This window comes from Benincasa hispida, chromosome 12 (genome assembly GCF_009727055.1).
Source record: "Benincasa hispida cultivar B227 chromosome 12, ASM972705v1, whole genome shotgun sequence".
Taxonomy (NCBI): Eukaryota; Viridiplantae; Streptophyta; class Magnoliopsida; order Cucurbitales; family Cucurbitaceae; genus Benincasa; species Benincasa hispida.
Window position 1 is genome coordinate 61,433,453 of NC_052360.1, and position 63,970 is coordinate 61,497,422.

Below are 63,970 nucleotides of genomic sequence, written 5' to 3' on the forward strand. Positions count from 1 at the left end.
AATTGAAGCCGCTAGGAAGAATTTCATATCATCCAAGGTTTTTCGCTTGAGGCTCGCCTTAGAGCGAATCCTTTGATCCAAACGAACGCGTGAGAAGAAAGCTTGAGAGTTCTTCATCTTCTTCATCCATTCCGAGTGACGATCGAAGCCTTCACTGGAGTTAGAGCTTGAGAGAGTCTACTCCATCACCCATCCATGGCACCACCGGCAGCCTGGACACACATCTGCTTGAAGCAAGACACTGCTTCCAGCTGGTTCTTTCATTTTCTCTTATTTTCTTATATTGTATTGTATTACATTTTGGCTTAAGAAATTAATACATTTTGTGATTAATGCATTTCTATATTTCCTTCGATTCCATCTCCATCTTCCTTTACTTAGCATCCTTAACTTTCGTTGCATCACTTAGTGAGATTGCTAGAGTATCGTATACTTAATCATGTAGCATAGGAATATGAAGCATGTAGCAAACCACCAGGAGGTGTGCGTTGCATGAGTGTTGTGAGAAAACCTTATTTACTTAGTGTGAAGTTGTAGCAATGCCTATCTATAGGCAGATGCAATGCTTATCTATGAGTAAAGTCAACAATAATTAACTGCCCAGGAGGGTAAGTGGTTGGTCGCATTAAGCAATGTAAGCAAGTATTTACTAGAGATAGGAATAATTTTACGTCATCCAGGTTTATGCGATTACCTTGTCTTATGAACGCATCATTCATCAATTAGGCATACTTGGAAGAGTAGTCTAAAAACCAAATCTAGGACTCGAGAGAGCGGATTGGAACGCATAAGCAAGAATGGGGAACTTAGAGATAAGCTTCGTTTGCTATTACACAGCGTATGCACCCTACGGATGGGATATTGCATGCGTCCAGAAGTAGGATACGATGGTATGTGGTCATCTTGTTTATATGTGGGAGCACATGAGCAGGAATAGAGACTTAGAAATAAGGCCTCTCGACACTGTCACATATACATCGCATGCGTCCTAGAATTAGGCTCAAGTTGTGTAGCATGATCGCATAGCTTGCATTGGCTAAGGTTGCCCTTGTGGTCAAGCTTAGGGTTGCGATGAAGACATCCTCACATTTTATCTATTTTTCATGCATTTTACTACGCATCAACAATTGCCGTGTCTCTACCTCTCATTCACACTTCCAATGCTTTGTTTGTTAGTTAGGAGTAGGAGTAGTTATTAGCTTATACCTTCCATCATTCTTTTATTCATCCGCTGCAAACACATCACAGCATAGCCCTTAGCTACAAGTCCCTGAGTTCGACCTCGGATCACCCGAGAAACATGCGTTTGCATTATACTTGGCTAGAACGCAAGAAAACTTGTGATAAGAACGCATGGTCATCGCATATAAGAGTAAAACATATTTTCATTCCAACGCATGACCACCGACACATGATAATAAACGCACAACTTATAACATGCATCATGCATTGCATCCACATAATTTTAGTCATCAAGTCTTTGACGGCTAAATTTACGTCACCAAGTTTTTGGCGTTGTTGCCGGGCTTCCTTACCTGACTTGTTTTGGGGTTATGCAGTAGAGAATGCAACTTAAATCCTGAACTACGTTCCCTCCAAGAGTGTTGCCAGATTTGGAGTTATGGAATGGTCGTAAAGCTACTTTATGTCATTTCAGAATTTGGGGTTGCTCAACATATGTGCTTGAGGCTAATCCTAAGAAACTAGAACCATGTTCTTGGTTATGCCTATTTGTAGGCTACCCTAAAGAAATGAGAGGAGGTTATTTCTATGATCCTAAAGAAAAAAAAGTGTTTGTATCGACAAATGCTACTTTTCTTGAGAAGGATCATATAAAGGAGCACAAACTTAGAAGCAATATCGTGTTGAATGAGCTTTCCAAAGAAACTACTGCATCTTTAACAAGAGTTGTTGAAGAGCCTACTACCTCAACAAGAGTTGTTGAAGTAGGTTCATCTAGTAGGTCAAATCCACCTCAAGTTTTGAGGGAACCTCGACGTAGTGGGAAGGTTGTGAACCCACTTATTCGCTATATGGGTTTAACTTAAATCCTAGTTATGGTAGCTGATGGCGAGGTTGCGGATCCATTGTCTTATAAGAAGGAAATGGAGGATGTTGATAGTGATGAATGAATCAAAATCATGGATCTCGATTGTAAATGGATTAACTTGATGAGGTTAAACCTATAGATTGTAAATGGATCTACAAGAGGAAACAGGGTGCTGATGGGAAGCTGCAAACCTTCAAGGCTAGACTGGTGGCAAAGGGTTATTCCTAGGTAGAGGGAGTCGACTGTGAGGAGACTTTCTCACTTATTGCCATGCTAAAGTCTATCCGAATCCTCCTATACATTGTCTCATATTATAACTATGAGATATGGCAAATGGATATCATGACTACTTTTCTGAATGACAATCTTGAAGAGACCATTTATATAGTGTAGCCCGAGGAATTCATAGTCCAAGGTCAAGAGCAAAAGGTTTGCAAGCTAAATCGGTCCATTTATGGACTCAAGCATCTCGATCTTGGAATATAAGGTTTGATACTACGATCAAATCTTATGACTTTGATCAGAACGTTGATAAGCCTTGTGTGTATAAGAAGATCATCAACAGTTCAATAGTTTTCCTAGTGTTATATGTAGATGATATTCTACTCATTGGGAATGATGTAGCCTTATTGACTACAGTTAAGAACTGGCTAGCGACCTAATTCCAAATGAAATATTTGGGAGAGGCTCAGTTTGTTCTTGGTATTCAGATCTTTCGGGATCGAAAGAACAAAATGCTAGCACTGTCTCAAGCATCGTATATTGACAAAATGTTGATAAAATATTCCATGCAGAACTCTAAGAGGCCTATTGCTTTTCAGGCACGGTTTTACTTTGTCTAAGAAACAGTGTCCTAAGACACGAGGTTGAGGAAATGAGAAGGGTCCCCTATGCATCTGCCGTGGGCAGTTTGATGTATGCAATGTTATGTACTAGACCTGACATTTGCTATGCAGTGAGGATAGTCAGTAGATATCAATCTAATCCAGGATATGATCAATGGACAGCCATTAAGAACATCCTCAAGTATCTATGGAGAACGAGGGACTACATGCTTGTGTATGGTTCTAAGGATTTGATCCTTATAGGATACACAGACTCTGACTTTTAGATTGATAGGGATTCTCGAAAATCCACATCATGATCAGTGTTTACTCTTAATGGAGGGGCTATTGTATCGCGAAACACCAAGCATGGGTGCATTGCGGTCTCCACCATGGAGGCTAAGTATGTAGTGGCTTGTGAAGCTGCTAAGGAGGCCGTTTGGCTTAGGAAATTCCTAACTGATTTGGAAGTTGTTCCAGACATGTCAAAGTCCATCACACTTTATTGTGATAATAGTGGTATTGTGGTGAATTCCTGTGAGCCTAGGAGTCATAAACGTAGCAAGCACATTGAGCAAAAATACCATCTCATCCGAGAGATTGTGCTTTGAGAGGATATGATTGTCACAAAGATAGATTCAGAGCACAACGTTGCTGATCCATTTATGAAGGCCCTCATGGCTACAGTGTTTAAGGGTCACCTGCAGAGTATGAGTCTATGGGACAAACCACGGCTGGACTAGGGCAAGTGAGAGATCTTATACTGGTGTGTTGTGCGCTAGTTTATTGTCTTGTGTACTTGTAATTTGATTATCTTGTACACTCCACTAGCTTTAGGACAAGTGGGAGATTGTTGGGGTCGATACCTTAAATCTCATAGGGTCCTATAGTTTGTAAACTTTGTATGAACAAATATTTATGTGATTAATAATATTTTATATTTTATTCACTTTGTCTATGAAATATATGATATTTTAGTTGCACTAACAATAAACGAATAAACTAACATCCACGATTATTGTTGCAACTTAAACATGTATGTGAAGACATATAGGTGGATCATGTTTAAGTGATAATCTAAATGGTCTGTAGTATATGGATAAGGTCAGGTACCTTATCCTGGTGACACTACGAGTATGGCCCACCTTATAGGTGTTACAAATGTTGTAAAATGCTACAAATGATCTGATCCTGATTATTCATGTATTAGACATGCGAGCGAGGATATTTTATACAAAAGGAGTTTATATAAGACCGAACCACGAAATTTAAGGAAATTGAACAAAATATTTCCATGAGCAGTGGAATAGATCATTCCAAATTACAATCATGTATGAACATTACAATTTACAGTTGTAAACAAAAACATACAGTTATGCAATCAATACAGAAATCACAGCATGAAAACTACAAATGAACAAGGAGAAATCTACGAACATTTGTAGACTCGTCTCCACGCTCCTTGCTCACGAACGCTCGAACTCAGTAACATAGAATGCTTGAACAACATGACCACTCTATAGCACGAACACCTCGCACTCGAAGTCAGCAATCGCCTCGGTCATGAACTCCCTAGCAACATGAACGACCTCCATAGAACCTCGAAGGTGTCGAGTTGAGTATGACGCCACCAAGAAGGCTACCTTGTATTCTCAGTGTGAGAATCCAGAGGGTGGGCTCTTTGTGGATTTGGTGTAAGGAAGACAAAAAAGGATTCAACAATCGTGTACATGATTGGGCAAGTGGGAGAAGATAGAAACCTATTGTATAGGTCGATGCCCAATCGTTTAGCAAAAGCTAAGCGATCGTCTAACAAAAGCTAAGCAATCGTTTAGCTCATCATTTAGCTGCGAGTCTGTCACTTACAAAACACTACACGATCGTTTACTAAAACAAGTTGTCGCTTAGTAAATCTGTATTTACTTGACAAGCTCCGTGAGTTTCTTTTTCCGAGAGAGAAAACTCAAAACAAATTTTGACAAAAACTTTTCAATATTTGCTAAAATTAGGAAAACAATTTTCCTTTTATCTCACTATTACCATGAACCACAATTAACCTCCACTCAATTGGTTATTAGAGAAAAATATTTAATTATCCAATATTAATATTATTATAAATATAAATGATAACCAACTTATCATACTATATTTATAACCCATAGTTTTAATATTTCATCTCATGAAACATATAAACCATAGTTCTTTTTCTACTTCATTGTACTTAATGTAAATCTCATTTACATTAATCCTCCGCTAGATGTATCTCATACATCATGCCGATTATATCATATATAATCATAATACCTTTTGTCAATTAGAACATTTCAAATCAATACCAAGAACTGATCCTCAATTGAATCCATTGAGCTACCAAGGGGACCTTATGGACCTATAGCTCGAAGCTCCAACGGTACGTGAATAACTGACTAAACTCTTTAGTCACAGGATCCACCATCCGTTAACTGCCAGGAACTCCACTAAAGATAGACAACTGAACTCTCCTTACCACAAATATATTATGTGTCCATCTTAACCAATAAGAAGTGCAACAACCCTTCACAGATTACTCGTAAATATAGATAGGCCAATAACCGTTATGCCCCTATAGTCACATCTAACTCCTTAAGTACCACTGATCCCTTTAACGAACATAAGTCATAGTCCTACTATGACTGAGTCCTCTCTTCCAAAGAGAAGCTGTGACTACTGTGTTTAAGCCCTGGAATCAGCCCTTAAGGGAGCAATCTCTCTACTTATCCCTGCTTTGGGAAAGGAGTGAATTCCATCTTGTGGATTGAGTTCCCAGCTCCCAGATCAGACAAGTCCTAAAAAAGGTAGGCATGTTGAGTTGGCAATCTGGTCACTCTCACCCATACTAATCAAAGGACCGCCCTTAAAGGCAGAAGTTCCCAAAACACCCAGGATTGAGGTCGTCTCACCTATGGTCGTTTAGGTGAGATATAAGTCTCTAGTATCAACGATGTTATATACAAAGTCTAGTCAACTCGTGGTCTAGGTCTTATACAAACTCTTTATATAGGACACCCCCGTTCGCACGTCTCCACATGAATGGTTAGGATCTATCATTTGTAGTAGTTTACAATACTTGCAAACCTCTACAAAGCGGGTCGTATCTGTAGTGTCACCAGGATCAGGCATCCTACCTTAATCCTGTTGGCTTTTTGGCCCTTAATCTCAAATTAATTAATTAATTAATCAATGTTTTGATGATAACAAACTCAATTTTTAATTACTGAAAATCTTAGTGTTTTAATATGTCCATAGCGTAGAGCTCGGAACAATGATTCCAACACCTCTTGAATCACTCAAATCGGAGCTAAAACAAAGACGATCGTGTAGACGACAACTATGCGGTGAAGCAGGATTGTCTAAACGATCGTGGAGCAAATGTTAAGTATCGTATACCAAGTGATCGAGTAGCCAGTGACTATGGAATTATGCTTGTTGGCTTACTCAATCATTTAGTGTGCGTGCTTACCATGCAATGAGGATTAAAACCTCAACAATCGTTTACCTCAACGTCTACATGATCGAGCAGCCAACGCAATACGACCGGTAAACCCTTTACCCAATCGCTTAGCATCAGCCATGCGATCATTTAGCAAATACTACATGATCAAGTAGAACTTTTCTAAATGATCATGTAGCCAAATCTAAACAATCGTTTAGCCTAGGCTACACAACTCGACAACCCTTGGTCTTCTTCCTTGATGAGAACGACATCTTTATGAGCTGAAGCTTCTTCATGAACGACTCTTACAGACTCAAAAACTTTGAATAAAGACTTGATAGCATTGTGATTATGCCCAAAAACATAGGGGCCCTTACAAATGAACTTGAAATGTAAAGAAAGCTTTAATAAACAGAGGCAACCATCTCGAAACATCCATAGACTCATATTACAACAACATCTAACGTCTAAACGTATTGTGGACTACATAAAAAACACCAAGACCGTAAATGTAATTCAATGCATCAATTGAATTTGAACTATCAGAAAAACCTGTCTCTAATACCAATTGAAGGAACTCTTATCAAAGAGACCACTGAGCAGAAGCGAGATCATTTCAAACCCTATTGTAATAGAAGATATACATTTACAATCAAACAGTAAAAGTTATGCATAAACTCTAAATTACAACATGCTTTGAAAGGAAAATACTAAAGATCAAGTGAACTTACCTTGAAGAACTATTCTTCTCGTTCCCTCGATGTAACAGCACCATCGTTCACCAGCACGAACGTCATGCCTCAGCAATCTCCTTGATCAAGAACAAACAACACTCGACCCTCGAACAGTAAGTAGACACCATCAGAAGGCTACCTTGGTATTCTCGATGTGAGAATCCAGGAGTTGTGGGCTCTGTATGGATTTGATAGAGGGTAGGAGGAATTGACAAATCGTATAGACGATCAAGTAAGTGGGAGATGACTAAAGTCTATTGTATAGACTGAGTACTTGATCGTTTAGTAAACAAGTGTCTATCGTATAGCAAATACGTTGCACGATCGTTTATGCTCTCTAGCTATCGTATAGCTATTTCTTTTATGCGTTCGATTCTCAATCTCTTAATGGTTGCATAGTGAAAAAAATTAAAACAATTTTTAGTTTATCCATCAGTTACCTTAACTGATCACAACTTCCCACTAAGTTGGTTATTAAGAAAAAAAATCGAAACCAATTATCCCATAATTTATTTAATTACAAATAAAAAATATATCCATAACCTATAGTTTTAATATCACATCTCATGCAATATATAAACCATAGTTTTTTTCTTCTTTATAATAATAATTCCTCCAATTAATGTATTTAATACATCAAGTCAATTATATCTCATCTAATTTATGCAATTTTATTATATAATATAATCAAATTTCCTCTTGTTAATTTGAACCTTTCAAATTAACTCAAAAATTGATTCTCAACTTGAATCCATTGAGCTACCAAAGGGACCTTATGGACTTGTAGCTTGAAGCTCCATCGGTACGTGAATAACTGACTAAACTCTTTACTAAATGAATCAATGTCTTAACAAAATGAAAACACTTTTCATTTTATCCTTCAGTTATCCAAAACTGAAAGTAACCTCCCACCTTCACGGTTAATGGAGAAAATAACCAACCACAATTATCATATAATTGTTTAATTATAAATAAATATAATAACTAATTAATAATATTATATTTATAACTTATAGTTTTAATATCACATCATATGTAATATTTAAACCATAGTTCTTTTCTCCTTGATTTAATATAAATCATATTTATATCAATTCCTCCAATTAATGTATCTCATACAGCATATCAATTATATAACATATAATTGAACCAATTTAATCATATCATATATAATAAAATTTCCTCTTGTTAATTTGAATACTTCAAACTAACCCAAAAACTGATTCTCAACTTAAATCCCTTGAGCTACCAAGGGGATCTTATGGACCTTTAGCTTTAAGCTCTAACTGTATTTGAATAACTGACTAAACTCTTTAATCATGAAATCCACCATTTGTTAACTTTCGGGCACTCCACTAGAGATCGACCACTGCACACTTCTCACTACATATATATTTATGTGTCCATTGGATATAACCAATCAATTGTATGATAACCCTTCACAGATCGCTCGTAAGTACAGTTGGTCCAATTTACTGTTTTTCCCCTGTAGTTACATCTAACTCCTTAAGTACCATTGATTCCTCTAATGAATAATACATCATAGTCCTACTATGAGTGAGCACCTCTCGGGTCATGAGAAAGTGTGTGGCACCATGTCCGTTCAAGCCCCGGAATCAGCCTTAAGAGAGAAATCTATCTACTTACCGTTGCTTTGGGGAAGAAGTGAATTCCATCTGTGTAGTTGAGTTTCCCAGTCCCTAATCAGACGAATCCCTAAAGTGGTAGGTTTGAGTTAGCAATTTGGCCACTCGCAGCCAAGCAAATCAAAGGACTGCCCTCATAGGCAGGAGTTCCCAACTCACTCAAGATTAAGGTTATGTTACCTATGGTCATCCTAGCGAAATGAAAGTCTCTGTCATAAACGACGTTATAATAACGGACTAAACATTTCGTGGTCCTGTCTTAATACAAACTCGTTTGTATAGGACACCACTGCTCGCATGTCTCAACATGAATGATCAGGATCATACCATCTGTAGAACCTTACAACACTTGTAACATCTATAAAGCGGGTCGTATTCGTAGTGTCACCAGGATAAGGTTTCCTTCTTTATCCATGTACTACAGACCATTTAGGTTAACACTACAAATCATTTAGGTTATCACTTAAGTCACAACGATAACCAGGGATCTTAGTTTATTGGTTTGGTGGTAAATGCAACTAAAATATCTCATATTTCATAGCCAAAAGTGAAGGAAATAATCTCATAGTATGACATCACAATCGTTTGTTCATACAAGGTGTTTACAAACTACAGAACCCACGATATTTAGGGCATCAATCCTAACAATCTCCCACTTGTCCTAAAGCGAGTGGGTGTACAAGATAAAAAACAAGTACAAAACAATAAACTAGGGACTAAGGCCCAGTACAAAATCTTCCACTTGCCTTAGTCCAGCCACGGATGGTCCTAGACCCATGCTCTGAAGGTGACCCTAAAAAACTATAGTCATGAGAGCCTTTGTAAACGGGTTAGCACGTTATGCTCCAAAGAAATCTTCGTGACTATCACGTCCCCTTGATGCACAATTTCACAGATGAGATGATACTTCAGCTCTATATGTTTGTCAGGCATGTGACACCTGGGCTCCCTTCAATTCGCCACAGCACCACTATTATCACAATAAAAGATGATGGGCCTAGACATGTCTGAAACAACTTCCAAATCCATCAGGAACTTTAGGAGTCAGATGGCCTCCTTAGCAGCTTCACAAGCCGCTACATACACGACCTTCGCAGTGGAGTCAGCGATGCACCACTGCTTAGTACTTCGCATATGACAGCCCCTCCATTAATAGTGAACACTGAACCTGAAGTGGATTTCCGAAAATCCTTATCAGTCTGTAAATAGGAGTCCATGTATCTAGTAAGGATCAAATCCTTAGATCCATACACAAGTATGTAGTCTCTTCTTCTTCGAAGATACTTGAGGATGTCCTTGACTACATTCCAGTGACCCTGTCCTGGATTAGACTGATATCTATTGACTATCCCCACAGCATAGCAAATGTTAGCTCTAGTACATTACATCGCATACATCAAACTACCAACGACAGATGCATAGAGGACCCGTCTCATCTCCTCAACCTCTTGAGGTGTCTTAGGACATTGTTCCTTAAACAATGAAACTCCATGCCAAAAAGGCAGTAGGCTCCTTTTGGAGTCCTGTATTGAGTACTTGATCAACATCTTGTCAATGTACGATGCCTGAGATAGTGATAGCACTTTGTTCTTTCGATCCCGAAAGATCTCAATACCAAGAAGAAACTGAGCCACTCCTAAATCTTTCATTTGGAATTAGGTCGCTAGCCAGTTCTTAACTGATGTCAGTAAACCTACATCATTCCCAATGAGTAGGATATCGTCTACATACAACACTAGGAAAACTACTGAACTGTTGATGATTTTTTTGTAGATACAAGGCTCATCAACTTTTTGGTACATTTGATCGCAGTATCAAACCTTATGTTCCAAGATCGAGACGCTTGTTTTAGCCCATAAATGGATCGATTCAGTTTGCAAACCTTTTGTCCTTGACCTTGGGCTATGAATCCCTCAGCCTGCACCATATAAATGGTCTCCTCAAGATTACCATTCAGAAAGGCAATCTTGACATCCATTTTCCATATCTCGTAGTCATAATATGAGGCAATAGATAGGAGGATGCGGATAGACTTTAACATGGCAACAGGCGAGAAAGTCTCCTCATAGTCAATTTCTTCTACCTGGGTATAACCCTTTGCCATAAGTCTAGCCTTAAAGATTCGCACCTTCCCATCAGCACCCCGTTTCCTCTTGTAGATCCATTTACAACCTATAGGTTTAACCTCGTTAGGTTGATTTACAAGATCCCATACTAAGTTGAAGTACATAGACTCCATCTCGAGATCCATGGCTTTGACCCATTCATCCTGGTCAACATCCTTCATTGCCTTTTGATAAGACACGGATCCTTAACCTCGCCATCGGCTACTTTAGCTAGGATTTTAGTGAAACCCATATACCGAATAGGTGGGTTTGCAACCCTCCCATTATGTCGATGTTCCCTTAAATCATGAGGTGGATTTAACCTACCAGATGAACATCCATCAACAACTCTTGTTGATGTAGCAGGCCTTTCAACAACTCTTACTGAAGTTTCAGTAGTTTCGTTGGAATGTTGACGCAACACGATTTTACTACATGGAATGTGCTCCCTCATATGTTCCTCCTCTAGGAAGGTAGCCTTCGTCGACACTTTTTTTTCCTTAGCATCATAAAATTAACCCCCTCGTATACCTTTGGTGTAGCCTAAAAATAGGCACAGCCTTGAACGTGGTTCCAGTTTCTTAGGAATAGCCTCAAGCACATGTGTTGGGCCACCTCATATGCGGAAGTGACGCAAACTAGCTTTATGCCCATTCTACAACTCCAAAGGTGTTCTGGCAACACTCTTTGAAGGAACACAATTGAGGATATAAACTGCAGTCTCCACTACAAAACCCCAAAATGAGTCTGGTGAGGAAGCGTAACTCATCATTGATCAAACCATGTCCAAAAAGGTTCTGTTTCTCCTTTCCAATACACCATTCTCTTGAGGTATACCAGACGCTGAGAGTTGGGAAATGATTCCATGCTCTATCATATAATTCTGGAACTCAGAATCCAAAAACTCTCCACCTCGATTTGATCGAAGTGTTTTAATCCGTTTATCCAATGCATTTTCAACTTTAGCCTTGAACTCTTTGAACTTTTTAAAGGATTCTGACTTCCATTGCATCAAATAAACATACCCATACCGTGAGTAGTCATCCATAAAAGTGATGAAATACTCATAGCCTCCCCTGGCTCGCACATTCACCGAACCACAAAAGTATGAATGCCCTAACTGTAGAGGCTCTTTGGCTCGATAACCTTTTCCAGTAAAAGGTCTATTAGTCTTCTTGCTTTTAAGACGTGACTCGCACACAGGTAAAGAATTTTTCTCTAACTCGCTTGTAAGTCCATTCTTCACTAACTTCTCAATCCTATTGTGATTGATATGCCTTAATCGAAGGTGCCAAAGTTAGGCATTTTCCTTAGGAGAAACCTTATGTCTTTTATTTTGAGTTACGATAGTTTTAAATATCTCTATGTTATGGAGGGAATTTGTTGCTAACGACCTTAGCACATACAAACTTTTTCCAGTTTTGTGGAACAAATCTCAACACCATATTTCAGAATAAACAATTTATTCCCCGAAAAGTTGAGAGTATATTTACATCCAATCAGATACTTTACAGAAATTAAGTTTCACTTTAACTCGAGAACAACATACACATCATTCAAAATGATAAATTTATTCTGTAAAGTCAACTGCAGCCCTCCCATTGCCATAGCTAAGACGACCTGTCTGGTGCCTACTCACATCGTCATCTCACTAGCCTCAAGTTGCCGCCAGGATGTAATCCCTTTAAAAGAAGAATAAACATGATTAGTGGCCCCAGAGTCAATAATCCAAGCAGAATCATCATTCTCCATTAAACAAGTTTCCAAAACTAGTAAATCATATTTACCTTGTTTTGCCTTGGCCTTAGCCTTCTTCTTCTCCTTCAACCAGCAAGGACAGTTCCGCTTCCAGTGTCCATCCTGGTTGCAATGGAAACATTTTCTTTTTTCAATCGGTGCTGGTCACCTTCCTTGCTGTGTGACAGGTTGTGGGTTAGTAGGTGCCTTCCCCTTCCCCTTACCACTCTTCTTCTTCTTCCACTTGGAAGTATTAGAAGTAGAAGATGCAGACAGTTCCTGAGGTCAAACCTTGATGGAACTTCGTTGATGATGGAGCAATATTTGCCTTACCAACCTTCTTCTCCTTACTTTTTAGTAAGGATTGGAATGTCTGCAACTCGTTGTGGAGAGTTGTAAGGGTATATTCAACTTTGTTTAGCACAGCATTGTTGACAAAGTGCAGGAAGCTATCTGGCAATAGTGCAGAATTATGCTAACCTGACTACCCTCATCGATGCGTGACCCATTTATCTCTGCCATAATGAAGTGGACCATCATGTTTAGAATGTGTTCTCGAACAGATGTACCCTCCTCCATTTTGGAGTTGAAGATGCATTTCAGAGCCTCATGCTTGAGCTGTCTAGATGGTTGTCCGAACACTCCTTGCAGTGACTCCATGATCTCACGTGCAGAGACCATAGGCTCATGCTTCTTGGCCAAAACGCCATTCAGACTAGCCAAGAAGTAAGCTCGGGCCTTCTTATTCGTTCGTGTTCATTTCTCATATGCCTCCCGAATATTTCGAGTGGCATTTTGAGTCGGAATAGGAGGACACTCCTCCGTACGGACGAACCTAAGTCATCAATGATCAGTATGGTATTTATCGTGTTTTTTCAACTAGTGTAATTCTCGCCAGTCAATTTATCGACACTCAATAGAGCTAATGTGGCTATAGCCATTTTAATGTTGCTGAAAAACATGAACAAACTTAATAGGTTTACGTATTACAACTTTTAACACCAATTTTAGTTTCAGCAAAATAGTTCTTATGTACCTTAAATGAAATGACATCTATTTTGCAATAATGGCCCAGTGAGGTAGGAAAAAAGTCATTGGTGTGGTGATCAAGTGCCCCTTCACTAGGATGAGAGATTCTCAACAATTAGACATAAACAACTCTTGTAACTGACTCTTATAGTCACCATTTTTCGGCCAAGAACTGTTAACCTTTAACAATTCCGCAGAAGTATAGCCCCTCATTTTAGGCCCTAGTGTCCCGCCCTAATGGCCCATCGTAGGGAAAAAGCAGATTAGGACAAGAGACTAAAGCGACCTTATCCTATACAGAAGATCAAATAAAGAGTCATGCAAAATTGCCATCTTTTAGGGGGATACTCCCAGGGTGCCTCGAGGCGATGCACAAAACGTTATCCAACCTAATGAGAGAGACTGTGGGATATGTTGTCACACGTCCCACTCCCACTTACTATGAACATTCTCTCCATTCACCTTTGACCTACCCAAACACCATCATTTAGGGGGACACTCCCAGGGTGCCTCGAGGCCGAGGATAGATCTCACGTTATGAACATTAGGGAGAAACGTGAAGAGGTTTAAGTGAAGTATCATATACTCCAAGTACCTCCCACTGAATGTTCTACCTAGTGATTCATTAACTTAGACAATCTGGCTACTGATTTTATCTAAGTGTGAGTTTAATTTGCTAACAAACAACTCTTATCTTTGATAAGTGAACAAGTTCGAATCAAGTCCCATTAAACACTTTAACGAACTATCATCAAATTTGCATGCATGCATCAAATCTATCTAATTCACCTTTTCAGTAGGTTACCAGGTAGGGGTGTTCCGTTTCCGTCAGCAAGTACCCCAACCTAGACAGAACCCGCCTTAGACAAAAGGTCACTTATAAATAGAGATTTGGTACATATTAAATCTTTTATTAGTCAATTTAATCATATTAAACTGATTAAAAGATTAAACCTTAGGTTTCTAATCTCATTAGAACCGTAATCTTAGGTCTATCTCCATCAAATTTCAGAACTATTTAAAAACATGATTCAAGCCTAAGTTTGCATGCATTTCTTATTGATTTTAGTTCTAATTTCCATTATAACTCTTATAAAAGAAACAGCCAAAATCATCCACATTGCTAAGCTAGACTAGGTATTTATAACTCTTATAAATTTAACCTATATGTCATGCTTCATGCAATGTCCGTTCATTACTATATATAACTCTTATATAAAGAAGTAATGAACTAAGCATACATGCTTCCATACACCCTTATACTATAACATTTATAAAATAAAGATGATGCATGAATATGCTTAATGCATGCATAAATATAACTCTTATTTTATATGATGCATGAGCATGCTCTTAAGTAATTTAATCATACAAAATACTATATCATAACTCTTACAATATAGAGATGATGCATGAACAATACATAACCTATGGTGGGATTTAAACCATATGGCATACTATATGACATATAATAAAACATACATCTCATGTACATTCACCAAAATTAATGGACCGGGATGATTAACATCAAAAACCAGAAATTAAATCTATCTATTACATTAAACCATCGAGTAAACTTGTTCAACAAGCGAATCGGGTCTTGAACTGCACGAGCAAAGCCTTCTTTGTGATTGTCTAGCAAAATGGTCGAGTAACCACGATTGTGTGGCAACGATCGAGTACCTTTGACTATGCGATGTAACATGAAGGCTACTCGATCGTGCAACCAGTTCAAGTCTAAACGATTGTGTAGACGACTACTATGCTATGAAGCACGATCGTCTAGACGATCGAAGAACAAGCGCTAAGTAACATTTACCAAGCGATCGTATAACTAGTAAGTATGCGATGAAGCATGCCGGCCTACACGATCGTTTAATGCACATGCATCTACCATGCAATGAGTATCCCATACTTAACGATCGTTTACCCCCATCATTTATATGATTAGACCAACTCTTCTCCTTCTTTTTCCTCGAGTAATTTGCATCTTCATGCCTTGAAACTTCATCACAAGCGACTTGAACAGACTCAAACAATTTGAATTACAAACTCGATAACCAGTTAATATGCCCAAAAACATAGGGGCCTTTACAATTACCTTTGAATATGTAAAAAAAAGTAATAACTAGAGGCAATCATGCCAGAAATTCCACTAATCCACATCCACAAACATTTAACACTTAAACATAATGTAGAAATGCTTAAATACCCACCAAGAATGTAAATGCAATTCTATACAGTAAAGGATTTGGAATATCAGAACCTGACTCTAATACCAATTGAAAGAAATCTACACATAGATCTCCATGAGTGGAAGTAAGATCTTTCCAAGTCCATTGTGAAAGAATAAACACATTCACAAAATTACAAAACAGTTATGCATCTTAGAACAAATTACAACATGCTTAAAGAATCAAATACAGAAGGAAAGCGAGACATACCTTTGAAGAACTCTTCTTCTGGAATTCTCTCGCTCTCGTGATCACTAGAAAAACAACCTCTCGCTATTGCTACAATTATCTACCCAATCTCTCGCTGTCGCTTAGATCACGAACAAACTGCTCCTCAAACAAGAACCCTTCAACACAACAACTCGAAAACCTTGGTATTCTCGGAGTAAGATCTAAGAGATGTGGGCTTTGTGTGAATTTCGTAGAGGGAAGGAGGAAGACAATGATTGAACTACACAACTATCGCATAGATTGAGAATGCTTGATCGTTTAGTAAATCTCACTCTCATGAGAATCGTTTACACGATCGCTTAGTCTCTCGCTAAGTTTTTTACACAATCATTTAGTAAATCTCGTTTTACACGATCGTTTAGTCTCTCGCTATACACGATCGTTTAGTAAATCTCTCGCTGTCGTTTAGGTCATGAGGGCTATCGTGTAGCCTCCCATGAGTAAACGATCAGTTATTTACTAAATGAATCGATGTCTTAACAAAATGGAAACACTTTTCATTTTATCCTTCAGTTATCTAAAACTGAAAAATAACCTCCCACCTTCACGGTTAATGGAGAAAATAACAAAGCACAATTATCATATAATTGTTTAATTATAAATAAGTATAATAACTAATTTACCATATTATATTTATAACCTTTAGTTTTAATATCACATCATATGTAATATTTAACCTATAGTTCTTTTCTCCTTTATTTAATATAAATCATATTTATATCAATTCCTCAAATTAATGTATCCCATACATTATATCAATTATATCACATATAATTGAACCAATTTAATTATATCATATATAATCAAATTCCCTTTTGTTAATTTGAATACTTAAAACTAACCCAAAAATTGATTCTCAACTTGAATCCATTGAGATACCAAGGGGACCTTATAGACCTGTACCTTGAAGCTCCAACTTATGGTATTGGTGTCCTGATTCTCTAGAGTCTCATAGTTTGTAATCTATACACGTTGTTATGAATAAAATAAGAGTTATTTTATCTGGCATTTACTCATATCCAATAAACAAAGCTCCATGGTTATCGTATATAAACTTAAGCATGTATATGAGATATACAAGTGAATCATGCCTTAAGTAATAACCTAAATATATCTGTAGTATAAGGATTAAGGAGGGATACCTGATCCTTGTGACACTACGGATACTATCCGCTTTGTTAAGGTTTGCAAGTGTTGTGAACTACTATAGATGGTAGATCTTAACCATTCATGTGGAGACATGCGAGCGAGGGTGTCCTATAAAAAGAGTTTATATAAGATCGGACCACGAGATGATTAGTTTCTGTATATAACGCCGTTGATATTAGAGACTTACATCTCACCTTAACGACTATAGGTGACATGACCTTAATCCTAAGTGTTTTGGGAACTCCTGCCTTTGAGGGCGGTCCTTTGATTAGCATGGGTGAGGGTGGCCAGATTGCCAACTCAACATGCCTACCTTTTTAAGGTCTTGTCTAATTTGGGAGCTGGGAACTCAGTTACACAAGATGGACTTCACTCTTTCCCTGAAGTAGGGGTAAATAGATAGATTGCTCCCTTAAGGGCTGATTCTGAGTCTTGAACATAGTGGCCACAGCTTCTCTTTAGAAGAGAGGACTCAGTCATAGTAAGACTAGGACTTATGTTCATTAGAGAGATCAATGGTACTTAAGAAGTTAGATGTAACTACAGGGGCATAACGGTTATTGGCCCAGCTATACTTACGAGCGATCTGTGAAAGGTTATCGCACTGTTGATTGGTTGATATGGACACATAATATATTTTTAGTAAGAAGAGTCCAGCTTTCAGTTTTTAGTGAAGTGCCTAGCAGTTAATGGATGGTGGATCCAGTGACTAAAGAGTTTAGTTAGTTATTCACATACCGTTGGAGTTTCGAGCTACAGGTCCATACGGTCCCCTTGGTAGCTCAATGGATTCAAGTTGAGAGTCAGTTCTTGGTGTTGATTTGAAATGTTCAAATTGACAAGAGGGAATTCAATTATATATGATACGATCGGTGTGATGTTTGAGATACATCAAGTAGAGGATTAATGTAAATGAAATTTAAATTAAGGACCATGAAATAGAAAAAGAGCTATGGTTTATATGTTTCATGAGATAAAATATTAAAACTATAGGTTATAAATATAGTATGGTAAGTTGGTTATCATATATATTTGTAATAATATTAATTATTGGATAATTATCTCTTTTTCTTTAATAACCAATTGAATGGGAGGTTATTGGTAGTTTCGTGGTAATCGTGAGATAAAAAGAAAAATGTTTTCCTAAATTTGGCAGTTGTTGAATTGAGATTTCTGTTCTTGGAAAGACTCACGGTGGTTGTCAAGTGAATAGGATTCACTAAACGATAGCTGAAGAGAGACTAGGCGATCTAGGGTGACATTACATGAAATTTCACTCAGCTCCTGATAGCTAAATCATCGCTGAGCTTTTTCTAAACGATTGCAGAGCTTCTTCTAAACGATTTGGGCATTGTCTATACGATAGACCTCTGTCATCTCCCACTTGCTCAATCGTTTACATGATTGTTCTTCCTCTGGTCTTGCCTTTTAACCAAGTCCACACAGAGCCCATACTTCTAGATTCTCACACCAAGAATACCAAGGCAGCCATTGTGGTGGTGTCGTACTCAACTTGACATAGTTCGAGGTCTTTTGGACGTCGTTCGCTATGTTTGTGGTCTTGGAGTTCATTACGTTCGTGATTGTTGTGATCGTGCTGTGTTGTGGTCGTAGTGTTCGAGCGTTCGAGTTTGCAGTCTTGCTAATTGTTTGAGCGTTCGTGATCAAGGGTGTTGAAGATGAGTCTTCAAAAGTATGTGTATTTTTTCCCTTGATCGTATAGTTAATCATGTTGTAATTTCGTTTTGTGCATGGCCTGTATGTTTCTGTTTCTTGATTATAATTGTGTATGTTCATATACAAACGAAATTTGGAACGATCATTCCACTGCTCATGGAAATCCTCATATCTGATTTTCTTCAATTAGTATCAGAGCTAGGTTGTTCTAATATTCCAAATTCACTTTTGTTTTGTACTTATTTTATAGTTGTGGTGGGTTTTCTGCATTTAATTGTTAAATACGTTTGTGTATTGAGCTGATGAATGTTTACGGATTAATAACCTCTGTTTAAAGCTTTCTTTAAATTACAAAGTGTTAATTTGTAAGGGCCCTTGTGTTTTTTGACATAATTAACATATTTAAATTCAAAGTGTTTGAGTTAGTTGAGTCATTCGTGATGAAGTTTCGAAGCATGAAAATGTGGTTCTCAGCGAAGAAGAAGACCAAGAGTTGGTCGTGTCGTGTAGCCTCAGGTAAACGATCATTGGGATTTGGCTAAACAATTATGTAGATGTTTAGAAAACGACCAAGAGTTGGGATTTGGAGGTAGATGATCGAGTCGGAGCATTTGATGCTCATCGTTTGGAAAAAGGCACGCGCTAGACGTTCGTGTAGTTAGCATGCTTATCGCATAGTCACTGACTACACGATCACGTGATATGTGATACGAAGGCACTCGCTTAGCGATCATTTAGATGATCGTGCTTCATCGCATCGTAGTCATTTAGATGATCATATAAGGCTTGCGTTGTGGAGCACGNCACTCGCTTAGCGATCATTTAGATGATCGTGCTTCATCGCATCGTAGTCATTTAGATGATCATATAAGGCTTGCGTTGTGGAGCACGCTGCACAATAGCGTACCTCGTGCTTCATCGCATAGTAAAAGGTACATGATCGTTGCTAAACGATCGTTTAGCTCTAGAAGCGTTGGTGAGGAAAGCGTTTACTTTTTCATGTAGACAATCGCAGGGAAGTTTTGTACACGATTGGTGGAGAGCGGACTTCACCCAGATGGTTCAAGACCCGGTTCGCCTGTTTGAACCGGAGACTCTTTGCAATTGTAATAGTTTGCTTTTGTTTTTGAGGATTTGAGGCAATTTTTTCCTGGTTCATCAAAATTTAATATAAATGAGATGTATGTGGTTTATATGGAAAAGTGTTTGACATATAGATTTGAAACCCACCTTAGGTTGTACAATTATTCATGCATCATGTATTATAAGTATCATAATATAGCATGATGAAATTACAAGAAAGCATGTACGTGCATCATGAAATATAAGTGTTATATTTGTGCATGCAGTACGCATATTCATGCATCATCTTTATATTATAAACATTATAGTATGAAGGTGAATGGAAACATGTTTTTTTTGGTTCGTTGCTTGTTGTATAAATGTTATATAAAAAGGTAGTAATGAATGAACAATGCATGGAGTATGCCACTTATGCTATTTATAAACGTTATGAATGCCTTGTATATGTGTTAGCTTTGCGTTGTGGTTGATTTTGGTTGTTTTTGGTTATAAGCATTATAAAGGAAATTAGAACTAAAATCGATAAGAAAAAGTTGCATGCGGACTTAGGGTGAACTCATGTTTTAAAAGGGTTTTATAATTGGATTGAGATAGACCTAAGTTCAAAGGTTCTAATGGGATTAGCAATCTAGCTTAATCTTTTTAAATCGGTTTAATAGGATTAAATTGATTGGCATAAAGGATTAAAATTATATTAAATCTATCCATAAGGGACCTTTTGTCTAAGGCGAGTTCTGTCTCGGCTAGGATACTTAAGCTGACTGAAACGGAACACCTCTACCTAGGAACGTACCTGGAAAGGTGAATTAGATAGATTTTCTGCAAGCATGCGACAATTGATTAAAGACTCTGTTAAAGAGTTTAATGGATGATGATTAAAAGTTGTTTCAACTATCCAAGGTAAATGTTACTCTTGGGAAACCCTAAAAAGTCACTTAGTTAAAATCCTTAGCCATGTTTTTTCTAAGTAAACTAAACCCTAGGTTATAAAGTACTCAGTGGGAGGAAGAGATGTATATGATATGTGAACGATTCCACTCACATTTCTCCCTGTACATTCACGTTGTGAGATTCATGCTTGGCCTCGTAGTGCCTTGAGAGCATCCTCCTTCAGATGGTGTTTGCATGAGTCAATATCAAGGTGACGGAGAGAGTGTTTATAGTAAGTGGATGAAGGGTGTGTGTCAATACGTCCAATGGTCTCTGTGATTGGTTCGCATTATGAGATCATTCTATACTCCCTCCTGGCACCCTTAGAGCGTCCCACTTTAGATGCGTTTTGTGCAATTGGTCAAGATCAAAGTGAACTCCAGAAATGGATAGGGTCGCTTTAGGTTTTGCCCCAATTGGCTGCTTGGGGTGGATCTCTACAGCCTAAAATGGCAGGTCACACTTACAGGACCTTGTTAAGTAAGTTAATGATCTCTTGACCAAATCAATGATGGCTATAGAAGTAAGAGTTGTTCTGGTATTAATGACTGGTTGAGAATTTCTCAATTCAGATGAGGGACAATTGACCTCCCTTTGGCGGCTTTTGTCCTAAACTTGAAGCGTCATTGTGAAACTAGATGTCAGACGGGGTTCATGTTAGTTTTGCTAAACCTTATTGGATGTTGTATGTTTTTTCAACGGGTATTTTCTTAAGACCTAACGTAGGTCAATGTGTTTTTGTTTTCAGCAACATGTTTGTATTTCCATTTAAAGCCTTTAATTTGACCGATTACATACAATGGAAAGAGTCGTGTAAAACGTATTTCGTGGTAAATGATCTCGAATTTATCATGGTTGAGGAATGTCCTCAAGTCCTGACCCTTGATGCACCGCGAAGTGTTCGTAAGGCGTATGAGGTGTGGATGAAGGCTAATTCATTGGCCTGACTTCACATTTTGGCTAGCATACCTGATGTCTTGGCCAAAAGGGTTGAGAACATGGTCATTGCATATGAGATTATGGACTCGTTGCAAGATTTGTTAGAACATTAGTTCTTACTTTCGAGCATAAAAGGATGGATGAAAAAACCAGTAGTGTCAATTACCAAGTTAAACTCCAAAAAGAGGAAGTAAGTTTTGCTAACTCTGTTCATAGAAGAGAAATATTCTCTGACATGGAACTTGGAGATTATTTAGGTTCTGATACCGATCCCACTACTCTTCAAAAGAGAGGGATGTCTACAGAATATAAATGTGATTCATTGGTCTTGGAGACGTGTTTGGTAGAGAATGATTATTCTGCCTGGATCCTTGATTTGGGTGCTACTAATCACATCAATTTCTCTTACCAAGAATTCAGTTCCTAGAAAATGTTGCAACGGGGAGAGATGACTCTTCGAGCCGGTACTGGTGAGGTTGTTTCAACTATTGTTGTATCCAGATTGAAGTTATTTTTGGAAAGAAACGTTATTTGTTACTAGATAATGTTTTCGTAGTTCCTCATATTAAGAGGAACGTAATCTCAGTTTCTTGTCTCATTAATCAAGGTTATACCCTCTCTCTTTCTGAGAATAAAGTGTTTATTTTCAAGAATGGGATGGAGATCGGTTTTGGTTCAATGAAAAGTAACTTATATGTACTAAGGTCATTAGTCATAAAATCCTTGTTTAATATTGAAATGTTCAATACAACAACAACAACTAAAAGGCCAAAAGTTTCTCCTAAAGAAAACGCCCATCTTTGGCATCTAAGGTTGGATCACATCAACCTCAATAGAAATGAGCAGTTGGTGAGAAGTGGACTTCTAAAGAGTTTAGAAGAAAACTCCTTGCTGGTGTGTGAATCATGCCTCGAAGTCAAGTTGACCAAACGACCTTTTACTGGAAAAGGTTACAAAGCCAAGGAAGCCTTGGAGCTTATACATTCTGACCTCTATGGTCCAATGAATGTTAGGGTTTGAGTTGGACATGAATATTTCATCTCTTTCATAGATGATTATTCAAGGTATGGGTATCTCTACCTAATGCAATTAAGTCTGAAACCCTTGACAAGTTCAAAGAGTATAAGGCTGAAGTTGAAAACTTGCTAGGTAAGAAGATAAAAACACTACGATCTGATCATGGTGGAGAGTATATGGATCTCCAATTCTAAAACTATATGATAGAACATGGGATTGCATCCCATATCTCAGCCCCAAGTACACCTCAACAGAATGGTGTATCAGAAAGGAGAAACAAAACCTTGTTGGACATGGTTCGGTCTATGATGAGTTATGCTCATCTTCCAGACTCGTTTTGGGGTTTTGCAGTGGAGACTGCATGTTATATCCTGAACAACGTTCCCTTAAAAAGTGTTTCTAAAACACATTTTGAGCTGTGGAGAGGCCATAAAGGTAGTTTACACCAGTTCAGGATTTGGGGTTGTCCGACACATGTGCTTGTGACTAACCCAAAGAAGTTGGAATCGCATTCAAAGGTTTGCCTCTTTGTAGGCTACCCCAAGGAAACGAGGGGTGGATACTTCTATGATCCGAGTGAGAATAAAGTGTTTGTTGCTACAAATGCTATCTTCTTGGAAGAAGACCACTTCCGAGATCATAAGCCATGAAGTAAGCTCATTTTGCGTGAGATTTCTAGTGAGACTAAGATTATTAAGGATTGAACAAGAGTTGTTGAATTGGCCGATAGATCAACAAGAGTTGTTGAGATTGGTACATCTAGTCAACCAACTCAAGAGTTGAGACTGCCTCGACATAGTGGGAGGGTTATGAACCTACCGGATTGCTACATGGGTTTGATTGAAGCCCAGAAGGTTATTTCTAATGATGGGGTCGAGGATCCATTGTCTTTTAAGAAAGCAATGGAGGATGTTGACAAGGATGAATGGATTAAAGCCATGAACTAGGAAATGGAGTCTATGTACTTCAATAACGTTTGGGAGCTTGTGGATCCACCCGATGGGGTAAGACCTATAGGATGTAAGTGGATCTATAAGCGAAAACGAGGTGTAGATGGAAAGGTGCAAACCTTTAAGGCTAGACTCGTGGCAAAGGGTTATACCCAGGTCGAGGGAGTTGATTATAAGGAAAATTTCTCACCTATTGTCATGCTCAAGTCTATCAGGATATTCCTGTCCATAGCCACATTTTATGATTATGACATATGGCAAATGGACGTCAAGACTGCCTTTTTTAATGGTAATCTTAAGAAGACCATCTATACGATTCAACCAGAGGAGTTCGTAGTTCCAGATCAAGAGCAAAGAGTTTGCAAGATTAAGAGGTCCAATTATGGGCTGAAACAAGCATTTAGATCTTGGAACATTAGATTTGACAATACTGTCAAGTCGTTTGGCTTTGATCAGAATGTTGATGAGCCTTGTGTTTACAAGAAAATCATCAACAATTTAGTAGCTTTCTGGTGCTGTATGTGGATGATATCATACTCATTGAGAATGATGTAGGGTTTCTGGCTGACATTAAAAAGTGGCTAGCTGCCCAATTCCAAATGAAAGATTTGGGTGAGGCATAGTATGTTCTAGGGATCCAGATCATAAGAAAAAGAGGTTAGCCTTATCTCATGTATCGTACATTGATCAAATGTTGATCAGGTACAGGATGCAGGATTCCAAGAGGGGTTTGTTACCCTTCAGGTGTGGAATTGTTTTGTCTAAGGATCAATGTCCTAAGACGCCTGAAGAGGTTGAGGAGATTAGATAGATTCCCTATGCTTCAGCTATTGGAAGCATAATGTATGCAATGTTGTGTACCAGATCCGACATTTTCTATGTATAGGGATTGTCAGTCGTTATCAGTCCAATCCAAGATTTGATCACTGGACAGCGGTCAAGATGATCCTCAAGTATCTTCGGAGAATTAGAAACTACATGCTCGTGTATGGAGATAAGAATTTGATCCTTACAAGATACACAAACTCTAACTTTCAGACCAATAGAGATTCTCGTAAATCGACATTGGAGTCAATGTTCACTCTGAATAGAGGGGCTGTAGTGTGGCGAAGCATCAAGCAAGGATGCATGTAAACTCCACTATGGAAGCCAAATACGTAGCCACTTTTGAAGCAGCTAAGAAAGTTGTTTGGTTGAGAAAATTCCTTACAAATTTAGAAGTTATTCCAAATATGGATTTGTCTATCACTTTTTATTGTGATAACAGCAGGGCTGTGGCAAATTTGAAGGAACCTTGGAGTCATCGTCGAGGCAAGCATATAGACCGACAATACCACTTGATCAGTGAGATTGTGCATCGCGATGATGTGATAGTCACGAAGATCGCATTAGAGCACAACATTGTCGATTCATTTACAAAGGCTCTCATGGCTAAAGTGTTCGAAGGTCACCTAGAGAGTCTGGGTCTGTAGGACATGCAACATCTTGTCTAGGGCAAGTGGAAGATGATACTGGGGTATACCCTAGTTTATTATATATTGTACATGTATTTATCTTGTAGTGTATATTAATCTCCCAAGGCATTAGGACAAGTGGGAGATTGTTCGGATCGGTGTCCTGATTCTCCTAGAATCTCGTAGTTTGTAATCTATACATGTTGTTATGAATAAAATAAGAGTTATTTTACCGGATATTTACTCATATCTAATAAACAAAACTCCATGGTTATCGTATGTAAACTTAAGCATGTATATGAGATATACAAGTGGATCATGCCTTAAGTGATAACTTAAATAGGTTTGTAGTATAAGGATTAAGGAGGGATACCTGATCCTGGTGACACTACAGATAAAGCTTGCTTTGTAGAGGTTTGCATGTGTTGTGAACTACTACAAATGGTAGATCCTGACCATTCATGTAGAGACATGCGAGCGGAGGTGTCTATACAAAGAGTTTGTATAAGATCAGACCACGAGATGACTAGCCTCTGTATATAACACCATTGATACTAGAGACTTACATCTCAACTTAACGACCATAGGTGACATGACCTTAATCCTGAGTGTTTTGGAAGCTTCTACCTTTAAGGGCGGTCCTTTGATTAGTATGGGTGAGAGTGGCCAGATTGCCAACTCAACATGCCTACCTTTTTGGGGACTTGTCTTATTTGGGAGCTGGGAACTCAGTTACACAATATGGAATTCACTCCTTCTCTGAAGCAGGAGAAATAGATAGATTGATCCCTTAAGGGCTGATTCTGGGGCTTGATCATAATGGCCATAGCTTCTCTTTGGAAGAGAGGACTCAGTCATAGTAGGACTATGATTTATGTTCATTAGAAGGATCAATGGTACTTAAGGAGTTAGATATAACTACAGTAGCATAATGGTTATTGGCCCAACTGTGGTTGTCAAGTGAATAGGATTCACTAAACTATAGTCGAAGAGAGACTAGAATGATCGTGGGATGACACTACATGATAGTTCATTTAGCTGGCCGATAGCTAAACGATCGTAGAGCTTTTTCTAAACGATTGGGCATTGTCTATACGATAGACCTCTGTCATCTCCCACTTGCTCAATCATTTACACAATTGTTCTTCCTTCAGTCTCGTCCTCTAACCAAGTCCGCACAGAGCCAACACTTCTGGATTCTCATATTGAGAATACCAAGGTAGCCATTGTGGTGGTGTCGTACTCAACTCGACATAGTTCGAGGTTTTTTGGAGGTCATTTGCTATGTTCGTGGTCTTGAAGTTTATTGCATTCGTGATTGCTGTGATCATGTTGTGTTACGATCATAGTGTTTGAGCATTCGAGCTTGTAGTCTTGCTGATTATTTGAGTGTTCGTGATCAAGGGTATTGAAGATGAGTCTTCAAAGGTATGTGTATTCTTTCCCTTGATCGTATAGTAAAACATGCTGTAATTTCATTTTGTGTATAGCCTGTATGTTTCTGTTTCTTGATTGTAATTGTATATGTTCAAATATGAATGGAATATGAAACGATCATTTCATTGCTCATAGAAATTCTCATGTCTTATTTCCTTCACAATAGTACGTGAATAACTTACTAAACTTTTTAATCACGAAATCAACCATCTGTTAACTGTCGAACACTCCACTAACGACCAACAGCTGGACTTTTCTCACGACATATATATTTTTGTGTCCATTGGATATAACTAATAAAAAATATGATAACCCTTCATAGATCACTCGTAAGTACAATTGGGCTAATTTACCATTTTGCCCCTGTAGTTACATCTAACTCCTTAAGTACTACTAATTTCTCTAATGAACAATATATCATGGTCCTACTACGAGTGAACACCTCTCGGGCTATGAGAAAGTGTGTGGCACCACATTGTATAAATCCCAGAATCTGCCCTTAAGGGAACAATCTATCTACTTACCCCTACTTTAGGGAAGGAGTGAATTCAGTCTTTTGTAGCTGAGTTTCCAGCTCCCCAATCAGACCGTAACAACCCAGATTTGTATGCATACAGGAAATTAAATGTCAAATATTAAGTAGGACGAAATTTTATTTAAAGGGGTGGAAATTTAGAAGGGAAAAAATAGGAAATTTATTCATTATCCAAAAATAATGAATAAGGAGCAGAATCAGGGAGGATTAATTGGAAGTTGGACGCTAGCTAATTCAGGAGACAACGGGCAGTAGATAACTTTTTTTTGTACACTACTCATTGGAAGAATTGGAGGTGAACTAATTGCCCATATACTCTTAAAATTTGAAAGAGTTAAAAAGAGGAAGTGGAGTCCACAAGCAGTGAAGGCAACCACGTGTGAAAACTAGCGAGATTGGAGAGAACATTGGAGAGAGCGAGAGTAAAGACAATGAGATTCTCAGCGAGACAGTAGGAGAGAGCGGGAGCGGGAGCGAGAGTAAGACCAGCGACAGCGACAGCGAGAGTCACGAGAGCGAGAGTCACAAGAGCAAACCAGCGAGAAAGCTGGAGAGAGCGAGATTCTGAGAATAGAAACAGCGAGATTTGGACAGAAGCATGGATTATGCGTTGAATTTGGCCATGATCTTATAGATTATACATGGAAAAACCCAAAAATTGAATACAAACAAAGAATGATGACGTAAGTGCAAATGTTAGCCAAGATTAGGTTTATTGAGAGGAATCCTTAAACCCTAAGTAATTTTAAAGAAGCCACTTGTAGAATGATTTGTAACACTAAGAATAGCTGAAAACTACTATAAATAGGACCCTTTGCCTGAAGATTTAACCCATTCTCAAAACAAATCTCAGTAACAAAGAATCGTGTGAAAAAGTAAGTGTGAGTGAGGAAGTTCTGTGAGCTTTTAAAAGAGAAAAGCTTGGGTAAGGTGTTGCCCAAATTTCTTCCCAAATTTCCTTCTAGTTTAAAAAGGGAAAGCTCTACTGATCAAATCATAAAGAATAATAAGGAATAACTAGATCACAGTAAGTAGTTTATCTCACCTTCTCTTTAAATGTTCTATGGTAGTGTACCCCAATTATGTTGCATGGTTATGTTAATTGTTATATTGCATTACATGATTAGAACACGTTTCTCTACAAGGGACCCCATGCATTATGTTTGTTCATGATTACGTTAAAATCAAGTTTTAATTAGGTGTAAGTTATGCTTCTAGTCTAATCTTACGTTTATGTTAATGGTTGATGTTGGATGCGACTCTGGCCCAACTGACTGCATGACCCGCTAATCATCAGATGGGTTAGTTTTCACTTAAGTACTCATCTTTCTAACAGGGCGGAGAAATTTATGCTTCCAGGACTGGCAGGGCATGTATGGTTGCACCCCTCTAGGCCTAATCTTACGTTATGTTTACGTTAGGGACTAGCAGGGTATGTATGGTTGCACCCCTCTAGTCCAATATTACGTTTATGCTAATGGTTGATGTTGGATGCGACTCTGGCCCTATTGACTGCATGACCTGCTAATCATCAGATGGCTTAGTTTTCGCTTATGTCTGCATCTTCCTATTAGGGTGGAGAGATTTATGTTGGAAGTATAACCGACCACCACATGTTATTATACGTTTTCGGTCCTAACCATACGTTTTCATGACATGTTGCTTATGATTGTGTATTTGGTCACTACCCTACGTGAGAACTACTTACTGGGTATATTATATACTCATCCTATATTTTTTACAAGACACAGCGTAGATGGAAGAATTGGACGTCGCTCAAATGGCCAACCATTAAACTCACTATTATAAGCACATGCATCTTGTACCACCACGCTAATGTTTTATGGATCCTGGTGTTTTGATAAATAAACTTTTTATATAGGTTTTCTATCTAATTAATAAAATTTAGATATGTTCTTTGAAATTTTCACCAAAACTCATCTTATGATAGAAAAGTCTAAGTATGCATGTTGTAGCGGTCAGATCATAATGTGTAAGGATCCGGTCGTTACATAGACGTATCCCCAAAGAGGTTGGTTTGAGTCGAAAATCTGGCCACTAGCACCCATGCAAATCATAGGACTGATTTCATAAGCAGGAGTTCCCAGCTCACTCAGGATTACGGTCATATTACCTATGGCCATCCTAGTGAAATGAAAGTCTCTATCATGAATAGTGTTATATAACGAGACTAAACATTTTGTGATTCGGACTTATACAAACTGCTTTGTATAGGACACCCCGCTTGTGTATCTCCATAGAATGATCAGGATTAGACTATCTATAGAACTTTACAACACTTGTAACATCTATAAAGCAGGCCATATCCATAGTGTCACAAGGATAAGGTTTCCCTCATTTATCAATATACTACAGACCATTTAGGTTATCACTTAAGGCATGATCCACTTGTATGTCTCCACATACATGCTTAAGTCACAACGATAACAAGGGATCTTAATTTATTGGTTTGTGGTAAATGCAACTAAAATATCTCATATTTCATAGACAACAGTGAAGAAAATATCTCATGTCATTACATCACAAGCATTTGTTCATACAGGTGTTTACAAACTACAGGACCCTACGAGATTTAGGGCATCAACCCCAACAGTTTATATGTTAATTAATTTACTATATTTTAAATAGGATTTAATATATGATTATGTAGTTAGTATAAAATTAATTAAATAAGAGTTATTTAATAAATTAGTATTAAGGGTGGAAAAGAAAATACTTGGAGAATGGGTTAACTCTTCTCCATATAAATATATCCCTATAGCCCGTTTAGGGTAAGGGATTTTATTTGTGCCAAAGAAAAACCCTAGTCTCAACCAAATTCCTCTCTATTCTCTCTCAACAAATTCTCTATACCCCTTCCTCTTTCAAGTGTTAAAGACCACTCATCTAACCCTTGGAGTCCTAGAGATTAACAAGGTTATTCTTATAGTGGTGTCCTAAATCATTGAGGAGGTGTTCATGAGATAAGTAAGAGGAATTTACAAGAAGTTTGGGATTTAACAAAGGTGAGTTCTGTTTTCCCTTTTCTTCATCTTCTATACCATGTTGAGTATATATGATGTTTACTCTCCACTATTCTTGTGTGGACTACTGTGATTTTGTTTCAATTTAATTGAAAAACTAAATGCAAGGCGATCACACACTTTCAAGGGAATTTGATTAATAAAATAAAATAAAATAAAATGGCCAATTCCAATTCCAATACCCATTTCAATCTTAGAGTCTTTAGCTCTGTCCAAGTTTTCTTTTGCTATGTTCTTTTCTTTAGCGTTGTTCTTTTGCATGCAAATACGACAAAAGAAAACAACATTGCATTGACCATCTGTTCGAAGACTAGAAACTCATCTTTATGTTGGACATTATTGAAACCCATGGGAAGCATGGACGCCCTAAACGTGGCCGATTACACCTTCAGCCTCGCCCATACGAATGCCATCAAAGGTCTCTGCCATGCAAGATGACTCGAGGCAACAAAGATGACCAATACACAACTTAATAAACGATATTCAGAATGCTTACGTCGGTTTAACTTTGCCGTGGGGGGCATAGAAAAAGGCAAAGAAGCGTTGGCCACTGGTGGCTATATCGTCCTTAAACATGCAGCTATCACTGCAAAGACGGAGGTCAATGGATGTTTAGATACCTTCAATCTACCACCACCAGAACCGTCAACACTTCCGAAGAAGGCTAAGGATCTTGGAGATATTTGTGACATCGCTGCCTGGGTGTCCTCTATTCTCGCAGGAGATGATTACTGTACCTATTCAAAGGTGCTTTGATAAGATTTGAAGTCCTTACCTTTTGATCACATCATAATACCTTTATCTAATCTTAAATTCTAAGTCTTATAGACATAATTAAAAAAGAGTGTAACAATTAAAGAATTTTATTTTGCATAATGATTTAGTTTTATTTGTCAGTGATGGACCATGCTGTCAAAATAGTTTATGATTCCTTATATTGCATCTTCAAAATTATTTAGTTTCTTTATGGACGTTTTACTTATGTGTTCTGAAAGGATTTAGTTTGGCCAAGTAACCAATTATTGCATTATATACTTGACTTATTATGCTTGAAAAAAGGACATTTCAATTAGAATTATCAAACATCATTATCTTCTCTCTCGATCTTCTCGAGTTATTATATTAAATAAATAAATAAATTACAATACACTCAAAAAAAAAAAACTATGACATGAAAGGATTTTGAATTTGTCCTAAAAGACTCACCTTTTATTTTGAATTGATCGTTTGATTGCTAATTTATTTGTAATTATTGAATATAGGTTGCTTTCCAATTATTAATTACATTATTTGTCTCACGATCTCTATGAAATTCGAGAAAATAAAAGTTCTTCATAGTAGAAGGAATCGGTATTAAGAAAATACACAACAAATTATGTTATGTGGAACATACAAATTACAAGCTACTGGGTTCGATGGCATCTCCAAAACTTCATTTTAGGTTACAAAATATGATTAAGAAGTTTAGCTTAACTTCTAGTTCTATATATATATATAATTCACTCAACTTGAAAATTTATTTAATAAGTTTTTAACTTCTTAAAGTTAAAGTTTTAATTTTGTATTCAATAGGTCTTTTATATAACTAAAATGGTTGAATATAAGTATTATATTAGATATAAATTTTACTCACTGTCAAATAGTTATATTGGGCATTTCTTAAAACTTAAATCTATTAGTTATATAATTGAAAAACTTAAGAATCAATTAGACTCAAAATTAAATTCGTTTGATAAAATAGTTGGTTTTCCTTTTTTTTTTTTTTTTTTTTTTTTCTGTTTTTGAATATGTTTATGTTCTTTAGACTTGTAAAACACAATTTAAAAAAAAAATTAGGGCCTAAACTTGTAATTTAATATTCATATAAATATAATTTAAAATATATTGATATGTAATATCTAGATTAAGTGATATTTAATTATAAAATTATAAGAAACTTTTTAAAACTATTCGATCTAAATATATAAGAGAAAAGTAAAACTTGAAATAAATATTTTTAGGATAGGATTAAGTTTTTTTTTAACCAATTTCAAGTGTCCTAAAAGTTAAAATAATATAGATAGATAGAAAAATGCAAATATATTTTGAAAAATTAGAAAATGATATATATATGAAAATTTTCAACTAAGCTTGTACTTTCTTAAGGAACCTTTGAAGGTCCTTGAGCAGAAGTGTGGAGATAGATCCAAAATTTATTTTCACAGAATCAAAATTACAGAATACAAACGTGATGTATAATAATAAATTTATAGCATGCAAACATAAATGAAAAAGGAATTTGGGCGAGAGAAGACTTACCCTTGAAGAAACATTCTTCATGAATTTTCTGTCTCCAGATGTGTCATAAACCAACTCGATCCAAATGGTCACCACCACGAAAAGAACCTCATATATTCACTAATGGAATAAGAATAACTAAGAAATTGTGGGCTCTTAGAACTTTAGAAGAGAGGGAAAAAATTTGAGAGAGGAAGAGGGGAAGAACAAAGAACTTGAGAACTTTTCTTAGAAATAATTTTGTCTTTTGTATTGTCAAACTCAAGGGAAAAAGAAGGTGGTAACAACTCTTTGCACCACTCCCAATCACGTATGTTGTAGAGAGAAAAACAGGAGGGAGTTACAACTCTCTCCCAAAGTTAATTTAAAAAATAAAACAAATTAATTAAAAAATAATTTTAATAAAACATAATATATATTTATATGATAACCATTATATCATATAATATATATATATATATATATATTAAACTATATGTTATATCAAATATAACATATTAACTATAGTTTAATATTGTATCTAATACAATATAGCCTATAGTTTAATTCTCTCTAACGACATTTATTATAAATTTCATTTATATTAAATAGTTATATGAATCCAATTCATATAATCAATATTTGAATCATATTCAAATATTTATTTCTTCTCAAATAAACTTTATATTATAATGTTTAAATACATTATAGTAATTGTATCATATATAATTAAATTTAAATTTATTATATCACATATAATTATTTCTCTCAATTAATTTGAACAATTTAAATTAATCCACAAATTGATTCTCATTTAATCTATGTTGAGCTACAAAGGGAATATCATGGACCTGTAGATTGAAGTTTTAATAGTACCTGAACAATTAATTAAAAGTCTTTAATTAAATTATTCAACATCCATTAATTGTCATGACACTAAACTAAAGACCGACAACTGCACACTTCACACTACAGATATATTTTTATGTCTATTAGATATAACCAATCAACAGTGCGATGACCCTATACAAATTGCTTATATGTACAGCTAAGTCAAAATTATCGTTTTCCCCTTGTAGTTACATCTAAATCTTTAAATACTGGATCTCTCTAATAAAAAATAAGTCATAGTCCAACTATGACTAAATCCCATCTTGGGTCAGGAGAGGTGTGGCGCCGCATTGTTCGAGACCTGAAATCAGCTCTTAAGGAATCAATTTATCTACTTTCCTCGACGTTGGGGAAGAAGCTGTGAATTTCATCTTGTGTAGCTGAGTTCCCAACTCCCCAATCAAACGAATCTCCAAAATGGTAGGCTTGTTGATTCGACGATCTAACTAGTTTCATCCATACAAATCAAAGGATTGCCTTCATAGGCAGGAGTTCACAACTCACTCAAGATCCAGGTCATGTCACTTATGGTCATCCTGGTGAAATATAAGTCTCTATTATGAATGGTGTTATATAATGAGACTAGTCATTTCGTGGTCCGGTCTTATATAAAATTCTTTGTATAAAATACTCCCACTCACATGTCTCCACATGAATTATCAGGATCAGATCATTTGTAGCACTTTACAATAATTGTAACATCTACAAAGTGGGTCATACTCGTAGTGTCACACCAAGATAAGGTATCTAGCATTATCCATCTACTATAGACCATTTAAGTTATTACTTAAACATGATCCGCTTGTATGTCTCTACATACATATTTAAGCTATAGAAGGTAACATTGGAAGTTAGTTTATTGATTTTCGTGGGTTTAATGCTACTAACGGTCAAATAAAACATCTTATATTTTATAAAACAAATAAAATGTTTGTACAATACAATTAAACTACAGGACCCTACGAGAGTTAAAGCATCAACCCCAACACTTTTGACCTCGAGTTAGGAGTTCGATTTCTTATCCTATATATTGTCAAAAAGAAAAAAATTAAAAAAAAAAAATAAATATTTGCAATAAATTGGACTAAACTACCCTTCCTAGTGGATCATATAAATTGCAATAGAGTCAAAAGGGATATGCAAAAAGAAAACAAACCAGCAAATAAAAATAACCAATTTCAAACAAAATTTGAAAATCAGATTGAACTTAAATAATATATAAAATCTAATTCATTAAACAAGACAATTAATAGTTAATCAAAATAAAAATAAAAGAAGAAAAACAACTAAAATTGAAAATATTTAAAGCTCATGATTTACAAACTGACATTAAAATTTAAGAGGATTTAAGACTCAAAACTACAACTTTTAATTCTCTTTTTTTTTAAAAAAAAAAATAATAAATAATGAAAATAAAAAACAAAACTTTTAACATTGTGCCATGCATTTTAACATATCGTAAAAGAAAATTGTAGCTTGTTACTAAGTACTAGAAAACATTTGAACTCTTGGTTATACAATTTATCCTTTTTTCTCCATCGAAAAATTCCAATATTGATGTTAATATAACTTGATTAGTAATATTGGCATACGCTCCATCTTTAAAGGTAGGAGTTTATCCCTTACCCCGCAATTGTATATTAAAAAATATATATCTAATGTTCACCATCAAAATCAATCAAATCTTAAAATGAAAACTCTCTTTGGTAGAACAAGAGAAATCATCTCTCACACCAAAATAAGCATAGATACGTTTCAAATGACATAGTATTTAAACTATCAACTTCAAAAGTAAAGGTTGGATTTTTCCATCCCATAAAAAAAAAATCCTCTAAAAAATGGCCAAAGAATTAACTTTAAAAACTAATGAATTTTTCTTTTAAATCAAGCACATGCATTTTTTAACTTGCCTTAACTAGGGATGTTCATGGGTTGTATTGAAAGACTTTTTAGACACAATTCAATTGTTAAATTTTTTCAACTCAGATAACTCTTGTTAAAAAATGAACTCAACCCAACCCAACTATGAAATATTTAGGATTAACAACTCAATTTCAATTGTAAAAGTCTAATTTAATTATTTTTATATATTAAATTAAGATTAACAACTCAATTTCAATTTATATAGTGAAAATTTTCTTTATAAAGTACACAGAAACTACTTTTAAGAGTTGTTGAAAAATAAATTATTCAAAAAAATATTAGAATTAAATAAAATTAAAATCAATATATATATAAATAACTATTAATAAAAAATATATTTTAAAGTTAATAATAAATTCGGGTTGGTTCGTGTTATATTAGGTAAACCTATGAACCAACCCAATCCATAAAATGTTTATTTATTTGAACCCAACCCAACCCAAATGAGTTGATAACTCAACCCAAATCGTACGGATTGGGTTGGATTGATCGATTTTTTCGAATCATTAGATTTTTTGAATACCCCTAACCTTAACAAAACAGGACAAAGGTGAGCATGCATTCAAAACATTGGTTTTGATTAATATTTCAAGATAAAAAACAAAAAAAACAAAAAAGACAAAATGCATTGAAATGCCATTAAATCCTCATTACAATTCGTTTGTCCGATAAAGTCTCTTCCAATAATAACTTTTCCATCTCCTCCATTGATGACCTTTACTCTCGGAGAGAAAAACAAACCATTTCTCTAAATTTCATCTATATATATTTGCAATGTTTAACATCAATAAAGACACATAAAGAGGGAAATTTTTAAAAAGAAAATGACTAATTCCAATTCAAATTTGAATCGGGGAATCTCTAGTTCTATTTCGGTTTTTATTTTTTGCCTTCTTTTGTCCAACGTAATTCCTTTGGATGCTGGTACGACACTATCAAATAACATAAAATCGAGCATCTGTCTAAAAACTAGCAATCCATCGTTTTGCACAAACCTATTGAAATCTGCAGGTAGCACGGACCTAAAAGCGTTGGCCACTTACACCTTAAACCTTGCTCATAAAAATGCAGGAAAGTCTATGACCCTAGCCAAGTCACTTGCAGCAACAACAACCAATTCTCAGCTTAAGAAACGATATTTGTCTTGCTCTGAGAACTACGACGAGGCCATAGGTGACATTGAAAATGCTCAAAAGTATTTGGCCACCGGTGACTTTAATGGTGTTAATCTTGCAACTTCTGGCATCATGACGACAATCAACGACTGTCAAGATAGCTTCGAACATCCGCCAAGAGACCATTCATTGCTTCCAAAGAAGAGCAAAACTTTGAAAGATATTTGTAGCATTATTTTAGTTATATCTAATCTTCTTCCTAGGGGCATATAATGAAGCACCCATGCAAACTTTATTATTGTTCTTAAAATTACAATAATTGATCACCCATTGTGTTTTTTTACTGGCTAGAAAATGTTGAAGAATCAACTCATTTATAAAATGCAAGAGAAATAGATAAAAAAAAATAATAATAATAACAATATTAATAAATCATGTAAAAATTGAGAGAAATTTTACTTTTGGACTTGGTGGGTAGACAAGCAAACAAGTATCTAGAAATACTAATATAAATAAGTAGTAATGGAAGAGAAAAATTTGGGTGCTCTCTTGGATACATCTATCTTGGTGCATCCTAAATATAGTCCAATAAAATATTGTCATGTGGCATTTTTATCTTTTTAAAAATCATTTTTTTCTAATTACTTTTTTGTATGGTACAGATGTAGGGAGCACAAGAGTTAGGTGCAACATACGCTCCACCTAATCATTGCTCGTAATGGAATGATATATTATTTGAAATGAGATTATCAATATTTTAATTTAGCAATTACTTAGGCAAGCTTCTGACTGCTAAATTCTTTTAGAGTTTACATATAATTATAGATAAGAAGATTAATGGAGAGATTATAGTTTCCAAAACTAATAAACACCATTATTAGGAGGGAAAAAATGATGATTTGGATGGTCAAATAATTTGAAGGAAAGTAGTGTTTAATTTATATTAAGAATGTTGGTTTGACTAGATATGGTCGAGATACTTATCTAATTAATTTGTTTTTTTTAAGTTTCTTCAACATAACTGTGACGTTGATTAAATTATGAACTCAACTCAAGTCAATTATAAGAACCATTTGAGTTGGGTTAGATTGAATTGTTTGAATCATTTATTTAAAATTTTATCTTAAGAAAAAGTCAAATGTTAGTATATAAGCACCTACTAATTATTTTCAAATATTCAAATAAGATTAACAACTGAGTTTCAATTTTATAATAAAAATTTACATTCCAAATAATTGAAAAAATATTTTAAAGAGTTCTCGGGTGGATAAATAATAAAAAAAATCATGAAACTAGGACTAATATATGAATTGCATTGTAAGTAAACAAAACTAATTTTCAATATAAATAATAAGTTTGAATTGTTAGATGAATTTAAGTAAACTTAAAAAACAATCCAACCGGTAGATATTTCATTTATTTGAAGCTAACACCCAACAAGAAGTTGAAATACATATTCTACTAAGTTGGATTGATTGAGTTTTTTCAGGTCATCGAGTTGTTTAAATCCCTAATTTATAAACATTCCCTATTCCTTTTTTTTAGTAACAATGTTGAATAATTTTGGTCTACTATAATTCTACAACTCGTTTCAAGATCGTTTCACATATATGAATACTAAATATGAGACTTAAATGTCTACGATTTTAAATATTTGAGAACATAAAATATATATTTTGTATAAGAGAGAAATTAAATGGATGTTTTTGAAATATAAAGAATATACTGCGTAGGAGTTATTGTTAAATGAGCTGAACAATAAAAACAATAACTTATGTTAATGGGTTATGGATAAATTTAATGTTATATCAACACTCTAACCGTTAAGTGGGTGTTTGGCAACCAAAGAATGTTGGTTGGGTGGGCTTAAGTGTTTGTTGATCGATTAAAAAAAACGGTGGTTTAATAATGCTTTCAATCTTCCCTTTTAACTCTCCTCTAACGTTTCTCTCTATCCCTCATCTGTCGCTTCACCTTTCTTCTATTCTCATCTCTTCCATCTTCTGTCTTCTTCATCTAACTGGTAACATCTCTCTTCTCTCCTCCATTCTCTTTCTTCTCGATTGTCTCTTCTTGCTCGATTTTCTCTCTGCATGAAATTTCTTGTTTAGATATACTTTTTTTGTGAGTTCTTGGTTTAGATCTATTTTTTTAGAGTTCTTTTTTTTTTTTTTTTCCAAATTTACTTTTTGTATGTAGTTTTTCTTTCATCTACTTGTTTTGAAGTTTTTTTTGTTGAGACTACTTTCCTTTTGGATTTATTTGTTTGGATTACTTTTCTAGAGATTTATTTTTTGTGTTTTAGATATGTAATACTATAAGGTTTTGCATGGTTTTTTTTTGCGTGTTTTTTAATCTACTATTCTCAAATGTTAGATATGTAGGATTTTGCGTGGTTTTTTTTCTTGGATATTTTTGGGTTCGATTTTATGATTATGTGCTCGGTTTTTTTCTTAGATTTCTTTAATTTTTCTTGGTTTTTTGTGAATTTTCTTCCTTTTTTATACCTTCAAATGCTCAATAACTGATTGAATAGAATCTATTGTTTGAATCCAAAAAAACCTTCTATCTTAATTTTGAAGAGTATCTAAATTGCAACAAGTTTTCAACATTTTCATTTGAAATGTTAAATATTTTTTTTATTTAATCCCAAAAAGCAATAAAAATTGGACAAATGTAAATTCTTAGTATTGGGTTAAAAAAAAAAAAATGATAGTGGGTGGTAAACAAAGCTACTTGAAAAAATTATTTGGTGAATTAGTTTAAAAAATTAAAAAAAAAATGTAAGCAAACAACATTAAGCAAAACAAACTTTTTTAAAAAAACATTTGGTAAACAAATTTTAAAAAGAAAAATCAATTTAAGGTATAAAAGTTTAAAAAGAAAACAAATTTAGTAAAATTTCAAATAAATATTGTTAAACAAATACTTTAAGGAAAAAACGTTTATGGTAAACAAGTTTTTTCTTTAAAAAAGTAACATAAATTAGAATGAAACTAGTTGGAAAATAGTAGGCAAAAAAAATAGAAAACAAATAGTTAGTAAATAAATTTAAAAAAAAATTATAATTCTTAGATATGTTATAAAAAACATGAATTGGGATTAAATTTTTTGGAAAATATGTTTAGGTTAAATTTATCTCTTCTTAGGTCAAAACAGTGAGATATTTGTTAACTTAATTAACCGAAAGAATAAGTCAAAGAACCATACTTTCGAGACTTGTTTATGAGAACCCCAAACCCAAAACAATCGGAAGTTGAAATCTCTAAATCCTAACCAAAAAAAATCTTTCACGTCACACTTATAGTATTGATTACCCCTATTTGAAAATATAGGTAGATTCTACCTATTTAATATCATTGACTTGGACACACAAAAGTTCAGACCTCTTTATGCTATAATAAAGAGGGCACGAAACGGTATTGCATCCGCCTACTTGCTCGAACGCATTAGATTGACCATCTAATATTTCATTCCAAAAATAATATTTTGTGATTTTTTTTAAAATGGTTACATGTCGGTCGTTTGATATTATTTTTTGTGATGTTCAAAATAAAATAACTTTTACTTGTACTATAACATTCTCAACATCATTAAGAAAGGTAAGGTAAATATTCTATCCACAATTTCATTTGACATAGCGATGCATATTATATAAACATAAAATGTTAAGTTATTGAGTTATTCAACGTTTATGTGTACAACATGTTATTTTTTTAAATTAATGTTAAGTTAGCAAGATTACATACGTACGTACGTATATATACATACATACATACATACATACATACATACATACACATACATACATACATAATATATATATATAATATATATATATAATCAATTCATAAGTAATTGAGGGTTAAAAATCGTTGTCAGATCAAGAGGAAAAATGTTCAATTTATCGCAATATAACACGTATTTTGGTGGTATGTATTTTACAAATTGAAAAGATTAGAGTTTTTACTGTTTTTAAAAATAATATATTGAAAAGAATTTGTTATGTTTTACAAATTGAAAAGAATTAGAGTTTTTACAGTTTTTTTTCCTAATAGGGTTAAGAAAGTAGATATATAGTTGAAAATTAATTAATAATACTGCAAAGAAAAAAAAAATCAATCTAATTTACAAAAACTCCATCAAATGCCCTAACTCAAATCAACTCTACACCCCAAATACAAATAATAATAAGAGACACTTTTAAATTTAAAAAGTATTTAAAAATATTTATATTTTATAACAAAAAGTTCCAAAAGTACGAAACACTTTTGGAACTTTTTGATATAAAGTTTAAATATTTTTAGGACTTTTCTATTTATAAGAATTTCTCTAATAATTACCAACTTAACTCAAATCTACATTTCAAACACAATCAATTTGACTCTTCCGATATTTTAACTCCCTAGACAATAGTTACTAACTCAATTTAACTTAACTCTATGCTTTTATCGCGCACCAAACGTCTCCATAAATATATTCTTTTCACCCATTTTCTATGAAACAAACATATTGATATGTGGTTAAACACGAACATAGTTTAGCTTGCATAAATTTGTAGTATCAACCTCGAATCAAATGTTCGATTCTCCCACAACGTATGTTGTAAAAAAAACATGTTGATAGGTAGACGTCTAATATGTTTTTTGAACGAAATTATATATTAAGTCACTAAAGTTACAAATTTTATATAATATATATCTCTAAATTTTAAAACTATTTATTGGATACTTCTCATTTTGTGTCTAATAAGTATTAATATATTCAACATCTTTTTAAGATCTATGGATACATTTGGCATAAAATTAAATATTTGTAAATTAAACTTGTAATTTAGTCATTAAAGAAAATTCAAACCATGGTTGCAAATACTTTTTCTAAATAAGAATATTCTTTGACATAGGCGACCAAATTTAAATATGAAATTTGATAATGACTTACTACTTTATTGTATACATAACAAAAGAATAAATTACGCGTGTATTAGAGATACTAAATTATACATTCTACCAAATCCTATAAATCCAACTATATATATATAATTTTTTTTATTGATAACATGTAGAATGAGAGAATTAATAGTACAAACATTATAACACTTGAGCAACACTATTTTTAGCCATCTATGTTCAAAAAGAAAATAAAACAACAAATAAAAATAACCAATATTAAAAAAAAGATTTGAAAAACAAATTGAACTTAAATAATTTATAAAATCCAATCCATTAAACAAGATAATTAAAATTATTCAAATTGAAAACAAAAGCTTGAAAAACCAAAATTGAAATATTTAAAGCTTCAACATTACAAAATCAACCTAAAAATCAATAGAATTTAAGGTTCAAAACTCAAACTTCTAACCTTTTCGTGAGCATAGTTCAAGTAATATAAAATTTATACTGCGGATTATGAGATTAAAAGTTTGATTGGTTGTCCTTTCTTGATAAAACAAAAGTCATCCAATCATCTCTCATGCCTTCTCACACGTGTTCATCAGTCATTATTTTGTCCCTACCATCTCTTTTATATTATTTTTTCTATTTCAAACACTAATTATTAAATTCTAAACTAAATTTAAAATCTATTAAAAATATTTGGACTTAAATTTAGAATTTTTAAGCCTTTTCAACTAAATCCACTAAAAAATTAGCTTAAAAAAAGGAGATTTTCAAAAATAGAAAACGAAGAAAAACTATTTACATAAAATGTAAAATTTTAATGTTCTTTGATAGAGACGGATAGAAATCCATCATTTATCTATCAATATCTATCAATATTCTTTTACTATTTCTTTAAATAGTTTGTCCTTTTTTTCTATTCGTAAAATTTTTTCATTAAAAAAATGAATTTGAGATAATTAATCTTTAAATATTTATTTTTTACTTTACTTTATTTTGAATCAAGACATCCATTGTGAGAGTTCAAATCTTTTACTTCTTTGTTAAACAAGTCGTGGCAAAAGATAACCATGCATTGATTAGATTGACTTTCTACTTTTTCTTTAAGATGAAAAACAAAACTAAACAAAACGTAATTATGGTTATTACAATTCACATCAAAAGGTTGATATGTCATTTAACTCTTGTGTGAGAACTATTTAAATAATAATATATTTAATTAAAGTATGAACTATGTACGTACATTAATAATTTATCACATTGGATTATTTTATTAGATTTTGTCCTATTATGTGATATGATTAATTAATGTCCTAAATTCCTAATTGAGTATGAACTTAATAGGTAGAAGTCATTCCTAGTTAATTAAGGTTTATGAGAAAACTAGTACATAAAGAGACCTTAGGACTATAGTCCCCAATATACCAAAATCGATAAGCATTCAGTATTTCTTGAATCTTATCTAGAGAGAGATCCTACTAAGGGCATTCGGAGTTTTGGTTGATGAAGGGTCATCTTAAAGTTATCGGCATCTCGAAGCTATCATCAATCACAATGGAATTCAGTATGTTATTTATTCTTGACAATTTAGCATGAATGATCCTAGAGTTAAATTTATGTAATATAGATTTAAATATTTATTCTACCAAGTGGTATCAGAACATGAATTTCATGTTGGATTGTTGGTTTACATGCCTCCCAAACATTTCGAGTGGCATTCAAAGCTAGAATAGGAGGACAAGCCTCCGTGAGAGCGAACATGAGATCCTCGATGATCAAGATCGTCGTGATCATGTATTTCCATGTTGCGAAATTATCGCCAGTAAGTTTTTTGGCACTTAACAATGCTAACGTGGTTGTTGCCATTTTTGAAAATGTTGCTGAAAATACGAACAAAATTTTATTAGATTTTGTTAAACTACTTTTAAACTAATCAGTTTTGCAAATCAGTTTCAAGTACCCTAAGATGTAGACTTCTATTTTACAATGATGCTCCAGTGAGGCAGGAAAAGTGTCACCGATGGGGTGATCAGTTGTCCATTTTCTTGGATGAGACATTCTCAACCATTAGGCAGAACCAACTCTTAGAACTGAACCTCACAGCCACCATTTTTTGGTCCAGAATTGTTAACCTTTAACAATTCCACGTAAGTGTAACCCCTCGCTTTTGGTTCTAGAGTCCCGCCCTAATGAGCCCACCGTAGGGAAGAAGCAGATTAGTACAAGAGACTAAGTTACCTTATCCTCTTAGAGAAGATCAAATAAAGAAACGCACAAAACTGCCATCCTTTAAGGGGACACTCCCAGGGTGCCTCGAGGCAATGCCCAGTAACTTTATTCAACATAACAAGAGAGACCGCGGGATATGTTGTCGCACTTCCCGCTTCTACTTACTATGAACACTCTCTCCATCCACCTTGATATTGACCTACCCAAACACCATTTGTTAGGGGGACACGCCAAAAGTGCCACGAGGCTGAGGGTAGATCTCATAGTGTGGACTATTTAGGAGAAACGTGAAAGATTTAAGTGAAGCATCTCATGCCCCAAGTACCTCCCACTGAGTGTTCTACCTAGGGGTTCATTAACCTAGACAATCCGGCTACTAATTTTAGTCTAAGTCATCTATTTAAACTTTGCTTATAAACAACATTTGTCTATGAAATATGAACAAGTTCAAGTAGGCACATTTAAAGACCAACAGCTGAACTTTTCTTATCACAGATATATTTCTGTGTCCATCGGATATAACCAATCATGAGTACGATGACCCTTCATAGATGCTTGTAAGTACAACTGGGCCAAATTATCATTTTGCCCCTGTAGTTACATCTCACTACTTAAGTACCACTGATTCCTTTAATGAACAATACAACATAGTCCAACTATGTATGAACACCTCTCGGGCCAAGAGAAGGTATGGCGCCACATTGTTCAAGACTCGAAATCAGCCCTTAAGGGAGCAATTTATCTACCTGTCTCTTATACACATCTAGATGTGTATAAGAGACAGCTTTAAAGGAGCTATCTATCTACTTACCCCTGCCTCGGGGAAGGAGTGAATTCCATCTTGTGTAGCTGAGTTCCCAGCTCCCAAATCAGACGAATCCCCAAAATGGTAGGTTTGAATCGGAGACCTGGCCACTCGCGCCCATACAAATCAAAGGATCGCCCTCAATGGCAGGAGTTCCCAACTCACTCAGGATTAAGGTCATGTTACCTATGGTTATCTTAGTGAAGTGAAGTCTCTGTCATGAACGGTGTTATATAACGAGACGTTAACACTTCGTGGTTAGGTCTTACACAAACTCTTTGTATAGACGCCCCCGCTTGTGTGTCCCCAACACGAATGATCAGGATCAGACCATCTGTGACAAGTCACAGCACTTGTGACCATTCCACAAAGCGGGCCGCATCCATAGCATTACCAGGATAAGGTTTCCCTCCTATATCCATATACTACAGACCATTTTGGTTATCACTCAAGATATGATCCACTTGTATGTCACCACATACATGCTTTAGTAACATACAGATAACAAGGGATTTTATGTTTATTGGCTTGTGATAAAGCAAATAAAACAAGCAACTGAGCAAAATACAAGTTGTGAAGTAAATATCATATATTAACAACACAAGCGTTCGTACAAACTGTTTACAAACTAGTGGACACGAGACTTTAGGGCATCAACCCCAACAAAAGTGATGTAAACTAGCTTTACGCCCGTTCCATAACTCCAGAGGTGTTCTTGCAACACTCTTAGAAGGAACATAATTGAGAATGTATACTGCAGTCTCCACTGTGAAACCCTAAAACGAGTCTGGTAATGAAGCGTAACTCATCATCGAATGAACCATATCCAACAAGAGTTAATTGGTTGTCTCCTACTGCCACAGTTGAAACGACGTACCGGTGCCTACTCGCAACGTCATCTCACTAGCCTCCAACTGTCGCCAGGATCTAATACCCTGAAAAGAAGAACATACATGATTAGTGGCGCCCGAATCTACTATCCAAGCATAATCATCATTCTCCACTAAACAAGTTTCTAATACAAGTAAATCATATTTACCTTTGTCTGCCTTGGCAGCCTTCTTTTCCTTTAGATAACGGGGATAATTCCTCTTCTAGTTTCCGTCTTGGTTCCAGTGGAAACATTTTCTGTTTTCAACCGGTGGTGGACGCTTCTTCTGGGTGACAGATGGCGGGTTAGCATACGCATTCCCTTTCCCTTACCACCCTTATTCTTCTTCCCTTTTCCAGAGTTAGAAGTTGAAGGTGCAGACTTTGTTCCTGAGGTCGAACCTCGATAGAACCTTTTAGAGGATGAGACAACATTTGCCTCACCTTCCTTTTTCTCCTTACTTTTCAGCAATGATTGGTAAGTCTTAAACTCGTTGAGGAGAGTGGTGAAGGAGTAGTCCACTTTGTTAAGAATCATATTGCTAACAAAGTGGAAGAAGCTCTTCGACAATGAATGTAGGATAATGCTAACCTGACTGCCCTCATCGATTTTAGACCCATTAATCTCTGCCACGTTAAAGTAGACCATCATATTCAGCACGTCTTCATGAACAGAGGTTGCTTCCTCCATTTTAAAGCTGAAGATGTGTTTTAGAGCCTCATGCTTGAGCTGCCCAAACGGTTATTCGAACATTCCGCGCAAGGACTCCATGATCTCACGAGCTGAGACCATGGACTCGTGTTTCTTAGCCAACACGTCACTAAGAATGGCCAGAATATAGGCTCGGGCCTTCTCATTTGTCCATGTCCAATGCTCATATGTCGCCCGACTATTTCGAGTAGCGTCCTGAGGTGGAATAGAAAGACATTCTTCCGTAAGGACAAACTTCAAATCCTCGATGATGAGTATCGTCGTGAGCATATGTTTCCAACTTGAATAGTTTTGGCCATTATGTTTTTCGGTGCTAAGTAAATTGATAGTGGCTGAAGCCATTAAAAATTGTTGCTGAAAAAAACGAATAACCTTCTATAAGACTTTGCAAAAAACCACATTTTTTAATGTAAAATGTGGGAAATGTGTCTTATTACTTACAGCATGCAAACAAATATGAATATGGATGATTGATCAACAAGCTTATGTTGCAGTAAACTTGATGACGTAAAGATGGAAATGGAGTGTGGATGTTGTGTTATGCATTACTACTTCTAAATATATGCGTTGTCAACTATATGCTTGTAGTATGCTATGGAATAATGTGTTGTCACAAGTTTCCTTGCGCTGAAACCAAGTATAATTCCAACGTAAGTTTCTCAGAGTAATCCGAGGTCGAACACAGAGATTGTTTTCGTTAATGTGTTACTTTCGTGATATATGCGACCGTTTTACAATTAATAAAAGATTTTGTTTGTACATGAATTTAATTTGTGATAAACATAAATTACGTTGATAAAATAAAAGTGCGATAAAAGTAAAGTTCTAAACTATTATGATACAAGATACAAGATTCATGATACATGATACTAAGTTCGAGACTGACTGTGAAGTTATACAAAAGATCGTGGTATGCGATGGCAAGTCTTTATGTATGAATCAGAAAAAGAAAGTATAATTAGTAAAAACATCGCAAGTTTGTTAACTGCATTAAAGATGTAACTAAGGTTCCACTTTCCCTTAGCATACACCTCTCGGTGATCGGCCGCGTTCCCATATCTCTATGGTGAAACAGGGATGAACGTGATGAACGCAAGGTTGCTTCCATCTCTGGAATTACTTCTCGCTTTAGTTAACGCATTCTTCCAACCCTTTCTCGATAGGCAGAATGGTATCTTCACTTCTTCTCTCACAAGTGAAGATGTCGTCTAGCATGCTTTAGCTAAACAAAATTATTTCCTTAACACAGATTAATTTACTTGCTTAATTCTTATTAATTACCCAGGGAATTAAGAAAACATCATGGAGAAAGTGAATCATGGATGAACGGAAGCAGACAGAGAGATGATGATGGAAATGATCATAACAATTAATACTAAAATTAAGCATCTGATACATGGTGTGAATGATAGATTAAAGAAGATGAATACAAGTGATGAAAACGAGAAAGAAACAAATATAGAAGAGTGTCAACGTCTTGACACAGATCTGGACGGAGGTTTTTCTTGCCGGCGTATGGAATGGATGAAGAGAAGAACTTCCCTCTCAGGCTTGCTCGTCTGGTAGTAGTGACCTTCGTATAGAGCTTCAACGGTGGGGATTGAAAGGATTCTTTGCCTGGAGACTCACCTCTCGGCCTTGTCTTTTGATTCTTCCTGAATCTACTCCAATTAATCGCTCAACCAGTCTCTCTCTCAGATCTGTATTCAAGTCTCCCTGATCGAGTATATACAAGTATCAATTCTCTCATATCTAGTATCCTTTTTCAATGGAATTACAGAAGTTATTTATAGGCGAAGCTTTGACTCTTTGCATTATGGTCCCCACTTTATTGTTAAGGTAGTTCCTAAAATGGTTGAGTGAATATTCCTTTTGTTACGTAATCAATCCCATCAAAAATGCACAAATGAAAGCTGTACACGCGTCAGAATCCTCTGCAATTGCATTGCTCTGTACATCTTCGATCGTTTGCCCGCATGCGGTGTTGTTTTTTATCTTTGAGTCATGAATGCATGTGGTGACTTGATTTCCTACAAAACAGACTTGAAACATTCTTTTCTACCATCGTAATGGCGTCAGTGGGTGTATTGATGACAATTTATAATTCTCGTATTTCTTAGCCAATTTTCATACTATCGATGCAACTGTTCTTCCTTTTGGCCTCAATATCTAAATAAAACAGTATAAATAACTTGTATTTCTACAAGTTATCATTTAACCAACTAGTTTTAGCAAAACAAATTCTAAGTACCCTAAGTGAAAAGACTTCTATTTTGCAATGATGCCCCAGCGAGGCAAGACAAATATCATCGGTGGGGTGATCAGATGTCCCTTCACTGGGATGAGACATTCTCAACCATTAGGTAAAACCAACTCTTGGAACTAAACCTAATAGCCATCATTTGTTTAGTCCAGAATAGTTAACCTTTGACAATCCTGCGTAAGTGTAACCCCTCGTTTTCGGCCCTAGAGTCCCGTCCTAATGTGCCCTCCGTAGGGAAAAAACAGATTAGGGCAAAAGACTAAGTAACCTTATCCTCTTACAGGAATAAAATAAAGAAACACACAAAACAACCATCTTATAGGGGGACACACCCAGGGTGCCACGAGGCGATGCGCAGAAACTTTATTCAATCCAACGAAGGAGACCGAGGGATATGCTGTCGTACTTCTCGCTTCCACTTACTATGAACACTCTCTCCATCCACCTTGATATTGATCTACCCAAACACCATTTGTTAGGGGGACACGCCAAAGGTGCATCGAGGTCGAGGGTAGATCTCATGGTATGGATTATGAGGGAGAAACGCGAGAAGTGAACATGAAGCATCAAATGCCCCAAGTACCTCCCACTAAATGTTCTACCTAGGGGTTTATTAACCTAGACTATTCAACTACTGATAATAATCTAATTTAATTATTAAATTTGCTAAAAAACAATTTTTGTCTTTGAAAAAAAAAATTAACAAATCCAAGTAGTCACATTAAATTCTTTAATGGACTGGCCTTAATTTGCATGCATGCATTAAATCTATCTAAATTACCTTTCTATGTAGGTTCTCAGGTAGGGGTGTTTCATTGCCGTCATCTTAAATATCCCAGCCTAGACAGAACCCGCCTTAGACAAAAGGTCTATTATAGATAGATTTTCTACGTATTAATCTTTTACTAATTATTTTAGTTCTAGTTTCATTTTATAACCATTTATAAAATAAACAACTAAAACACTCATGCCACATAACGAAGTATTTATACGCTAATAAATATAACGTTAAATAAATAAATCATACATAAATATAATCCTTATATTATATGATGCATGAGCATGCACGTATGTAAATTAAATCATACTTCACTAAATCATAACACTTATAATAAAGAGAATATGCATGACCTAGGGTGGGATTTATCTATGTGTGCATACCATATCACAATATATATATATATATATATATATGTACATCACATGTATAATACCATGGATTAATGGACTAGGATGAACCAAAACAAAAATCAAAATGAGAAAACAATCAATTTACATAATTCAGCTGAGCAAATGATAACAGCCAGAAATGCACGTTATAAAATAATGCAAGTTTGCATTGATAAAAATATACAAGATTGCGTCAAAAAAGCATTAAGTTCACAATATTGCGGTCGCAGGCGTCCATCGTATTAAAACAGTTAACTTATGAATTTTTATGTAGAATATGCGTTGACGCAAGATGGAAAATGCGATCCAAAAAAAATCAATGGTCGAGCGCATCAAAAGATTGCGTTACCGCAAGGCTACGTGGTTATTTGCGCTCACAAATATCTACTCAAGAAGGTTGCCGCATAGAGCCAGCGCAACTTTGGTAGGCGCATCTGGGTGAAAAGCGTAATAAATCACGATGGGACAGAAAGCTGATGACGGTCGATTCCGAATTAAGTTGGCAGGCCGTTAATGAATTACTGTAGCAAGTACACTCAATTTTTCGGTGACAAATATTCGGCACATCAGACAGAGAATTAATGTCATCCCAACAGTACAATCATACGAGAGAAGAAGCCTTTCACCCCGAAGCTCTATAAATACCAGAGGCTACTGATAACGGGCAGAAATGCACATTATCATAGTGCTAAGTTCTTAAACAATATTGGATTGCATTGATAAAAGATGTTAAATTGTGTCCATCAAGCACCGATTTCATAATATTGCGATCACATGCATTCATCGCATAGGAACAATTGATTTTACTATTTTTATGCAGAATATGCGTTGACGTAATGCAAGAATTACGATCATAGGAAATCATTGGTCAAGCGTAACTTCACCGTAAGACTTTGCGATGATTGTATTCGCAAACATTCGCTCGAGAAGATTGCCGCATACTTGTTCAACACAACATGGAGGGTGCATTTGGGTGAAAGGCTAATTAATCATGATGGGACAGAAAGCTGATGACAGTCGAATCCGAATTAAGTTGACAGTCGATAACGATCACAAGTATATTCAGCTTTTCGATGACAAATATTCGGTACATCAGTCAGGAATTAAATTCGTCCCATCTGTACAATCATGACAGATAAGCAACCGTTCACCTTGGATGTTCTATAAATACTAGAGGCATTTTTCGGAAAAGGGGTTGACTGGTTAACCAGTTCACCATTCTTTAGTTCAAAGTTTCATACGTCCTTGTTCATAATTTTCTTTCGTTTTAAGGCGGACACGAGAGAGAAGGTTATGCCGATAGATCGTTCTGTAAGCTTGAGAGAGCGTCGGCAGCTTCAAAGACAGAGAGAGGGCCGACGCCTGCAGAAGCGAGAACATCTTTAGAACCGAATAAATATTACAGTGTAAAAGCCTTGGCCAACAAGGAATTGCTACCAGGCTCTCTACCTTTAACTTCCATTGTTATTTTGTGCTCCACTCATTTATCAAAATGGAATATATTTCTCTATATTTGTTCACTCTCTATTATTTACGCATGAGTAGCTAAATCAATTGAATGGGTTGAGAAGCATTTAACTAGCACAACTAGGGAATCTTCACTCTATGCGATTATCTTGTATTATGTATGCTTCATTCGTTCATTAGAGATACTCGGGAGGGTATCTAAGGATAGGATCTAGGCAGGGAAGGTCAGGTTATAATCTAGGCTCGGGAGAGTCAGATTAGAACGTATAAACAAGAGATGGGAGCTTAGGAATAAGCACTATTTGTTATCAACGCATCGCATGCATCCTAGAGATAGGATATGATATGCGGTCACCTTGCTTTTATGCATTTTGCATCATCGCATAGGATAAGAGTAGAGACTTAGGGATAAGCTCTATGGACACTTTTGCATTCAACACATGCGTCCTAGACTTAGGAGCATCGCATTTGCATTGGAAAGTGACTTGTTGTGCATGGTGGTAGCATGATTGTATAGTCTGACGCATTCCAAAGTAACGCTAGCTAAAGATCTTCTCAACCCGTCCATCGCATACTCAGTGCATCTATCACACAACTGAATTTTCTCAAATTTGCCGCATTTTTTTATTTTCCCATTAACGCAATCAACAACAAACCAACAATTTATTTATTTGGCCACTGCAAAGTTTTCATAAAAATTACCAACACAACTTGTTTTCATAAGTCCTTGTGTTCGACCCTGGACATACCAGGAAACTCAGTGGAATTTACACTTGGATTCCGCTAAGGAAACTTGAGTGCACAATGCGATTTCATCAATATATATCACCCACATTTCCACTTCATAAAAATTAAGCATCAGCCACTTTCAGTAAAGGAGTTCGTCTAGTTCGACAGTTAGATAATTTTCTTAGCCTTGTTCATAGTTTTATTTTACTTAGAAAACGGAGCGAGAGAAGGGAAGAGACCAAAAGATCGCCTTGGTCAGCTTGAGAAAGAACCTAGGAGGCGTGAAAAAACAGAGAGAGAGTCGACTCTTGCGAGACAAGATTATCTTTTGAACAGAGTAGAGAAGAACAGTGTAAAAAGCCTTGGGAAGCAAGAGATTGCTACTAGGCTCTTTATTCTTATTTCGTATTTTTATTCTGTATTTCAATTCTATATCTATAAAATAGAACTTGCTTATCTACATCTGTTCACTCTCTTAAAAGTACGCATGAGTAGCTAAATCTATCGAATGGGTTGAGAAGAACTTAGCTAACATGACCTAGGATCTTCATCGCATGCGATTATCTTGTTTTATGTTGCGCCTAACATCCCTTTAGAGCTACTCGAGAGAGAGTCTAAAGAAAGAACCTAAGACTTGAGAGAGTTAGATTAGAATCTAGACTCGAGAGAGTAAGATTAAATCTGCATAAGCAAGAGTTAGGGACTTAGAGATAAGCTCTATTGCCAACATGCATCGCATGCACCCTAGAGATAGGTTATGGTATTATACAGTCGCCTTGTATGTGTGTGTCATTCATCATCGCATAAACAAGAATAGAGGCTTATGTGTAGGTCCTATAGACTTATCGCATATATCGCATGCGTTCTAAAACTAGAACTAGTAGCATTTGCATTGAGAGATGATTTGCTATTGTATTTGTGTTGCATGATCGCATAACATGAACGCAATCCTAGGAAGTGTTAGCTAAACCCCTTCTCAACCCGTTCCCCGCATACTCATCGCATCTTTCGTAATATTAACTCTTTTCTTAACTCTGTCGCATATATTTTATACCGCAAACAACAAACCAACCAATCATTAATTTATTTGTTACCGCAAAGTTATCTTAAGAATTACCACCACATATCGTTTTCCTTAGTCCCTGAGTTCGAACTTGGACTTACCAGGAAACTCGGTAGGATTTATACTTGGATTCTACTGAGAAAACTTATTGCATAATGCATTTTCCATCACCGTAATTCCTTTCATAAATTCACCGCATAAGATAATGCATCAGCAAATCGGTTCACAAGCGAACAGAGTCTTGAACCACTAGGCAAAGCTCCCATTGTTTAGTAAATGCCTCTAGGTAAATGATTGTGGAGCACACACTAGACAATAGTGTAAAAGCTAAATGATCGCATAGACAATAATTAGGTCGTGAAGCCTGATAGTCTAGACGATCGCATAGCACGTGAAAGATAAACGATTTACCATGCAATTACTCCACGATCGTATATTCAGTAACTAAGCGATGAGGCTTGTTGAGCTATACAATCGTCTAGTACGCGCGTGCATTAAACGACAACCGAGCATCTAATACTCAGCGATCGTCTACCTCATATCTACACGAATCGACCAACACTTGATCATCTTCTTCCATGAAGAACCAAAAACCTTACTCTGAACTTCATCACGAACGATTCAAAACAAAACTAACTTTGAATTTACAGGCTCAAAAGCAATTAATTATGCCCAAAAAATGCAGGGGCCTTAACAATTAACTAGAGAATTCAACAAACCGAGGTTACATCCTAGAAATTTCCATTAATCCACACATTCACAAACGAATTAACAATTAAAACAAAGAGTAGACATGTTGCACCCACCGTGAATGTAAATGTAATTCTTTTGCAAGAATGAATTGGAATTTCAGAAACCGAGTGCTCTAATACCAATTGAAGGAACTCTTATTCAAGAGTACCTACGAGTGGAAGTGGATCTTTTCCAATTCATTGTCACAGAATTATCACATATACATTCAAACATACTAATATGCATTCATAATACTAAAAAGATCAAGAGGTCATACCAGGTGAAGATTTCTTCTTCATAGTGAGTCTAAAACCCAACCGTCTACCTCGAACAATCACCACTCGAATAGTAGGAAACAGATATGACACCACCACTCAGAGCCCTCAGTATTTTTGGAGTGTGAATCCAAAGTGTGGGCTTTGTTGGTAGAGGGAAGGAAGAAGAGAGACTGTACTCAACAATCAAACAAGTGGGAGATGAGGTCATCTATCTCATAGATAAGATGCTTGATCATTTAGGTGAAGTATACGATCGTATAGGAAAAAGTAAGCAATCGTCTAAACGATCGTGTAGGAAAGAGCAAGCGATCGTCTAAACAATCGTGTAGGAAAAGGATGAGCGATTGTCTAAACGATCGTGTAGGAAAAACTAAGCGATCGTCTATATGATCGTTTAGTAAATATCAGGAGCTAAATGATCGCTTAGCAATATCGTATATGTAAACTATCGTGCAGGCACTATCATATAGGCACTGATTTTCTAAGCGATGACACTCTCTTTACACAATGTTCGTGCATCTCATTCTTAACACACTGTCAGCTATTTATGCATCTAAAAGTGATCTTTCAATACACTCATTCGTTATTAGAACAAAAGAGACGCCATCTCATTTCCATTATAACCATCAAATGAATGTGATCTCATCATATTCATAACATATAAATTAATATCATATATTAATTATAATATTTTCCTTTACTAGATATAAATCATATTTATATCCAATTTCCTCCAAATTAATGTATCTCATACATAAAGTTAATTATATCATATTTAATAACTCGTTCAATTATATCATATATAATTGAACTCCCTCTTGTCAATTTGAACATTTCAAACTGACTTTCAATTGTATCTAAGCTACCAAGAGGACCTTATGGACCTATGGCTCAAAGCTCCAACGGTACGTGAATAGCTGACTGAACTCTTTAGTCACGATATCCACCATCGTTAACTGCCAGACATTCCACTAAAGACCGAAGTTGAACTCTTCTTGCCATAGATATATTTCTATGTCCATTGGATATAACCAATCATCAGTGCGATGACCCTTCACAGATGCTCGTAATTACAGCAGACCAATTTATCGTTTTGCCCTTGTAGTTACATCTTCCTCCTTAAGTACCACTGATCCCTCTAATGAACAATACAACATAGTCCTACTATGTGTGAACACCTCTCGGGCCATGAGAAGGTGCGTGGAGCCACATTGTTCAATCCCTGGGATCAGCCTTTAAGATCGCAATCTATCTACTTACCCTTACTTTGGGGAAGGAGTGAACTCTATCTTGTGAACCTGAGTTCCCAGCTCCCAAATCAAACGAATCCCCAAAATCGTAGGTTTGAGTTGGTGCTCTGGCCACTCGCACCCATGCAAATCAAAGGACTGCCCTCAATGGCAAAAGTTCCCAATTCACTCAGGATTGAAGTCATGTTACCTATTGTCATCTTAGTGAAGTGAAGTCTCAGTCATGAACGGAGTTATATGACAAGACATTAATACTTCGAGGTCAGGTCTTATACAAACTCTTTGTATAGGACACCCTCACTCACATGTCCATTACATGAATGATCAGGATCAGACCATCTGTGACAAGTCACAACATTTGTAACAATTCCACAAAGTGGGCCGCATCCGTAGTATTACCAGGATAAGGTATCCCTCCTACATCCATATACTATAGACTATTTTGGTTGTCACTTAAGACATGATCCACTTGTATGTCATTACATACATGCTTATGTTACATAAAGACAACCAGGAATATTAAGTTTATGGTTTGTGGTAAAATAAAAAACATCTAAATGTGCAAAGTCAAGAAGTGAAGTAAATATCATATATATATTATACATCACAAGTGTTCGTACAAAGTTGTTTACAAACTATAAGACACGAGACTTTAGGGCAAAAACCCCAACAAGAACAAGACATACACACGCAGACCACCGGGAGCGAGAGAAAGAGACAGCATTGGGCCAGCGTTGACTTCAGTAGCAAAGAGTCGGCATTAGGTGCTGTCCGACGTGGGTATTTGTCATTAACAGGCAGGTGTCCGACGGCGTTCGAGCGTGGCTGTCCGCGTAAGTGTCTTGTCCGGTCTAGGTAAGCATCTTGGTTTCGGTGGGTTCTGGTTCAGCGTGTGGGTTAGCTGGTCGTCAGCGACAGAGGAAGTGCGGGTCTATGTGTGAGTTTGCCAATCAGAGGTGGGTAGCACACTTGACTTGTGCTGTTTGTCAACGAGCTGTTCTTTGTTTCAGAGGCGACACCATGTGCAAATCTCTCGGTATCAATGGGTATCAAAATTTTGGTGATTATTGTTGATTATCTGTAATTGTAAATTCCTCATTACTTATAATGAAATTGAATCAAGTTGGTTCTCAAAGTGGATGTAGACCAAATTGGTCGAACCACTCTATATCTTGGTGTTCGTTCTTTATTGCTTTCGATTTATGCTGCTGATTGTTTGTACATTCTGTTTGGCCATCTAAGTTAGGTTCTAAACTCTCACAGATTGCTCATGTGAAAAATAGTCGGTCACAAGAAAGGCTATCTCTTGACAAAGTTTATTGTCAATACTTTGATTACTGCGTTAAGAGTACCATTTACAGTTGGTGTTTTTTTTTCCCAAAGATTGGACATCAATGTTGTGCTAGGTATCTTGTTAAAGAGGCCCACCATATATGTGAAATTATTTTTTTATATTTTAATTGTGAGCATATGTTTTGTTGTTTATTGTTTTAGTTGATCTTACTCAAATATTTGGAAATTTGAGTTCAATCCTAAGTTGAATGGATAGAACTTCAAGATTTGGAAGAAAAGTCTAGAGATACTTCTCGGGTGTATGGATTTGGACCTTGCATTAAGGACCGATAAACCTACTTCTTCATCAGTCCTTCTTGAAATCTAAGGGATAGGAAGTAGAGCTAAATGTTACCACCAGGAATAAAGTCTACAGAGGATGGTCCTCTAGGACAAAGTCTGGCCCTTCTTCTTCTAAGAACAAGAGTGTTCCAATGAAAAAAAGGTAAGAGGAAAGGAAAGACTTCTACTAGCCACAAAGGCAAGGCTGAAGTTGTAGATAAAGGAAAATGTTTCTACTACAACAAGAACGAGCACTGGAAAAGAAACTGTCCAAAGTAACTTGCGAAGAAGAAAGCCGAAAAAGCAAAACAAGGAAACTAATTTCTGAAGCATACTTGTAGAAGGCGAGATAACTCTCAGGGTTGTGAATAGGAGAGGTTATCTCATCAAAATTAGTGGGAGTTTTTGAAGTTGTTATTTGGCGATAGATTCATTATATTAGATAATGCACTTTTCGTATCTAAAATGAAAAGAATTATATCTATCTCTTGTTAGAATAATTGTATACGGTATCTTTTGACATAAATGAAATGTTCATTAGCAAAAGAAGAATTCTTATTTGTTATACTAGAAAATAACTAATATGTTAAAACCAAACCAAAGCAAAGTCTATTTTAAATATCGAGATGTTAAAACGGCTGGAACGAAAAACAAAAGGCAAAAAGATTCTTCAAGTGCATATCTGTAGCACTTAATACTTGGTTACATTAATCTCAATAGGATTGAGAGATTGTTTAAAAGTGGTCATCTAAGCCAATTAGAAGACAACTCCTTACCTCTGTGTGAGTCTTGCCTTGAGGGTAAAATGCTTAAAAGATTTTTTTTTTTTTTTTTTTGGAAAAGGTATTAGAGCCAAGGAACCCTTAAAATTCATGCATTCAGACCTCTGTGGACCAATGAATATTAAATCATGAGGAGGGTATGGATATTTCATCAGTTTTATAGTTGATTATTCAAGGTATGGTTATGGTTACCTAATTCATCATAAGTACAAAGCACCTGAAAAGTTCAAGGTGTATAAGGTGGAAGTTGAGAATTTGTTAGGTAAAATGATTAAGGCATTACGATCAGATTAAGGTGGAGAGTATCTAGACCTGAGATTCCAAGACTATTTGATAGAACATGGAATCCAGTTGCAACTCTATACATCTGGCACCTCAGTAGAATGGTGTATCGGGAAGAAGAAACATAACCCTGTTAGACATCGTTTGGTTGATAAATAAGATATCCTCAGTTGCCCAATTTGTTTTAGGGATACGCAGTAGAGGCTGTTGTATACATTTTTCTTTTTAACATAGTTTCCATTAAGAGTGTTTCTGAAAATTCATATGAGTCATGAAGAGGTCGTAAAATTTGTTTACGACACGTAAAGGTTGTTTATGTTATTTCAAAATTTTGCGACGACCGACACATGTGTTGGTGCAAAACCCTAAAGAATTGAAACGTTGTTCAAAAGTATGCCTATTTGTAGGCTACCAAAAAGTTGAATACTTCTTCAATCGTGAAGAAAATAAAGTGTTTGTATCAACAAATTCTATTTTTCTCAAAGAAGACCATGTGAAGAACAGCCAAATATGGCTAATATAGAGAAGTGGAAACGGTCAAGTCGCATGTGTTTGATGATCATTAGACACTCCATTCTGGAGTCTTTTCAGGGCTCTATCACGGAAAGTGAAAATGTCAATAAGTTCCTTGCTCATATTGAGAAATATTTTGCTAAAAATGAAAAAGGGGAAGCAAGTAGTTTTTTGACTTCTTTAACTTCTATGAGGTATAAGGGCAATGGAAACATAAGGGAGTACATTATGGAAATGTCCAATCTCGTAGGTAAATTAAAGGCACTTGATATTGAGATAAATGAAAATTTACTCGTGCATCTTGTACTTATCTCTCTCCTTGTACAATTCACTCAGTTTAAGACAAACTATAATACTTAGAAGGATAAATGGAGTATTAATGAGCTTATCTCATAATGTGTGCAAGAATAAGATAGGATTAAGAGAGAAAGGAAATAAAGTGCTCACTTGGCAACAAGCTCTCGTGATAAGAAGAAAAAGAAATTTGTGGATGCTACAGAAGGGACATCTCAGCAGAATAAAACCAAGAAACAAGCTACTGAAAATCCTTATTTGTTCTGCAAAATGAAAGGTCATTTCAAGAAAGATTGTCCCAAGTACACCAAGTGGCGTGTAAAGAAGGGTAAACTTCTTACTTTGGTTTGTTATAAAGTTAATTTAGCTTCTGTACCTACAGATACTTGGTGGGAAGATTCTGGTGCTACTACTCACATAAGTAAATCAATGCAGGGTTGTCTATGGAGTCGACCACCAAGTGATGCTAAAAGATTCATCTATGTGGGCGATGGCAAAGCGTTCCCATTGAAGCTATTAGGAATTTTAGATTCCTTTTAAAATCTGATTGTTATTTAGATCTGAATGATACTTTTGTTGTACTATCATTTGGATGGAATTTAGTTTCTATTTCCAGTTTGAACAAATTTGGTTTTTCTTGTTCTTTTGGAAATAATAAAGTTAGAATCTTATTGGTACCGGTTCTTTAATTGATAGTCTATATATGCTTTGCTTCATTTAACAAGATCCTGTTATCTAATTCATGTGGTACAAAGCATAAATTAAATGAGAATTCCGCTATGTTATGGCACAAGCGATTAGATCACATCTCTAAATAGAGAATTCAGAGACTTGTGTCAAATGGAATTCTTGATTCCCTTGATTTAAGTAATTTCAACGTTTGTGTGGAATGTATTAAGGAAAAACAGACAAACATAAGGAAATTAGGTGTCAACAAATGCTCAGACGTCTTAAAACTAATACATACAGACATTTGTGGTCCATTACCTACGACCTCTTGGAATGGACAAAAATATTTTATTATGTTCATAGACGGCTATTCAAGATATGGGTACCTATACCTAATTCATGAAAAGTCTCAATCCTTGAATGTTTCATGGTTTTCAAAGCTAAAGTTGAAATTTAAATTGGAAAGAAAATTAAGGCTGTCAAATCTGATCGTTGTGGTGAATATTACGGTAGATATGATGGATCAGGAGAACAACGTCCAGGGCCTTTTGCCAAATACCTAAAGGAATGTGGAATCGTCCTGCAATACACTATGTTGGGCAAACCTAGCATGCATGGTATAGCGAAAAGGCAAAATAGAACACTTAAGGATATGGTAAGAAGTATGATTAGTCATTCTTCTCTACCAGAATCCCTCTAGGGTGAGGCACTAAAGATTGTAGCATATATCCTTAATAAGGTACCTAGTAAGGCAATAGCTAAAACCTCTTATGAGATGTGGATAGGAAAGAAGCCTAGCATTAGGCATCTTCACATTTAGGGTTGTCCAGCTGAGGCTAGGCCTTACAGGTGTAATGAAAGAAAATTGGACTCAAGAACTATTAGCTGCTATTTTGTTGGGTATTCTGAGCACTCTCGGGACTTCAAGTTTTATGATCCTACTTTTAGATCATTGTTTAAGACAGGAAATGCTAGAGTTTTACTCAAAAGATATAAGGCTTGTCTTATTGCAAAGAGTTTTACTCAAAAGGAGGCATTGATTACAAAGAGACTTTCTCTCCAGTTTCATTGAAACACTCTATTAGGGTAATCATGGCACTGGTAACTCACTTTGATTTAGAACTACATCAGATGGGAACATTGATGAGACCATTTATATGGTATAACCAAAAAACTTTGTGTCTGGTAATTCAAAGTTTATAGTGTGAAAATTGAAGAAATCCATCTTTGGTCTCAAGCAAGCCTCTCGTCAATGTATCACAAATTCCATGAAGTGATAACCTCCTTTGGTTTAAGGTGAATATAGTGGAAGGTTATGTATATCACAAGTTCCGTGGGAGTAAATCAATCTTTCTGGTGTTATATGTCGATGACATACTCATAGCTAGTAATGATGTAGGTTTATTGCATGACACTAAAAGATTTCTCAAAAAGAATTTTGAGATGAAGGATCTTGGTGATGCTTTTTTTGTATTAGGAATTGAAATACTACGAGATCGTTCTCAAGGTATTTTGAGATTGTCACAAAAGAACTGCATTGAAAAGATTTTGAGTAGATTTGGTATGAAATATTGTGCATCAGGCGATATCCCGATTGCTAAAGGTGATAAATTTCATTTAGGTCAAGGCCCCAAGACCATACTCGAAATTAAGGAGATGCAGAAGGTTCCCTATGCATCGGCCATTGGAAGTCTAATGTATGCTCAAGTATGTACGCGTCCAGATATTGTATTTATAGTTGGAGTGTTAGGCAGATATTTGAGCAACTCGGGGACGGATTATTGGAAAGCAGTCAAACGGGTTTTGATGTATTTACAGAGAACAAAATATTATATGCTCACTTATCAAAGATTAGAAGTTTTGGAGATCATTAGATATTCTGATTCTGATTATGCTGGATGTCAAGACATTTTTCGATCTACTTCAGACTATATCTTCATGTTGGCTGGAGAAGTTGTATCCAGGAAAAGTGTTAAACAAACATTTATGGCTTCTTCTACCATGACTGCAGAGTTTATAGCATGTTATGAGGCATCCAATCATGGAATATGGTTGCGAAATTTTGTCACTGGACTGAGGATAGTGGTTGGCATTGAAAGACCACTAAAATTATTTTGTGACAGTAAATCAACAATGATGTATTCTAACAATAGAAGCAATATGAAGTCAAAACATGTAGACGTAAAGTTTCTGGTTGTCAAAGAAAGAGTTCATAATGGTCAAATTTTGATAGAACACATAGGAACAAACTCTATGGTGGCAGATCCATTGACTAAAGGTTTATCACCTAAAGTTTTTCATGAGCATGTTGTTCACATGGGTGTTAGTCACTTTTCTGATTCCATGGTTTAGTGGGAGGTTGTTATTAAGGATGTTCTTTGACCTTATTTTATTTATTTTCTATATAGAATAAAGTTGTTGATTTATGTTTTATTATCTGAAATCGTTTATCATGCATGCAATTTAGCATAAAGTTTTTAAGAATGATCTCATTAAGGAATTTGAACCAGTTGGAAACAGACATGATCTAGATCACTTTGCATGTAGTTTCCATTATATCCATCTATACTTGATTTATGTCATTGAATGTATTGGAATTGGTGATCAAAGAAGGTTTAGCTACAAGAGTAGTGACAAAAACTGCCTTGATTTCGTACTAATACAGGAGATGGACCAAATTGAACTAAAGGGGAATTCTATTATTAAAATAACTTGTTTATGCATGCTTAAGGTCACAGACATAGCTCAAGTGGGAGATTTTTAGATATATTTAAATAATAATATGTTTAATTAAAATATGGGCTATGTATGTAGATTAATAATTTATCACATTGGGTTATTTTAATAGATTGAGCCTTATTATGTGATCTAATTAATTAAGGCCTTAGATTCCTAATTGAGTATGGACTTAACGGGTAGAAGTCCATTCCTAGTTAATTAGGGTTTAATGGGAACCCTAATTGAACTAGTATATAAAGAGACCTTAGGGCTATGGTCCTCAATATACCAAAACCGATAAGGATTCAGTCTTTCTTGAATCCCATCTAAAGAAAGATCCCACTAAGGGCATTCGGAGTTTTGGTTGAGGAAGAATATAGACATCTTAAAGTCATTGTCATCCCAAAGCTATCATCAATTATAATGGAATTCGGTATGTTATTTATTCTTGACAATTTAGCATTAATGATCTAGGGTTAAGTTTATTTAATATAGATTTAAATATTTATGCTATCATCTTTGCCATTTGCTTGTCCTATAAAGTCTCTCTTCCAAATGAAAACTTCTTTGTCAATTGTCTCCTCCATTAGCTTCCTTTTCACTCGGATAGAAAAGAACCATTTCTCTAAAATTCCTCTCTATATATTGGAATGACTCATATCAAATGACAATAATCGAAAAGAAAAAGGAAATGACCAATTCCAATTCCAATTTCAATCTTCGAGTCTTCCCCTCAATCCTAGTTTTCTTTTGTCCAGTGTTCTTTCATATGGGGACACGACACCATCAGATGACGTAGTATCAAGCATCTGTCCGAAAACTAAAAATCTACCATTCTGCGTTAGTGTGTTGAGAACTGCAGGCAGTATAGACCTGAAGATATTGGCCACTTATACACTCAACCTTGACCATACAAATGCAAATACTTGACTCTAGCCAACTCACTTGCAGCAACGACAACCCATTCCCAACTTAAGAAACGATATTCCTCTTGCTCTAAGAACTATGACGAGGCCTTTAATGACATTGAAAATACTCTAAACAATTTGGCCATTGGTAACTTTAATGGTGTCAACATTGCAACATTTTGCGTCATGACGACGGTCGACGATTGTCAAGATAACTTCAAACAACCACCGAAAGACCCATCTTTGCTTATAAGGAATGGAAAGACTTTAAATGATATATATATATATATATATAGCATTATTTTAGTTATATCTAATCTTATTCCTAGGCCCCTGTAATGAAAGGTATGTACTTACTTGTACATTGTCATGGAGATATAAATTTATAATGCTGCCATATTTGCTGATTTGATTGTGTATTTTTATTGGCTAGAAAACTTTAGTCAATCTACTTATTCATCAAATGCAACTGAAATAGATAAATAAAAAAATTCACATAGAAATTCGACAGAAAATTTACTTTTGGACTTGGTGAATGGACAGTAGTATATAAAACTAATAAACAAGACCTAGCAATGGAATGGTGTTTAATGTTTTATTTATTATTTTTTTTAATATATTTGGATAGGATAATTTGAATCACAGACCTTGTACTTTCCGACACATATGGATGCTAATTGAACTATATTCGATTTAATTGGAATAATGTTTTGTTACAGTTGAGAATTCAACCAACATGTGGAGAAGGTAAATAAAAATTAGTGATTTAACAAATATCAATTGTTTTAATTTAGCTAATATCCAATACTAGGCATGTTTATGACCACTAAACTCTTTTATGGGTAGGAAGATTAGGAGGGAGATTATTTTTCCAAAATTAATAAATACTAGTTGAAAAAAATTAATGATTTGTCTTGTCAACTACAAAGAAAGTAGTGTTTAATTTATGTTATGGATATTTGTAGGGATAATTAGTTGGTGTTGAATTTGGTTGATACACATTGTACACTCAACCTAATAATTTTGACTAAATAATAATGAAATTCAACCCTAGCATATCCATAATGAAACAATTTTAATTTGCCTGGTTTGGTTTATTTGAGTTATTTATTTTATGGAAAACTAAAATGTTAGTATGGTTAGAATTTCTGTCTAATTTTTTTTAATATTAAAATAAAATCGAAAACTTAATTTTGATTTATATTATAAAAACTAAATTTAAAAATAATTAAAAATATTTTAAAGATTGGTTGAAAAATAAA

The 63,970-nt window shown here is 35.5% G+C and overlaps 1 protein-coding gene across 1 annotated transcript; it reads left to right on the top strand.

The window, feature by feature from the left end:
- The first annotated feature begins 36,158 nt into the window (after positions 1-36,158).
- Positions 36,159-36,791, top strand: LOC120068550 (pectinesterase inhibitor-like). The gene has a single exon (XM_039020368.1). It carries the CDS (start codon positions 36,172-36,174, stop codon positions 36,733-36,735), a length of 564 nt encoding a protein of 187 aa, XP_038876296.1. The 5' UTR covers positions 36,159-36,171; the 3' UTR covers positions 36,736-36,791.
- The last annotated feature ends 27,179 nt before the right edge of the window (positions 36,792-63,970 follow it).

Coding starts and splice junctions, on each gene's coding strand:
- LOC120068550 (XM_039020368.1), top strand. CDS start 36,172: ATGACTAATTCCAATTCAAATTTGAATCGGGGAATCTCTAGTTCTATT.